Genomic DNA, 54,571 nt, shown 5'->3' with positions numbered 1-54,571 from the left:
TACTGTAATAAAATTACATGAAACTTTTTATTAAAATAAAATATAACATCTTCATGAAACAATAAAGCTGTACCTGAATCTGATTAATTAAGTAGTTGTATCTAATTAATTAAGTACGAACAATAAAAAAAAATTAATTAAGTAGGGATTAATAATGCACCGAAAAGGGTCCATGTTTCCCATTCCAGTCATATATTCATGTTTTTCAAATTACCTGCGCTGGTTAATTACTTACCATACAGATTTATACAAGTAGCTAAATGATAACCCCATATAATTAGATATTCTATAGATGCAAGTTTCGTATAAAAAAAAATAATAATATAATTAAACGAAAAAACAATCACTTTTTTGGTAAAACTTGGCCAAATAATATATCAATTATCTCTAATTTTTATTTTTTATTTTTGGGAAAAGCATAGGGGCTAATTTTTTGGTCACCAAGGAACAGATTCGGAATCCTCTTTGATTTGAGTTCACTAACGTAATCAGTCCAAAGATTACAAAATTTTCATCACGAATGACTTCAAACCCACCTAAACAAACAAAAATATTGTTTTGACTTGCAAATCTTTTCACACTCAATATATGATAATACTTTATAACCATATATATATATATATATATATAGTTTACAATAATATAGTATACAAACCGCGTTAAGTCAGAAGAAATATATATAAATATAGAACATGGTTTTAGGGTTTACATTTTTAACTAGACATTCCGAGCAAGAAGTGCACTGGTTAGCCCCCCCTATGGAATTCGATGTCCCAACTTCTACCAACATTTGGAATATCATTATTGTGGTGAAGATTCCCATATATTTCGTTTGTAGGACCATATAATATATTCAAGGTCACTTTTAAGCTAATACTTTGATTTTATTAACTAATACAAGATTATATACTTTGATTTGATTTATATATATATATGAATGCTTTTAAAAATAAAATTATAAAAAAGGTGATCATTTTTTTTTTTTTTTTGGGATTTGCACCGGTCAATCCTTTCTGATCATATGCATGAGAGGATAATACTATTAGGAGTAGTCATTCAAGAGCATCATTTCTGTGGCAGAAGATTTGCCAAGTACGTACCTAACAAAATAACAACCCTAACCCTTAAAAAGACCAAAAGAATAGACTATATATGGTATATGTATGGCTGTCAATATAGACTATATATGGTATATGTATGGCTGTCTATATATAGTACCAATGCAATCTTATAATCTTATATATGCTATATATGTAAATAATAATCATAAAGCACTGCATGTGGTAAAAATGTGGAAATTTAATAATGTCAAAACTTCCTATTAGTACTAAGTAAAAAAAAAAAAAAAAAAAGGTTTCAACTAACATTTTTATTTTGTTTAGTATTTTTTTTTCAGTTAATTGTACTGCAATATTTTTAATTTAAGATTTTATAATTTAAATATTTAATTTTCAAAAGTAAAAATTTAAACATATGATTTTTAATATGTTATTGATTGGTTTAATTTTTAATTTGACCATAAAAATTGATTACATTTTCTTCCACATGACTCTGCTACTTTCAAACGATTATAGAAACAAGTTATTAGATGAAATTACTATCAATTTGTTTGACCACAATTGAAAATTAAACCAATTTACAATAATTTGAAAAATTAAGGACTTAAGTCTATATATTTAATTAAATATTTAAATTTTCAAACTCTACAAAACAAAAATGCTAAAATGTAATTAGCCTTTCTTTTTTTAAACTAAAACTTATCGGTAAATATAAATAGGACTAATATATGTCCCAATTCGTAATAAAATGGTGTGCAAAAGTACTCTTATGGTTAATTTATTTTGTTGTGTATCATAAACGAATATCACCTAAATTTAAAAATGGCAATTGTATCGCTATTGTTTATTTGAAATGGAAAGTACTTGGAAAATTTTCCTAATATACATCGGATAATTAATGAAAGGTGGTGGTGGCCAAAAGAATAATGGTGCTCTGTTTAGTTAATATCAGGGAGTCTTAAAGAGTTTGAATTAGTTAAGGGACATATATTTAATAGAGGGTGTGGCTTTTCCATTAAGACTGTTTTGTGCCTAATGAATAAACAGGTAGCTAACCCATTTGATGAAATAAATAACTAAAGCTATATATATATATATATATAGATTGAAATAAAAATCATTGGGATTGACCAGATAATTTGACCCCACCTTATAGCCAATCAGGATCGAACATTATGCCCTCTCTCATTCATCGTTAGTTGATTGAATACTTCAAATATTTATAAAAATGATTTGGAAAAAAGTTTTATCTGAAGTAGTATAGCAGAAGAAGAAGTAGTAGTGGTAGTAGTCACTTTCTTTACTTTTTTTCTTTTTTTTTTTTCCTTTTTTTTTTTAATTTTAAGGACGTGTTTGGGATTTGAAAGGCCAAAAAATTGATTCTTGTATTCTTATATGATTTTGACTCCACCAAGTCCAAAAGAAGGAAAAAAGGCTATTGGTTTTGATTCAGGAGAGGGTTGAGTCCATTTAGGCAGTGTTTGGAAGAATAATATTTATGTGGTTGGGAAGGGCTTCTCTCACACACTATTGGGATAATTATCAAATATATGTATCCAGGTTTAGGATGCCAAAAAAAAAAAAAAAAAAAAAAAAAAAAAAAAAAAGCCAGAATGGGGTTGGGAAGGACGTGGACAGGGCAAGGGCACAGCTTGGGTTAGGGATGTTTCCTTCTCTTGTGGATGTGACCTGTCTCTAAGTCATCACCATGCCCTCAAAAAGGATTTATTTATTTATTTATTTATTTCTCTGAATGAAAATGATGTTGAAATCAAACTTCTATTCACTTGATGTTCATGTATCATTCTGAAGCATAGAGCTTATAGCTACTTCAGCATACACTTTCTTACCCATTAATCATATACATATTATATGATTTCAGTAACACAATATCTATATCTATATATCCATATCTTTATCTTTATGATATCAATTAATATCTTAAATGGCATGGCTATATATATCAAGGAACTCAATATATACCACATACTAAAAATCAAACCACTCCCCTTCATGTCATGTTCGAGAGTGTATATATAGATGGGTTTTTATTTTTAGCATTCTATATAAGACATTTTAAAAACCTATTTGGATAACTTTTGATTTTCCTTCTCTATAACTTACTTTCAAAAGACCCTTTCAAATTATATTTTACTAATTTTAATTTTAAGCTCATTTGATTTTCAAAAAGCTATTTTAAAATCTCAAAAGACATAAATAATATTTTAAAAACAATATCAAATAGTTATTTAGAAACCATAACAAAGAGGACCTTAATTTTAATGAACTGATCCATTCGTGATTAAATATGTCAAATTTTCAATTAGTGAAATTATTAACAAAGTTCGGACTAACCAATCATGTGCTAATATGCCTTCTTTAGTTATGTAGACATATATATATATATATATATATATATATGTGTAATTATTTATGTTGAATTACTATCCTTGCATGGTATGTATTATTATTCGTCCATGTGCTATATATTCTATAGATATGGATGCTAAGCAGAGAAGGTTCGTAGAAGAATGATGGTATAAACTAATAGAAACAATTGCAAATGGCTAAGTCGTGCTAGCTCTTGGTAATCATATGCATATTCTCTTCCCGACACTCAATTAATGGACTAAATTAAACTGGTTGAAAATAATGAAAGCTGGGAGAGAGTGAAAGGAACCTGGTAGCATGCTTCACGAAATGCCTCTCTAAATTTACAAATATTATTTTTTTTAAATATTTTAAAAATATTTTTATGTGGCTTCAAATATTGTGAGAATTTATTCCCAAAAGGCCATGCAATTGATTTTGAGAGTGATGCCAAAGAAACTACTGCCATATCTACACAAATTTATTTCGCTGAACTGACTATATGTTCATCAATGTGATACACACACACACACACACACACACACACACATATATGTGTGTGTGTGTGTAAAAATAAAACTATATGATCATGTAGATGACATATATAATATTTCATAATACATGGATATATGTAATTTTCAATCAAAGAAAAAATAGAAAGAAAACAAAAAATAATAGAACAATTTTTAATTTTTGTTTTTTGGTCGGCTCGCTAGCATTTTGTTTGCAACATAATATGGAGGATGCACAATCTATAACCCACGGTTTTGAGGCGCTATATGTTATTGAAATGAACCCAGATATGAGACAGAATATCAAGGTATGCTGTTTTTGGGCCTAATTTTCCTAACTTTGACAAAACCAATCAAGGAGATCGGGACCAAACGCAGTGTGATAGCATGTGCTACTTACATAAATTTAGGATTTATTGTGTACCCAAAACATCATATGCACAAACCTATATTCCCTCTTTAATTTCTCCTTTAATATTTCATTTATTTGTTTTTTTTTTTTTTCAACAAATTCATTAGATATGTACTTATAGTTTTCTTTATATATGCAAAATTCATTTCCAAATTACTTTTTAACTAAATTAAAATTTCTCTACCTATCACACTTCCCCCCCTTCTTTGTTTCAACATTCTTTTATTTTATTTCTAATATTCTATGTGAATATATAGATGTACTTGATTTTATTTTTTTATTTTTATTTTTTTTAAAGGGGGATTCGAGCTCTGAATCTTTGCTGGAGGAAATATTAATTTTACCAGAGGATTTGAATTTGATACACTTTTAGAAGTAGTAGAAGAAAACTTAAAACATCAACCACAAGAATCAAATGAAATAACTAAATTAATAGTGGAAAGAATTTATGATCAATGGTAAAACAACTTTATAGTAAAATACACACACACACACACATATATATAAATATATATATAGAGAGAGAGAGAGGCAAGTGAGTTTTAATCACATGAATAGAGGAGTAGGTAGAATGGGGAAGATAGATGGATGGTTGACCAATTAAAAAGCAACCTATTAGAGTTATGAGTGGGGTGTGACCGTGTGAGAGCCATGTTAGCGACAGCCTCCAAATCTAATCGCAGTCGGCAAATGATTATGATCTAAATCAGAAACAACCCCACATGTGTACATATATAATGATCAAACGCAAGAAATTCCTCCACGTGTCACGACGTGGAAAACTCGATATGACATACACATGCATCTACACCATACAAGCTACCATAGAGTGTTATATTATTGGGTTTTTGGGGGGTCGCTTCTTTTGCCAAAGCCTACCTTAATAATACAATACCAGGAAGCAAGAGGAAGAAAGAAGGATATTGAGAACTACAGCATTTTGCTAAGAAAACCATATGAGTTGGTATTCAGAGGGTAGAGAAGTTTAAAAGAGGTTATAGCTTTTTCTTTTTCAATGGAAGTTAGCAGGAAGATGACTAATATGGTGGGAGTTGAGAGAGATTTGAACTTGAAAGAGACTGAGCTTTGTCTTGGATTGCCTGGTGGTGGTGGTGGTTGTGGAAATGAACAACAACCAGGGACTCCAAAAGCTACTGGGAAAAGAGGGTTCTCTGACACTGTTGATCTTCTTGAGCTTAATTTTCACTCCAAAAAGGAAGATCTGAAAGAGAAGATTATAAACAATAATGCTCCTAAGGAGAAGAATCTCCTTCCTAATTGCAACAAAGATCCGGCTAAACCACCTGCTAAGTATGTGGGCTGTCCTTTTCTTTGTATTTAATTCATGCACTCCATATATATGTCAAGTGGTCGCTGTTAAATTTGTATTGTTATTTTCTAACTTTTTTTTGGCTCACAAACTCTTTTCTGTGCTTGTTAGTTTGTTTTAAAAAACTTTTTGCTATCTGGGTTTTGTTAATTAATTTCGCTAAAAGGGTTTTGTTAAACATAAATATATTATTAGGGTTTTTGATAATTTATGTGTTATATTGATAGGAATGATTAATTATTGATTTTTCAGGGCGCAAGTTGTGGGTTGGCCACCAGTGAGATCATACAGGAAGAACATAATGGCACAGAAGAGCAACAGTGTGGAGACTGAGAAGGCAAGCTGTACTGGTAGCGCAGCATTTGTGAAGGTTTGCATGGATGGTGCTCCATATCTTCGTAAGGTGGATTTGAAGATGTACAAGAGCTACCAAGAACTTTCTGATTCTTTGGCCAAGATGTTCAGTTCCTTCACCATGGGTTAGTTTTGCAGTTTTTTGCATGCTATACCATCTTGATAGAACTTTAATTTATTGCCTAGAACAAAGTTTTGCTTGAAAATCTCTACAGGAAAAACTTGCAACCTCTGCTGCTTTTCTGATTGTCATTAGGTAGTATATAATAAGCCATAATTGTTTGAATATATTTTGGTTGATTGAAGGTAATTATGGGTCCCAAGGAATGATAGACTTCATGAATGAGAGCAAGTTGATGGATCTTCTGAACAGTTCTGAGTATGTGCCAACCTATGAAGATAAGGATGGTGATTGGATGCTCGTGGGTGATGTTCCATGGGAGTAAGTTCTTTCATTCTTTAATTTTATTCAAACCCTAAACTATATATATATAGTCAAACATATTAAAAAAAAAAAAAACTATATATATATATATATGCATATAAAACAAAGTATAATTAATTCCAACCATGGACATATTTTAAGTATTAAATCAATCATCTCTGCATGAGGTGAAAAATTATATATATGCCCACTAAATTGATAAAACTATACTTGGTTTATATGCAGGATGTTTGTTGAGTCATGCAAGCGCTTGCGAATAATGAAAGGATCAGAAGCAATTGGACTTGGTAAATTACTTTAATTACCTTTTAACCAGCTTAATTAGCAAAGTTAATTTAATATTTTTCTTATTAAGAATTATGTTGATATTATATATGTACCAAAACTAATTATACAAAAATTTGGTTAAACTTAATTTCAGCTCCAAGGGCTATGGAGAAATGCAAGAGCAGAAGCTAAACCCAGAATAATACATATACTTTTGAAGATCCTGATGATAAAAAAGAAAAAAAGAAAAAAGAAAAAAAGAATTAAGCACGGGACAAATCGATCAGGATGTGTTTCTTTGGATGTGTCTGTACTATTTGATGGTGTATAGATATTAAAGATATCTCTCTCTCTCTCTTTCTCTGGACATCTGTAATGGACAAGAAGTAATAAACTTCACAATTGTCTGGCTTGTTTATTACTAATTGGCTTGTTTGAATAATTACCCATTTTGCTTGTTTTTTAATCCTTTTTTTTTGGGTTTTTTAATTTGTTGTTGTTGTTGTCCTTGCTGTCATAGTTGTTGTGTGTTTTATTCCTTCAAAATTTAATGCTACTTTTTTTCCTTCCTTTAAAAGATTCTTCATGTTCATTTAATATCTTTTTTTTCTTTTTCTTTTTTCTGTAATAATCATTAATTTAATTTATTGTACATTTGTAATTATTATTATTTTTTTTGGGATGAAGAAGATATTAAAAATTGATGAGGCAAGGGAGGGAACAAGGCCATGTGAATGTTGATGGGGTTCCCTCATTTATGGCCATTAATTTATGCCATTTGCTTATTGAAGTGGGATAATAATAATCATAAATATACAAAAATATATATACACAACTGACTGGTGAATGTAGGCTGTTGAGTGAATGTGGCTGGAATTCTTTAATGTGATATGGTAGTTAGTAGCAGCACTAGTTGTAGATGTTGGGTTTGTGTTTATTCATGTACAAATTAAATTAATAATCTAATTTGTATGGGATCGATCGCTAACAATTTTCTTTTGGGGTCAACAGTAATTGTACTGCATTTTTTTTTCTCCTATTCATCAATCTTAACAAAATCAAGTTCATTGGCTCTCTCTCTTCTCTGTCTTTGTCTTTGTGAGTCTGTCATTCATATTCATATTTTATGTCATTATCGATTTCTTGGATCTGACAGTGTGGCAGCCTCATGTTCTATGTTTGATGGGGAAATAATTTACTTTGACAAGTTGTGCACGTTACTATTAATTAGCTCCCTATAGAATGGTCCCGGAAAGCCACCCCCAAAAAAAATGTCTCCTTTGTACTCTCTCTCTATACTAGATTTTTTTTAACTTTTAGAAAAAATTATTAACTTTTGGTATGGGGAAAATAAAACTCATTGTATTTCTTACACAGAATCTTGATCCACTAAACAAAGCCATCAGAATTTTCATCTTCAAACTTGCAAATTTTATAGATGTTTTAACCCCTTCTCCACTTCCAATATTATTATTATTATTATTATTATGTGACAAGGAGAGAAAAGAGTTTGGAAGATTCATTATGTGAGTTAAAAGGAAAAATTCTATAGGTAATAGTTAAATAACATGCTATAAGAAACTAGTCATAATTAAACATTAAAATAAAAAATAAAAAGTAACCATGTTATTTTGATATCAAACAAGATTTTAAATTGTTGGGTGTATAATGCATGTGATTATTTGAAGTTGCACAAATAATATAGTATGATGGTTACATGTAGTACTTCTTCGAGTTAAAGGGGTTGGTTCTTGATTAAACATTTTTTAAAGCTTTCAATCCATGCAATTGAAATTTCCACAGTATCCAATCTTCAAGATACAGAACAATAACAAATTAATTGTTAGTAATTATAGGTAGGAATTCATTTTTTGGTGGATCTAACCCAAAACTACAAGACCCGGATCCATTAATAGGTTGTGAGCATTTGAGCATGCGAGTGAATCCATAATTCGAAGCACTAAACTGGCAAGGTCATTTCACCGCTCAGACAGAGACAATGAACTTGAAAGTCACTACAATCCAAGTATCACAACCTTCTATATATGAAATGACTGGAGCTCATGGCCATCTTTGTCTCAATTTAGGTGTGCAACTCCAATATCAGTAATATCAGTGCCCATCATAAAGGCAGACACTTTTGCTCTAGATAATTTCTTCTTATCCTTGCTTTTTTTCCTATCTTGAGGTGTTTGTGAAGGTAATCACACAAATGGCATCTGCCAGGTTCAGGAATTGTCAAGGCTATGCTTCACTGTACAATTCGTGAACCCACAGGATAATTTATAATCAAACACTTAACAGTTATTAGTAAAATCTCTATACCTGACAGTGCATAAATATAAGCGTTAGTTTTACATTCCACATGATTATTAGTACCGGTGACATGGTATAATCATTTTATAAATTTTTTTTTTTTTTTTCGGTACACCCAAGGAAAGATTGTAAAAACAGTCTGATGTTATGGTTTGTCGAAGGAAGATGATAAATAATGGTAAGATCAGCTCAACCATAGGCTTAATTGTAACATACGGGTAATGTATATATATGTATATATGTATATATATATATATATATATATATATATATATTTAAAAAAAAAGGTTTTATAACTTTTATTTTTAAAAGAAAAAAAAAATAGAGTTTTTATCCTAATAGGTTTGGTTATAAGTACATTTCAATTTTATTAGGAAATTGAAAAAAAATAAATATTTAAGGGTATTTATTCTATTTTGGTTTTTTAAAAGTAAGGAAAAAATATTCGAGAAAGAAATATTGATTTAATTTATTATGTTTCAAAAATATTTATGTCATTGGAAAATTTGGATATTTAAATTGATGGAATTGAGAGTTGATGGATTTGAAATTTATGGAATTTATGCGATGAATTTATGATGATGATTTATAAAGGAATTGTGGAAAATTTACGGATTCAATTGGATGGAATAAACTCGGTAGTATTTATGAGATTTTGAGATTACATTGATTTTTAGATGCACCATACACGTACTGGTGTTCTTTATACATGGATATTATTAGCGCGCATGTGGATGTGATGAGTGCGCAGGTAGGTGTGAGTAGCGTACAGGTGATTATGGGGTTGTCCTGTAGTTGCCATCGGATGAGGGTAGGCCGCCCCTCCATGGCCGGGACACCTGTTTGCAACGGCGCGGTGGGACGCCAGGGGACCATATACCAGTTTCTCTCTTTAACCTCCTGTCTGGCGGTACCTTGGGACGCTAGGTATCGTTGGCGTCACTCGTATATAGTGGGTGCATCAAGTGGTTTTTCGAAACATGGATTTCAAAATAAATATGTTGAAATTATATTTAAATTAGAATGTGTTAAATGTTGTTTTTATTATTTATTTCAATTGGAGATATTAATACAAATTTTATGGAATTTTATTATGTTTTTAATTACCTATTTATATTAATCTTTTAACAATGCATTTTATCTTGATTTTACTATTTACATTGATTTGATGATTTTAAAGAGATCTTACTATGTTCTTACCATTTATTTTAAATGGAGGTTTTAATTTGGTTTAATTATTCCTTTATTTAATTGTTTAATTAATTCATTCATTTTAATTATTTGCTGAATTGTCTAAATGTAAGTTTCATTAATATTTTTGTATTATTTGTTTATGACATTTATCAATCATTTAGTAATTATTACAGATGGTATTAGAGCCGGACCCGGATCGGTGTGCCAGCGAGGACATTGGGCCCCAAGAAGGAAGGATTGTAAGATCCTACATCAGTTGGAAAGGGGAACGAAGCATGCCTTAAAAGAGGGTGTGGATACCTTTCCTTTGCGATGCGTTTTGACAAAACCGTGCGGGATGGGCACAAAGCGGACAATATCGCATGCGGGTGAACTGGGCTGTTACACTTAGGCTATGATGATCTTATGGTATCAACTCTTATTCATTTAGTTTGAATTTAAGAGCTTGATTATGAGATTTATACGGATGATATTTGTGGTATATGATAGTCTTGTTTTATACTTATGAGAGAATGTTGGTTCATTCATAGGTTGTTTATCTTTTGTGGACTTTGCTGACCAAGGTAAGTTACTAGACTTTTTAAAAACTGAAGCCATAGCAAATATGTACTTATGTTAATGATTTATTTATGTTTTTCTATTAGTTTATGTTTTATAAAATATATATGTATTGTACAAATAAATTGTTGGATAATTGATATATGTATTTTTGCTCTAGTTGTTGGTATTTAGTAGGCATTTATGGATATATTATTATATGTTTTGGGGTGCAATTATGAATCATGTAAGGATATTTCCTAGTGATTTATGGTTTTTTACCTTCGGATTTGGATGTATTGTTTCATGTGGAAGGACCTACTGATGATCACAGTAGGGTTATAGCTTATACCTTCGGGCGTGAATGTTTATTTTTAAAATTTATGTTTCCCTATACATGCCTCACACACGAGTTTATTCGGATTTCGGATTACAAACAGGTAATATTATGTTATGGAAAATCCTACTAAGTATTTAACAATTAGAGTTTATATGAAAATCATGTTTATATTGTCAAAGATTGTTTTCTGATATTTATTTGTTATGATTTTAAGTATTTTCTTATTTTATATTTATGAAAAACCAGTAGCTTACTGAGTTTTATACTCATTATTTATTGTTATAGTTTCAGGTACACCATAGTTTCAAGGGAGCTGAATTTGGCATAGGATAATGGTGTTTAGTTATTTTATTTTTATATCAGTTGGCTTAAAAGACCTTTTAGGTGTTGGAGTTTATTTTTGTTCATTTTATTTGGAGATATTTTTTTTAGATATTATGTATTAATGATGTTTGGAGATTTTTTATGTTCCGCATTATAAGTTTTATTGAGTGTTTTAAGTATGAAATTTATCACATTTCGAGTATATAGACTTGAGGTGTAACATTAATTGTGTGAGACACAAAACAATCCAGGATAAACAAAGATCAATTTTTTTTTTTTTTTTGTCCATAGAGGTAAAAAAGAAATACTTCTTATCTGTGAACATATTAACAAGAGCCTTTGGGAAAAAGATTGTTTTAAAAACTACTGGGAAGGAAGAAAATGATTGAAACTTCGAAGAAAATCAGCTATTAACAGCAGCAAAATCAAACAAGGAAAGCAATTACACAACTGCTGGTTTAGAACTGACATTTATATTGATAATATATGTGCACAAAAAAATGTTGGCCTCAAAACCGAGTGTGGAACCATCTAGGTGCCTAATATACTTTAGCTGACAGTTGAGAAGGCAAGGCTTGAAGAGAGACTTTCTAGCAGCTTCATTGCAGACGATGACACATGACTGTATGTATCATGTGGAACAAAATTAATATCAGCAAAACCCTTTTTGGTTAGGCCTCTTGAGGCCGTAAAAGGAATGACGTTTCTGCATAAAAGTATTCAGCCATACCAGTTTAACAAACAGTACAACAAGAGTCTTAAAATATTGTGTTGCAATAAAACATCAAAATAAATGCAACAATATTTCCATTGGTGGTGTTCTTGTTTTCATTTTAGACATTTATTCCACAGCCATGCTGATTTCATAAATCTAAAGATGCCCATTATAGCGTTTGCCTAATTTTAGTGCACGTGTTTGTTCTTGTGAAAAGTTTTACATGCAGTCCAACATGAAGGAAAAAAGATCTGCAACTTTTAGAGACCATTTTGACGTTCCTGATGCTTGACATTTTTACTGATATTTTGACAAGGTTACAACATGTTTTGCATAAACTATCAGTTTCAATTTTACAGTCCCATCCCATTGTATGTACTGGAAATAAATTATAGTTTTGCTTTAGAGAGAGTTCTACATTGTTCATTTTATAGCAGTGTTGATATTGAATGTACCCATATGCTAATAGCCAAATACAAAAATAATAATAATAATAATTAAAAAAAAAAAAAAACAGCTTTTCATATTTCAACTTGGTGAGAGTATACATCCTACAATCCCATGTATTTCTCCTTTCCACACCATGTCACACCTTCCATACGACGCAAACACATCAAAAAAATATACATTATCGAGTTGGTGCTGATTGAAAGATGTCGACAACAACAACAACCGAAAAAAAAAAAAAAAAAAAAAACACTCAAAGCTTACCTTTTAAGATCACTGTATTTGATTTTGGGGCTGTGAAAAGAAATCTTTGGCATTATGAGCTATCTCTGATTCAAGTACTGCTTCCAATACAATGTCTGATCCTTTTGCATTTTCTGTCGTCATATCCACTTATGTGTTTACATAAAAAACTATTGCATATTCAATAATTCTGTTCAACAAGTACTTGTATCCCAGAGCATATAGGAAGAAAGATTCGTACAAGCAATTAACATGCATGAATTAGCAAGTGAAGCAGTCAAAGCTGATACTTCTGGAAAGATTACTAAGGGTTCTTCAATAAGACAAGTTTCTAACGCAAAATAGAAGGCATCTTTGGCCTTTCGAGAGAAAGCCCGCTAGAAGGACAATAACAATATATATGAATTCAAGTGTATTTCTTTTTCTTATGTGTTTCTAAAGGTGTTCAAGCCAGCTACACTAAGAAAAAGCAAGGCCCTATATGTTGTAACCCATGATACTTCTGCCATCAGAAGAGCACAATCAGATCTGGGGGAATGGACCATATTGATTGAATTTTAAGTCCAACAACCATGAAAACAAGTTTTATCTTGAATGAAGTAGTTAGGAGGTAGAAGTATAAATTTAGTAGCAGAACTATGGACTGGTCCAGCTAGAGATGGTTTAACACACAGAAAACAAAAGTTTGAACAATTTTAGTAAACAAAAATATTAACTCAAATACTCATATTAGATAGAAGTCACATAAAAATACAATATCCAGCAGAATAAATGTGAAAACTGACAATGGCATCAAATGGAGATTGAGACGTCAATAATATAGTATAAAGAAAACTTCCCTTGCATGACATTGTTTAGTAAACAAATGGTGAAAAGATAAGAACAATCAAACAACTTAATTGGAGTTTGAATGGGAGAGAAAAAGGAAAAAAGATGAATATAGAAGTCATATATGAAGGTTGGGTGGCCCATGACCAGCTATTCCCGATCTGAAGGAACTTCCTCAGAAACCTAAATCGTCTATTCAATTTCAGTTTTATGTAATATTTATCTGTTCCAACAAAAGAGTTTGGCATCACCATGTCTGTGCATTTTAGATGCTCCAATGCATGTATTTAACATGCCAGACAGCCCAAAGACAACAAATGACTTTAACACAGTAAAGTTTCTCAAAAGGGTTAAAAGTTTTATACTTCCAGATATTAAAAAATTTTCTTCAAGGATTGGGAAATATCGTTTCCAGATAGATGCACAGAAGCAACGTAAGAAGGTTAATAACCAATAAAAATCATCATCCATTTAAGTAAGATCATTGAAGGGAATCTATGACAAGGGAAAACACAATACAGCAATACACTTTTCAGAAAGATTCTCCACTATTTTAATATGAAGAAAAACGTGAGGCAATCTTCCCTATATGCAATCATTCCTATATGACCAACCAATATTCCTTACAACTTTTCTACAGGGTGCATAATAAAGAATATGGTATATAATTTTTTTCTTATATCTATTCTTTTGTCTGAACATTGATTTTCCATAACTGCAAAAACATGTGCCATAATTCAAAATCATCCCATATTTTAAAAAAGACTTTGAAAACAACAAAATTTCCAAATGTATGTGTAAAATTGGGAAGGGAATTTCTAGCCCCAACAGTTTGCTATAATGTGTTCAAATTGGGACAACAAAATAAAAAATAGCTTCATTATATGCATCAATTGTGAAACAAAAAGTAGAAGAGAAATAATAATCTGAGAACATCAGCTTCTACAGCAGAAGATCATTTTACCCTTGCGATTTGGTAGCATCCCAGTGCTTTCAGCTGAAACAGGCAGAATGGTGAATAGGCCGGCCTCCTCATCGTGTTTCTCTTTCTCCATATTGTTCTTCACAGCTTCAGATTGAGCCAATTTTGCATAAGCAACTGCTTGGCTATGCAAATTAAACGTGTCTGAGGTTTTGAAACTATTATCCTGATAAACATATGATTGAAGGAATAAGTCAACTCATCCAGGAATCACAATATACAAATGACAAGATAAAAAATGAATTTGAGTTTTTCAGAACCTTCATGATAGTATCTATTGACTTCGGCATTCCCTCCCGCGTATCAACCGAACTGTTACCTACTAATTACAGAGTACGTAAATATTCATATATCACAAAAGAAGAGAAAAATATACTCTCTCATAAATTCCTGGAGGACAAAATTACCAGCACTACTTTGAAGACTAGGTTCTGAAGGATTGTCCATCAACCTTTGAGTCAAAGGACCGGGATTTATAAGCGATATACTTCGGATTTCATAACGAATTGCCTCTAGTTGTGCCATTGTATCTTGAAGTTCTTTGTGAACCTTAAAAATGGTAATATTTGCAAAGGACATAAACAAATAATGAACAACTTTATTGCTAATAACATCCTTATCTACTATTTCAATTTCGTTTTATTTATTTACAATGATAGACATTGTGAGTAAGAACCTGTCTAGCTTGAGACTGTTGCATAACATTATCGAACTGCCCTCGAGCTAATTGAACATACCCAATTGCTCGACCGGCTAACCTCCCTACAGTTCTGGCAATAATTGGAAGATCTTTTGGCCCTATTATATGAAAACCCATTTCAGTTTACTCATCAAAAAAATCTAATCTTTGACAAAAATTTTCCAATTCATTTATCAAAACCCAGGTTATCAGCAAAAAGTTTCGAGCTCACCAAAAACGTAAAAAAGGGAAATAAATAATAAAAAAAAATCAGAAATCAAAAACCAGAGAGTGATAGATAGATACAGCATACCAACGAGAGCAGCAGTGGCTCCAATCAAGAGGAAGAGCTCTCCATAAGAAATTCCTAGCATTTTCCTCTTTGTTACTGAAACTTCCTAGAGAGGGAAAGAAAGAGCTTATAATCAAACGGGTGTATGTGATATACTGTACTGTGAGTAACACTTGATCAGAAGGGGTTCCCATCCAACGGTCAGAATGAAGCTGATGACGATGCCTTTTGACGTGGCAGTTTTCTAGTCGATGTTTTGATTTAAGAATCTGTTCCGTACCTCATGGGATATGTAATATTATTGTTTAACGTTTCGATCAGATCGATGCAATACAACAACAACATCCCAAACCTTAACCCCTAATTGGGGTTTTTCCAAATTTTTGGTTTTTTTTCTTTTCTCTTTCTCATTAAACTTTCCCGGGAATCGAACACACACTCTCACCATTTATCCCTTCTTCTAGCTTTGCTTTCTCCTTTCACTTCCTTCCTTTGCAACTCTTTACCTTTTCCTTTTGCAAAATAAAAGACAAAACAGAAAGGAGGAAAAAAAAAAAAAAAAAAAGAAAAGAAAGGAAAAAGAAAGGTTTTTGATTCTCTTCCTTAACAGACACTTCAACCAACTGATAAATCATACACAGACCCCCCAAAAATAAATCGCTGTGTTAGGGGGATTAAGTTTTCTCTCTAACCCACTTGAAAATCCAATGAAATTATCCTAAAAGAAAAAAAAAAAAAAAAAAAAAGAAGAGAAAAATTTTCTCTTCGGGGGTTCTCTGAGAATGGATTTCGTGGAATTGGAGGCGATCGAAGGCCTCAGATGGTCTTGGAACTCATGGCCTGCATCGAAAACCGAGTCATCGGCTCTCATAATACCACTGGGGGTCATGTGCACGCCGTTGATGCAGCAAGCCGAGCTCCCGGTACTTCCGTACGAACCAGTCGTTTGCTCTCAATGCGGCGCCGTTTTGAACCCTTATGCGCGCGTCGAGTACACGTCCCGCATATGGTTCTGCCCGTTCTGCCACCGCAAGAACTCGTTCCCTCGCTCTTTCGCCGGAATCGGAGAGACCAACCTTCCCGCGGAGCTCTTCCCGACTTACAGCGTCGTCGAGTACGCACCGGGTCGGAAAAATCCGAGCCCGATTGCGAATTCGGGTTTGAATAAAGGTATGAACCGGAGCTGGGCAAATGGGTTGTCTTCGTCTTCGTTGTCTTTGTCGTCTATGATGTCGTCGTCGTCTTCGTTATCCGTTGGGGAATCGCGTGGGGTTGGACCAGCTTTTGTGTTTGTTGTGGATACTTGCTCAGCTGAGGAAGAGCTTCGAGCGCTAAAGATGGAGCTTTTGCGTGTGCTAGAGAAGTTGCCGGAGAATGCTCTGGTGGGTCTGGTGACATTTGATTCCATGGTTCATGTTCATGATCTTGAATACTCAGAGTGCTCGAGGGTGGTACTATTTCACGGAGAACGTGAGCTTTCATCGGATAAGGTAATCAATTTTGTAGAAACGTTTGTTTGATTGGCTTTTGACTGAGCTTCTAGTAAATTGTGAGCTTCAAATTAGATATTTGTATTTGATTATTTCCAATTTGGCAATGCTTGAACTTGAAATTTTTATGGAAAGTGTTTCTTTCTTTTATGGAAACTTTGTTTACTTATGGATGATGGATTTCTTTTATTAGTGAAATGCATTCGGACAATTTCTGAAAACGCTGGACAACAATATGTCATCTGGCATCTATACAAAGGCAATAACAACTTCTTAGGAACTTCTTTTAGAGGGAAAATTTAAGCTGAACCATTGTAAAACCTGTGTTCTCTTTGCTTTTTGTTATTTTTATTTTTCGGTTATTTGATCTGTTCTTGAAGACTTTATTTATAGTTACGGTCTTGAATTGGACGATATAAGAAATATTCCCCACAGAAGCATTTTTCTGGTTTTGTAAGTTTCAATGTCTTGCAATGCTTTCTAAAACTTGAAATTGGCTCAATTCTCTTCTCTTCCGCAACCTTCAATCTCATCCTTTCTGTAGTACTTGAATTAAGTCAGTAAAGTGATTCATCTCTGCAATTGCCTTTTTGCTGTCACTTCAATGTTTTTCGTAGCTCCAATCCAATAGAATTATTGTAGTTCTGCCGTTTGTCTTGATTGAAATTGGTAATTTGGCTTGTTGAGTGCATTTTGAATTTCCTTTTGTTATCTTTAACATGTAGTTTCTTGGTTTTTAAAGCCTTGCATTTAAAATCTTTAGGTTCGAGAACTTCTGGGGATTAAACAAATGAAGCCAATGCAACTTGGAAAGACACCTGTTATCCAGAAACAGGGTTTTCTGTTATCGGTGTCTGAGTGTGAGTTCAGCATCACAAGTGCAATTGAAGAGATCCATTCTTCACTTCAACGCATGCCAGGCCATCGCCCTGAAAGGTGTACTGGAACAGCAATATCAGTTGCACTTGGACTTCTGGAAGGATGCTTGGTAAACACAGGTTCTCGGATCATGGTCTTCACATCTGGACCTGCAACTCTGGGCCCAGGAATTGTTGTGGACTCGGATCTTAGCAATGCCATCAGAACTCATCGAGACCTCATCAATGGTTATGCACTTCATTATAGAAGATCTTGCAGCTTCTACAGGCATGTGTCACAAAGGTTATCTGATGCATCTGTTGTCCTTGATTTGTTTGCTTGCTCTCTTGATCAAATTGGAGCAGCAGAGCTGAAGGAATCTGTTGAGAGATCAGGTGGATTCATGATGCTGGGAGAGTCATTTGAGTCGAATGAATTCAGAAATTGTTTGAGGCACATTTTTACTTGTGATGAAGAGGGAAATTTGAAAATGTATTTTGATGCAACTATTGAGGTAGTGACCACAAAAGATGTAAAAATCTGCGGAGCCCTAGGGCCTTGTGTATCTCTTCAGAAAAGAAATGATTTAGTGAGCAGCAATGAGATGGGGGATGGTGGTACCTATATGTGGAAGTCTGGTGCACTCACTAATAAAACATGCTTTGCTTTTTTCTTCCAAGTGAATGATGAGCGAAAGATTGAACCTGGATCAGCATTCTTCGTGCAGTTCATAACGCAGTATCGCTATGGTAACCTGGGAATCCGGAAAAGGGTGACTACTGTTGCAAGACGATGGGTAGGGAGCCGCTCATCAGAAATTGCTGCGGGGTTTGACCAAGAAGCTGCAGCTTCAATTATGGCCAGACTTGCTATTCACCGAGCGGAAAGGCATTTTGCTCGAGATGTGGTTAGATGGCTGGATGACACACTAATCCGTTTTGCTTCCAAGTTTGGAGACTATGTACAGGAAACTCCATCTTCTTTTCGCTTGTCATCCAACTTCTCCCTTTATCCCCAATTCATGTATTACTTAAGGAGGTCTCAATTCATTGATGTCTTCAATAGTACTCCTGATGAGACAGCTTTCTTCCGGCTAATGCTGAATCGTGAGGGAGTGGTGGGTTCACTTATCATGATCCAACCTACACTCTTTGAATACTCCTTTGATGGTCCACCTATTCCAGTCCTCCTAGATGTTCGCTCCATCTCTCCGGATGTCATCTTGCTCTTTGATTCATACTTCTGCGTAGTTATTCATTATGGATCCAAGATTGCTCAATGGAGAAAGCTTGGTTATGACAAGGATCCAAACCATGAGAATTTAAGAAAGCTGTTGGAAGCCCCAGAAGCTGATGCAGAGCAGTTGGTGGCTGAAAGAATTCCAGCACCCAAGCTTATAAAGTGTGACCAACATAGTAGCCAAGCAAGGTTTCTTCTTGCCAAGTTGAATCCTTCCATTACACAAAACTCAACGTACACGAATGGGTTGGACGTTATTTTCACTGACGATTTGAGTTTGCAAGTTTTTATAGATCACTTGCAGGCCCTGGCAGTGCAGGGCTGATGAAGAGCAACTGTATTCAGTTTCTCTTTTTATCTATAATCTTTGAAATGGAAAGTATTATTTCTTCCCTTTTTTTTCCAATTTTCTTATCATTTTCAGTATGTACAGTTTTACTAGATGTTCAGCGAGTACTATGAGGCTTCTTCTTCTTCTTTTTTTCTTTTTTTTTCCCCCTTTTTTGGTCTCTTTTATAGGTGCTATGAAAACGTGGTCTAAGAGTTATACAGATGTGAGTTTTATGATCTAATGAAAGAAAGCCCTGTTTTTGGGGTATACTCTTTTCTTATATTCAAATTTACCTTTTACTGATTGTGACTTATGGTCGTTTACATCTTTATTCTGTCCTTAAAAGTGGAAAGGCGGTTGTAAGCTATAAAAAATTAAACCCACATAATTCAACTTTATTTACTATTTCACAAACATATAAAGGTACCAAAAAGTCTTAATTCCAACGCTTTCCTTTTATGTATGTTTTTGGATAATTTAGAACTATCATACATGTTTCAAGATGACAGTTTTGAGGTGATTGAAATAGAAATCATAATGAAACTCTTCCAAATGCAAAGGAGGATTTTCATTCTCTGCCCATAATGCAAAAAATTCCCTGCAAAGAGCTCCAGCCGATTGGAGTAATTTGGCCAGGACCAGTTTCAAACGCAACTAATTTGTGAATATCATATTTGAAGTAGTTTTGTCCTTTTGGACAACATTATGAAAATCCTTTTCAAATATTACAATTCATTTGGACTATAAACTTTGCCATACATTTATATAGCATTTGAATTTATTGAAACGGAAAAGGATCTTATTGGAGAAAAAACAAAAACGCAGTAGCAGTCACCTAAAAAGCAAAGTTCAACATGCTAATGAAGATTCTCAGAAAGTTACAAAAGGTAAAGTTAACTTTAATAGAGTCAAAACCAATTCTATCTTGCTAGTCATAAAAAAATAAAAAATAAAAAATAAAATTATACAATTGAATTTTAACTTTTGATTGTACATTTTCTAACGCACTTTAGAGAGAGAGAGAGAGAGAGAGAGAGAGATTGGTGGCATTAAAATATATAGAAAATGATTCTTTTGCAAGCAATATGCTGAGGTGAAATGAGTGCTTGGCAATGGAAGGCTATATTAAGGAAGAAGGCTCTTAATGCTCTTGTACACCACGATCTTTGTGGTTTTAGTTTGTTATGAAGATCTGCATATTTCCTATCAAATAATAAGAAAAGTTTATTGTTCTAATAAATGTCCCAATTCATCTTCCATTTGGTTCTAGATAATGCTTATAGTCCAAAAGAAATTGAACAAGATTGTATTTTTTTTTCTTTCTTTTTTTGTTTTTTTATGTTTTGAATGATAAAAGTGAAACGCTTGAAATTATATCTGACTAGTATAAATCTTTTACAACATTTTATATCATTAAATTATATAAAAGTGAAAAAGGTCAAAAAAAATAAATAAATAAAAAGCGGCTCATAAACGTTGGTAAGGGAAATATAACTAAACTATTTCATTTTTAAATTACTATATATAAGAAAATCAATGGGACACACCAGAATAAGTGAACTAACCCATTATGTTTTGTAAAATATTTATTTTCTCTACCTCTTTTATTTTAGTTATTTTTTATTTTATATATATATTGCTTCCACTCTACCTTCTTTTGTTGTTTGAACAATATATAGTGTTAATTACCCAAAAAAAAAAAAACCATTTATAATGTGGGAGGCCGAAGAAGATCACCAAGAGAAGTCCATTTCCTTGGACAAAGCGGTCTGCATTTGATGGAACAAGAAGAAACACATGATTCTGACACGTGGCCAAAATGTTGCAAATACATTGAAAGGAAAAGAAAATGCCACTTTCTAATGGCCATAAACTCAAGGCAAGGTTATTTACCCCAAAAAAAAAATTAAAAAAAAAAAAAAATCTCAAGGCAAGGTTTTTATCCAAAAAACAAAAAAAAAAAAAAAAAAAGTGCAAACAGGCAAGATATCTAGCTATTTTGTTAGCTCATCCTTTTTTTTTTTTTCGTCGTCGTTGTTGAATCTAGCTGTTTTGGTAACTACATACTTCCAATGTAACTTTTCACATTTAGCATTTACTACTTACTATCCAAAATTATATATATATATATATATATATATATATATGTATGTATGTATGCTTCTGTATCAAGCAAACTTCATCTCATCACACATCACAGGTAATACAAATTTATTTTTATATAAATACATTTCAAAGTGAATAGTAATTAATTTATCAACAATTAAGAGTATTCTAATAGAAATGTAAATTATAAAAATTAACATGTATTATGTTCGAATTTGTTAGACTGAATATCAAATTAATATGACTTAAACATTATTAAGGCAAATGTTTATTTTTTAAAATTTTGTAAAACATTGTAAACATTTCTAAAAATTGAAATTTTTTTAAAAAAGTTAAAATTTTTTTTCAAAAAATAAAATAAATTAATAAAATATATAATTAATTAATCATTATAAATAATTTTTATATTTATTACAATTAAAAAATAATTTTAAAAATTAACTAAACATTTATAAACAATGTCACTTATGCTAATCCACACCATCGGAGATGCTTTAAAATACTTCTTCCTTGTTGTTAATTTGTTACCATTGTTATCCTCTCAAGTCACAACCAAAAATATAAAGCTATATATATATTTGTTATTAGAAATTTGGTTATACAATTAATTCAAAATAATCTAAAGATCGTTATTATAATAGTTTTTATTATAGCATATATTAATATGTCCATCTTATAGAGTATACAAGTTTTGCCCTTACAAGGAATCCTTTATATTTGCTGAAAAAACGTAATGATAATGTTTTAACATACAAATGCAAGTATAACACTTTAGCGTCAAGCTGCAACCACATATTTGATACCTAATCTGTATATAAATACAATAGAATGTCACATTCAATAAGTACATAATAAGAAAAACAATGAACTGGTTGAATATGTTGTCACTAAGTTATACCTAAAAAGCTTCTATTATATTCTCAAGTATAAGTCCCTCTCACTCATGTAATTTGCATTAATAATTAATGCTTAAAATTTGTTTTTTTAAAAAGGATAATTACGGAAGCAGATAAATGGTATGAGCAATTTACATATTGATACGTAATGAATCACTGTGAAGGGGATTAGGTGTGCTTAATTTATTTTGTTTTTGGTAAGTAAATACAACCTATATATGTTTGGACTCTTTAATATAATAAATTATTTAGTTTTTAAATCTTTGGTTTGTTAATTTATATCCAAATGATACAAAGTTCTTTTGCTAATGGACAAACCCAAACACAACTAATCATTTGGCATTTTTCGCTTAATTAATTGATTCGCTTTGTTTTTATTGTTATTAAAACAAAAATAACAAAAAAAATAAAATAATAAGGTATGTATATACAAAAAAAAAACTAGATTAGTTTTTAGTGTACATCATATTGTTTTCAGCAAAAGGAAAAAAAAATAAAAAAAAAATAGTGTACACACTGATTAGTAAGGATTTGCTCTTTTTATTTTATTTTATTTTTCTCTCTCCCAATAATTGAATTTTTTTTAAATACAAATAATTGAGTGTTGTATGTCAAAAATAAAATTGTGTAAATTATTCTCCTGGCTTGTATTTGCTATATTTATTTTAAATTCTTTAAAAAAAAAAAAAACTTATTTTAGTCAACGTTGGGCATTAATTTGTGATTTTTTTGAGAAACATGTTACGTTCAACAGGTGTCAAAATATCGTCGAAATACAGGTAGACCTCAATTATTATGAATATTATACTATTTTTGTTTTGTTTTATTTTATTTTGTTTCAGCGAGGAAATTATTGTGGTTAATCTACGCATTCGAATATATATATATATATATATATATATATTTTTATTATCACCATTATGATATCCCTATTTAAAAAAAAAAAAAAAACATTGATAAGTCCGAAGCTTTTTGTGGTAAACATGAATATATATTTATCTCTACAATAATAAAATCAAATTCTTGGATCTAACTGTTATCAAAACGCTAAAAATCAAACACTTGAAGCAATAATTTATTTTTCAAAACAAGTAGAATATTTATTTGATTTATTTTTGAATTATTTATTTATTTATTTCTATTTAAATTATATAAAATGCTAACTTATATATATATCTAAATTATATTAATATATCATCAATTAATAACATATCAACAAAATTTGATAAAACCTATGAAGCTTTTTGTTACCACCCCGTGTTGTATTTCATGGGATAAGATATTTTTATTTATTATTAATTATTATAAAGAAGCAAATCTGGAATTTTTATTTTTTTTTAATATTAGTTTTATATTTGACTTGAGCGAGTGAGAGAGAGAGAGAGAGAGACGTATAGTAGCTAAAAAAGTCAAAAGAGAAATCGCGCCCAACTTTATGGCAAGGCACACACACTACACGCTACTTTTCGCTTCCCGTCTTTTTCTCACAGTGGTCAAGCTCTCCTCACCATCCACCTGTCTATGTCTCCACTTTTTGCATCATCATCACCAGCTCAGATGTTTCTCTCTCTTACGTGTCAATTCCCCATTCGTTTCTCCTTAAAAGCGGAAACTCAGCAAAACCTAACCATCCACACTGAATTCCACACAGCACCCTCACCTTCAAATTTTCCAGCTTCTTTCAGAGCCCCAAAAAAAAAAAAAAAAAAAGACAGAAAATTCGCGGTTACCCATTCGGAATCCAATTCTTCTCCATTGCCTACCTCGAAGAATAATAAGAGAAAAAATTAATAAAATAAATTTATAGAAATCGTAGTTATCGAGGAAATATAGAAGTAGACTAGGTTTTGGATTAATATATTGTATTTGCATGTAAAGGTCGTGTATGGAATTTGAGATTAAGGGCTTTTGATTGGAATTGGAAGTTGGGGGTGGGGGAGGTGGGATGTGATTGATTTGGGGATTAGGGTTTTGGGGGATTGGAAGGGGTTTGGGGATGGTTAGAGATGGCTCGGGATGGTCACGTGGTGCCGGCGGACCCGCAGGCCCTGATGGCGGGGAAGAAGAAAACCGCGAAATCGTCTCGGAGTTGGGCTTTGTTGGACTGCGCCGGCGAGTCTACCGTGCTCGACGTCGACAAGTACGCCATCATGCACCGAGTCCAAATTCATGCTCGCGATCTTCGAATTCTGGACCCTTTGCTTTCGTACCCCTCCACCATTTTGGGCAGAGAGAAGGCTATCGTTCTCAATTTGGAGGTCTCTGTTTTTTTTTTTCCCCCTTTTCCTCTGTTTCAGAATTTGCATTTTACAATTTTTTTATTTTTAAATTAGTTTTTTTCAAGAAAGTTTTCTGCTTGTATCTGATTTTGTTTTACTCTGTTTGATTCTGGGTGTTCAGCATATCAAAGCGATAATCACTGCTGAAGAGGTTATATTCTTTTTCTTATTGTTGATTCAGCTGTTTATTATTTTTGAAATTCCAATATGTTTCTGTTATAATTAAGTGGATAAATAATAGCTTTGAATGATCCATGCAATTTGTTTGTTTGATTGTACCATTGGAGGATTTGTTAACTAAGACACACAAAGATCTGCTTTGAACTTCACCTGCTGCTTAAATTCAATATCTATCCATTAGGAAAGAGAAGAAGTAAGAGAAGGAAGTACTTAGATGGTGCCACTAAATGGCTTTTATGTATGTGTGTTACTCTAAAATATGTATAGTATAATATATATGTTATTTCCTCTATCTGGTAGAAAAGAACTAGGAAGTAACAATTAAGTGGGAATTTGGAACTTCTTTTGTGGATCATGATTGTTAATTTTATTTTGGAGAAGGTATTGCTTCGGGACCCATCGGATGAAAATGTTATCCCTGTTCTTGAAGAGCTTCAAAGGCGATTACCTCCTGTAAACCAACCTCAAAAAGATGGAAGAGAGTTAACTGGTGAGCAAAATGACGTTGAAGCAGGCGAAGAAGATGGTATGCCAAATTGATTCAATTACAAAATCAAACTAAAATATATTTATATATGATGTATTGTTTACATTTCTAATCATTCTTACACTAGGATTGATCCTATAAGTCCTGCTTTTATTTCTTTGATATCTGAATGCCTAGACTTTCCAATGTAGAGTCTCCATTTGAGTTCCGGGCATTGGAAATAGCTTTGGAAGCCATTTGTAGTTTTCTTGGTGCACGTACAACGGAATTGGAGACTGCTGCTTATCCTGCTTTAGATGAACTTACCAATAAGGTAAATACTTAATTTGAGCTTATTTTATTTTATTTTGCTCTGTTTCTTTATGTAGCTTATATTTTTATGCTTCTTCAATACCCTGCCCCTCTAAATAGAAAAGAAAAGGTGCAAAAGAATCTTATTCCATTCTATGGTTTGGTTCAAGTAGGTAAAGTGCAGATATATGGCACATAGCTTTATTTGTCTGTTGTCGTCTGTTGTAAGGATAAGCTGGGATTTATTCTTTGGGGGTCTTTATACTCTTTGGAGGAGGAACGTTGGTAGTGTTTTCTGGTCTTCTTACAATAATGGGCGAATGTGTTGGAATAAATATCTTGGTGTGGATGTTTAGGGAGATGATGATTAATTTAGGTAATCTCCGGGGAGGAATGTGGAAATTGGTTCTGGAGTTGGATAATTACTTTGTGCGGTTTGATATCTTAGGGGGATGCAGGTGACTCTGATTTTTGCAAGGATTATTGGTCTTGAGATAAAGCAACTGTGGAATCATGTTATATCCTCTTCCTGTATATCCTGTGATAGTTTACAGTATAATGTGAAGATTAGGAATCACTGTCTTATTATTCTAGTGTCATTCAGATTTTTATGAACTTATCTTCTTGTTTATAATGCACTTTCATTTTGCACATTTAATTTGGAGTTTTATTTTGGTTTTTTTTTTTTTTCATTATTTTTCAGCTGTCAGTTGTTTGCTTTGTCAGCTTCAGACTACCATTGGTATTTTTTATGACTTCCTTTTGAATCGTTTACTCCAGATTTCTAGCCGCAACTTGGATAGGGTTCGTAAATTGAAGAGTGCTATGACTAGATTGACTGCCCGGGTTCAAAAGGTATATCTGCCTTTTAATGGCTTTTAGTGGTGCCTTACCACGTCTCGTTATGTTATTAGTCAGTTAGATAACATTATGCTAACTATCTTCCATAGAGGTGCTCTTAATGATTTTTATGGTGCCCTGCGTCATCATGATATTTTCTGAACTTATGTTATTAATCTTTACTTACTGTTTATTCTATCAATCATTGCTAAGGGTCATATTGTCAACATTAAATCTACATGCACTGAATGTATCGTAGCATCTTTTCTTACAGAAGTGCGAACAAAAAGGTTTCAGAAGATTACGTAATTACATCTTTGTAAGGGTTTGAATGTTAAACTTAATTGTTGTACAAATTGCATATACATTGGATAGGGCTACTTCCTACATTGTTGAATTGTTTCTGTCAGGTTAAGGCTTGGGAAATTCCACAAAGTGCAAGACATCCCTAGCTGAAGAATAGGGCACTAATTTTGACATCCATGGAAAGCTTTGTTGAACATTCTCTTTAAGTTTATGAATATCTAAGTGTTGTTTTTGGTTATATTCCTCAAATGTTATTGTGGTGATGGAAAAGAAAAAAATAATATGTTGATGTAATTACTCCTGAAATCTTGACTGATTGAATTTTAAAGTCTTTCAGACCTTCGCAATGAAATTGCTAGTGACAAAGGTCATTTGTGCTGATAATCTATTTGCATTTCTTGCCATGTAAATTATTTTAAAATAAATATATTTCCTTTTATGTTTGTATAAAATTGTACTATCACTATTGTTTAAAAACATTTTATTACGGAGATAACCAGATAAGAATTCTTGGTCCTTGTGTAAGATGACTTGGTGTAAGATATGCAGACTTATTGGTCATGTTTGCAATGAAAATTTTAAAGAAAATTCACTTTTCCTCTGCTATTGTAAATTGAAGCAAGATGTATCCTTTGTTTATCACAATTAAGGTGAGGGATGAGCTTGAACAACTACTGGATGATGATGATGATATGGCCGATCTTTACTTATCAAGAAAGTTGACTGGTGCATCTTCACCACCTAGTGGCTCCGGTCCTGCCAATTGGTATCCTGCCTCTCCTACCATAGGTTCAAAGATATCACGAGCAAGTAGAGCGAGTATTGCTACAGTTCGTGGAGATGAGAATGATGTTGAGGAACTTGAAATGTTACTTGAGGTAGTAAGATTTTACTTCTCATTTCTCTTTTTGCTAAAAGCATTATTCTAAAATTGGTTTGTAATTTTGCAGGCTTACTTTATGCAGATTGATGGCACATTGAACAAATTAACCACGGTATGTGATTTTATTGATGTAAATATGTTGTGCTTGTAGTTGCATGTGTGACATGGGGCACACTGATTACGTTTAAAGAAAGCAAATACTTGTTTGTTTATGAAATCATATACTTAGTAATCTGTTCTTACTGACTAGGAAGATGTCTTAAGTCCATTCATCCTGAATGAAGTTTGGAATTTTGGATTGATTTAATATAAATATGATGGTTTTTGCAATTAGCTAAAATTTAAATTCTACCACAGTAAAATTGCAATAGCTCTACTTATGACCTGAAGCCAGACTCTTTTATATTCAACTTGTCATTTGCTGGTATGATGTCATTTCTAGTTTAAAAGAATTGTAATTTTTCACCATTACTTCTAATGAATATTTCTGGATTCTACCAAATTCGATATGGGAGTTTGTCCATTAGACTTGGCATCCAGTAACAAATTTTATCTGTAGCATCTTTAAATTCTTAAGCTCTATATCTGCTCTTGCTTGAGGTTAGGCATGATTATCATCATTTTGATCAGTTGAAGTTGTTATTATTATTATTATTATTATTGTATCAAAGATTAAGGTGTATATTTCACATCCCTAAGAATCCATCTCAGAATTTTTAAACTCTTTAAAGCCGAAATTCTTGCAGTTGCGAGAATACATAGATGATACGGAGGACTACATTAACATACAGGTAAGCAACAAGATAAGCCAAACCTTAAGAAATGATCACGTTGCATGTACATGTTTTCTCATCGATGTTTTACTTTCACTCTCATCGATGTTTTACTTTCACTTTGCAGCTTGACAATCATAGAAATCAACTTATTCAGGTGCTTTATTCGTCCCTTTTAAATTTGTCCTCTTACATTAATGTGTCAGTTTCTTTTGTTTTGGATTCTGAATTTTGAAACATTGTGTATATAATTTAGAATCAAATGTTTTTAATCTTTCAATTTTCTTGATGCAGTTAGAGCTTTTTCTTAGTTCTGGAACTGTGTGTTTATCCATATATTCTTTGGTAGCTGGGATATTTGGCATGAATATCCCATATACTTGGAATGAAAACCATGGGTACATGTTCAAATGGGTATGCAAATATGTTTTGGCTCTTTGGTTCTACTAATTTCTGGCTTTAATTCAGTGATTTTGAGTATTAAATAATCTCTTTGATACTCGCAGGTTTGCATTGTTACAGGAGCAGGTTGTGCGCTTCTTTTTGCTTTAATTACTACATATGCTCGGTATAAGGGTTTGGTCGGATCCTGAAAGACTAATGTTCTTACAGGTGGCCAGACCGACTTTATATGTGGCCATGGGCCATAAAAAAGAATACGTCTTTTCATTTATTTTTTCTTTAGTATACTTTTTTTTTTAATTAAATAGTCTTTTTCATATATAATATTAATTAATTTATGTTTTCAATAATATTTTATTTTATTTATTTTTTCTTGAGCTTGAATAAGGCCATTTGGGATGTCGATAATTGATTTTTTTTTTATTAATGATAATTTATATTCTCGTACAAACATGTGAGCATTGCAATGTATGAAGTATTTGTGTATTTGAATTTGAACAAAATTAAATAATTTGCTATTCAAATGGTATAAGAAAGTTAAACTTAACAAAATCATTAGAACAAAATAAATTGAGAAATATTTATCATTGAAGTTATATAAATTGACTTTTTTTTTTTTTTTTTTTGGTCGTTTGAGACTTTAAAGTTCTCTAAATCTACTCTAGCATTTCGCATATAAATATAATGATGTATTTATTCATTGGTTTTAAATGATTTTCATAAAGAGGAGGAAAAGTTTATTCCATTTATACAGATAATAGTCATATATTCTATTCTTGCAGACCGATAAATATGAGACACTTTAGCTTCGCCAAACAAACAATAGATATTAAAAATATCTCAAAATCAGTCATAAAAGCTATAATATCTTTCCTATTAATCACTTAAGTTTGTGGCTATATCCTTTTAATGACAAAAAGGAGAATTTTACTGGCAGAAGTCAATTGTGGCCCAAATGAAAATGACATTTTTTTTTTTTTTGAAGTATTATAACAAAGAAATATGATAACTGAAAACTTTATATAGATTGTCAAAATTTATATGGGGAGACATCCACTTAACATGATTTAGAAATTTATATGGAGAGACCTCCACTTAACATGATTTACTCGTCTAATCAAATGTAAAAAGGATCCATGGAATAGTGTTTTATTCTTTTTACTGCTGTATATTCAATTCTTTTTGTTATGATAAAAAACAATATTTGATTGAAAAAAAAAAAAAGAAAAGGAAAAGCACAGTAATTATACCCGTAATTATAATTTGATAGGAATATTGTACTTTTTCTTTCAACAAATTACAGTAATTATACCCGTAATTAGATTTGATAGGAATATTATATTTTTACTTTCAACAAATTCGCTAGTTGTTGCATGTGGTTATACTTTTCACATTTACTTTCGTATTTTCAAAATTTATATGCACGTTTATCTCAAAAGTTTTCATATTTACTTAAAACAGCTTTGTTATACGTATATACCAGGTAATACAGATATGTACCAAAAAAAAAAAAAAATTATTACTTTAGGATTTTACACTGTTATGTGTATCAAACAAAATTAACCTTGCACTTGAAAGGTTATATCATACTAAACAATTTTTTTTTTTAATATAGAATAATATTTAAACATAACAACAAATTTGTACGGTTACATTTCAGTCAAAAAAAAAAAAAATTTGTTCGGTTACGCATAGAGACAAAAAAATTTATATCAAAATTTTATCTTTTTTTTTTTTTTTTTTTCTCCCAACCAAATATCTATTTTGAGTAGCAGTAAAAGTGTTTGATTAATGGATGGATGATGGTATAAACACATAATACTTTCTAAAACTACAATGGTAGAGTTGAATATATATATATATATATATATATATAATAAAGGGATTTTATATTATTAATTTTTCCTGTCTAGTAAATCAATTTTGTTTAGCTCCTACTAGATATTGATTTTAACTTCGTATAATTAATTAAACGGGTATAAAATATCAATTAGTAACTTTTGAAATTATTAGTATTAATTCAAATTATTAATTTCTTAGGCACCTTTTGTAGATATTGTTCTTATATATATATATATATATATATATGGACCACTAAAAGCAAAATTTATGAAGGCTACATTAAAAATTTAAGTTGCATTTCCTTAAAATCTACTTTTTTTTTTTATCCCCAAAAAAAAAAAAAAATCTACTTGCTTTTAAGAATCGTATTTGGAATATCAATGAAAAGCAAAAAATAATAATATAATAATAATAATAATAATACGAATGTTGTAAATAGAAAACACAAAAATTAAGGGAAAAAAAAAAAAGATTTATGAAACATGTTCCTGAAACCCTTTACAATCTAGATCTTCACTAATCACTAATTAAAGTTTCGAAGTTCATAAGTATTTTGGCTTTAAGTAATTAAACATACTATATAGCTAATCCACTTTGTTAATCAAAGCATTTGGATAAGACTTTGGCCATGCAAAATTAAAAGTGGAACTAGTTGAGAGTACATTAATGTGAGGTTGTGAATATATGAAACCCCAAAAAAAAAAAAAAAAAAAAAATCCAAAACTTAAAGAGAGAGTAAATTACTTTCCATGTTAGTGACCAACACATCACACGTGGCGAATAGATCACACGTAGCACTTTGTTAGGCTCGAAAAAACCTTTTGCTTACATATGCGATATGCTACTAGCTAAACAACTACTACATGAAAAACAGAGAAGCGTGAAATAAACCACCAAGGGAAAGACCAGAGAGAAAAGCAAAGGAAAAAATAAACAAATAAATAAATCCCAAAGGAAATAAAAGCTTCATCAAGGATCTTGATGAACAAGTAAGATGAGAACACTTTCTTTTCCCATTTGAAGTTTGATTCAATTTCAGGTATATATTCGATCCCTTTTCTTTTTCGATTTTTTTTTTCTTCAAAGAGAAAACAACAGGAAAAGTTAATATATAAATGTGTATATATACTTCTGCATGTTGTTTATAGATCTTCTCTCTTTCTTCATGGGGATTCTTTTTGTGTTTTTTGTTGAAAAGAAGCGCAAAGAAACAAGAAGAACTGGTATATGTATATATTTTTAAAGTTTTCTTTTCTTTTTGGTTGAATTCCAAGCATTTTCCTGCTTTTGGAATTAAATTAATCTGAAGAGATATTGTTTATTTTTGTTTCGGGAATATTGTTTTATATATGCATATATATATGAATGAAACCGAAAATAGTTTTTCAAAGAGAAATTTGAAACCAATCTTGGTGACAAGTTTGTGTTATAAAACGACGCCATTTGGAAGCAAAAACCAACATTATTGAATTTTGCATGACCAAAAACGCTTCCTTAACTTTTTTTTCTTTTTCTAAAGTATTCATAACGCTCCCATTTTTTTTTTTTAAACAAATTTAATCAAATATTTGGCTACACTTTTTTCATGATTAATTAATATTCGGTTGCATAAATTAGTATCCGCAGAGTAAGTGAGTACAGCCCCGGTTTTCATGGTCCATCACAAATATAAATAATATATATATATATATATATATATTTTTTTTTTGTTGCATGTGCTTTGCATATTTTTTTGGGTAGAACATCGAATTAATCGAACATGTGATTATGAATTACTACTTGTGGTTATATTCATTTTGATTTTTATTTATTTATTATTTTTTTGCTTGCCATAATTGGGATCCTAAAACTTGTTCCTCTTTTTGTTTTAAATCTTTTTCTGTGGTTGTTCTTTATATATATATACATGTATATATATATATATATATATGTGGAAATTTTATGGTGAGAATGGTCCGTATGAGGATCGTAATATTAGTGACGGTTTTTCATAATATGAACGACGATTTTTTAGAAAATCGTCACCAATATTATGAAAAACCGCCATCAATACTGTGGTCCGCACCATAGACGAACTGTATTGTATATATATATATATATATATGTATGTGTATGTATATGTATATGTATATGATAAACGAAGCTTGTTCATCTATATGTGCAAGTTGGCAAGTGAAAAACGTTTGAAGTTAGCACGTGATCATGATTTTACTACTTGTAGCAATTCAATTAGGTTCGTGAGAAAACGAAGTAATTTTTTTTTGGCATTTGGCATAAAATTCCAAATATTAGATACCTATTTTTAATTTGAGTTCTTACACTAAAAAAGTCATTTCGAATCACTAACAATAAATATTTTGGTTTGCAAATTATTTATTTATTTTTCTTAAAGAAATTATTGAAGATGATCCAATTCCAAAAACTCACATGATGAAATTTCAAATAAATACACCATACACAAAGGAAAACTTTTTTTTTTTTTTGGATAAAACAAAGTAGGAAAAAAAAAAGAAAGAAGATATTTACAACACACGTAAAATATAAAAGATATCTTCATTAACAACCCAACACTTCCTCTCACAAATACTACTTTCAAACAAAAATGATTATTTAATTAATCTATAGACTAATCTCAATAAAGTTCTTTTACTTCTAATATAAAACGTATAGAATGTTAGTTTTATTCCTATATAGCAAACTGATTAAATCATAATATAATATATAAAAAAAAAACATTTTAGATTATAGATTGGATCTGAACTGCATTCTTTTAAATCTATAATGATTTATGTGGTCCATTTTATTTTCATTGGTTTAAAAAAAAACAAAAAAAAAAAAAGGAAAAGAAAAAAAGAAAAAGAAAATACCAAATAAGAACAAAGAGAGAGACAGCATCAGAGCCGTGAAATCAGGTGTGGGCTCCACAGAAAGTAACTCCTACGGATACGATCGGCAACTGATAAAACCCAACCCATAACCCACTTGGCATGATCTAGCCGATTTGACTTTGCCAACAAATACTACCCCACGTATTACCTAGCCACGGTTTTCACGTGACTTCCACGTGGCACTTGCTATCGTGCGCCGTAACCCTCCATTAGAATGACCAATTTATTTTTGTTTTTATTTTTTTATTTTTTAAGAAAAGAAATAGCCCGTTACACACGAGGAAAAACAGAGCGCTGAAAAATTAAATTGAGAAAAATAAGAAAAAAAAAATTATTAATAAAACTTGGGGCTAAGGCGCTAAGCTAAGAAAAGGCTGTGTGAGAGGGTGCAGGTTAAGCACATAAGCACCAGCGGTTCATGTTATCACTCATCGTTTGGAATTTTTCATGTATTATGTGTCTCTCTGTTCCTATCGAAGTCTCCCTCAGTGCGTGTGTGTGTGTTCGTAACACTTTGTTATAGTATTTCATGGTGTGCGTGTTTTTGAGAGAGAAAAAATAGAGAGAGAAAAGAGAGAGAAAGAGAAAAAGAGAGAGAAAAAGAGAGTTGTATTTTTCTTTCTTGTTGGTTTGGAGAATTTTTTAAGATTGTTGGTATTGAAAAAAATAAAAATAAAAATAAAAACCATCAATACCATATTCTCATTGTCCGAAATCGAACAAGACCCACGTATCGAATTCTCTAAAAAAAATCCCATCTTTTTTTCTCGCCCACCAAACAAGACAACCCCAATAGAAGGAAAATCAGCGTATACATATTGGGTTTTTATTATGTTGGTGAATTTTCTTTTTGGGATGGATTAGAATGGAGGAAAATTGTATTGGGATTGTGGTGTATTTTGAACATGCATAGTTTTGGGTTTTTACGTAAGGACGGTGTTTGTTTGCTGTGTCTCTTAGACAGTGTTTGAGATTCTCTGAAGCTCGAAGAAGAAGAAGAAGATGATGACGATGATGACGACTGGACCGGTGGTGAAAGTAGGAAGAGATAAGCTCGCGGCATGCATGACATGCCCTGTTTGCAATGAGCTCTTCACCGATGCTACTACAATATCAGAATGCCTTCATACCTGTGAGTTGTGCTTTTCTCTTTCTGTTTTTTTCTCTGTTTTTCCTCTTCGTGTTTCTCAGATTTCTGGCTTTGTAGATCTGATATGCGTTTTTTATTCGTTTCTTTCATTTGGGTTCTTTTCACTTTACGTATTTTCAAATCGTTTTTCGTTTTGCTCATTTAAAATTGATACTGTAGCACTTTTTCTTTTCTTTTTTTTTGAATTTGCATTTTGGTTTTGTTTGTATGTTAAGTTGTTCTACATGCTTTATTCTAAAGCAGTTAAGTTTTGGATTTTTATTTTACCATTGTAATAATGCTAATAATGCCTTATGGATATAATGTATATACTGTATAATTCATCCAAAGGACGAAGGAAAAAATGAAAGAAAGAAAGAAAATGTAGAGTAAAAGTTGTGGTGCATTTTACGTGGCAAGAAATTAATTGTACCACAAGATTCATGAGAAATCTGATAATATTATTTGCTCGATAAGCATGAGTACATGGCTCTCACTCAATTTCTGAAAAAAAGAAAAAAGAAAAAAAGAAGAAAGATGATAGTTTGTTTGATTTCTGTTTGTAGAAATCCAGAGCAGTATACTTTCCGCCACTAAATTGCAGTGAAACTTGGAAAATTTTGTTAATACTGTTTTATCGAATGATTTTTGCCTCATTACTGAGTAGGCCTAGGATGTTTTTAATATAGATATCTGGGAAAACTTCAAGAACACTTTTATTTTCTTGGTCAACTTTCTGTTTGCATTGAGAGAAATGAATATCTTATAGGAAGAATGTAGTAAAATTTTATTTTTCCCCAAACAAGAATTAAGATATCCTTTGTGTTTTTTGCCAATGGGCTTCTAAGTCTTGTAAAGAGAGATTTTGGTCCTCTGCAGGATATGAGCTACAAAATCCCTTTTAATGCTATTCTTTTATCAGTATTTTTATGTATGCCATGTTTAATGATTTTTGTATTTCTGTATCAAAAAAAAAAAAGTTTGCAGGAAATGCATATACGAGAAGATAAATGAGGAGGAGTTGGAAAACTGTCCTGTTTGCAATATCGAATTAGGTTGCGCTCCACTTGAGAAACTCAGGTAATCAGTCAGGGTCATAGTTTTCAAGTGGTTTAATTGGGTCCTTCATTGCTTAGTGCCATTTGTATTGGGATTCATGGTACCATTGCCTATTATGCTTTAGATTTGGTCAGTCTGAACCAGCATTGTCCATTTCTATCTGGCTTTTCTGTTGATGCTTGAATCTTTGTTTGTGCTCTAAATGGATGTCAAATGTGTGGTTTCTATTATAATATCTCCTATGTCTGCTATTATGATTTCTTTGCTAAAATATACTGACCCATATTGTAGTCATGTGTACCCTTGACAAAATGTAAGCTTGTATATGTATGCATGTATAATTTGTTGAATTTGATTAGCATAGAGGTTTAGGTTGTTTTACGCATTTTTGAAAGTTTGCTGTCTGCAGGGCTGACCACAGTTTGCAAGATCTAAGGGCCAAACTTTTCCCTTCCAAGAGGAAAAGGGATAACCCAACTGATGATTTGCCCTCAGCTTCATATCCAGCAAAGAGAAAGGAGAGATCTCTTTCTTCATTGGTCATAAGTGAACCTAGAGCATCGACTCAGCCTTCCCGTATGACTGGAAGAAGAAAGAATCCTACCAGAAAGAATCTCACTGTACGAACATCCAGTCTTTCTGTTGAGAGTCCTGTTAGGAAAGAGGATGATAGCCTCAAGAATTTTAGCTCACCTGAGGCTGTAAATAAAATTCTTCAGAATAGAAGGCAGGTAAAGAAGGTGAAACTATGACTAAATTTCTGTTTACATTCAATTCAAAATATTAAAATGATAATGGGTTTCAAAAGAAACTAATATTGCGCACTTTCTGCAGTATTAGTTTGTTTCTCCTGTTGAATATGTTTGAATTACCATGTTGCAGAATGAGTCATCTAAGCAACAAATGCATGATAATGGTGTGAACAAGGCTGAACCATATGAAGGGAAAGCTGATTTGTGGACACCTTTAAATTGCCTTGTGGAAGCTGCAAGCAAAACAAAGACCAGTAAATTCAATTCCCAAGAGAATTTTGTCAGTTCAAATTTTCCTGATACCCCCAGTAATGAAGCACATCATCTTAAATCGAAAGTCAAGGACAATGGTTACAAATCTAAAGCCAATGGTGATGAAAAGGACTCGAGCCCTGCACCATCCGTTCCAGTGAGACGTAGAAGGATGCAAGGTGTTCGGCAAAGAAGACCAACTGCGTCCGATGGACTTAATATTTCAGCTCAAGCTGTGGTTGATTCAAACAGTAAAAGTGCTGGAAGATTTAATCCAATTTGGTTCTCGTTAATTGCTTCCAGTAACCAGTGAGAATTTCTTCTTCGGCATATTAAGAGATCTAAGCTTGGTATGAAATTTATACTTTGTATTTTTGCACATATTGATTCTTCTTATTTTCAATGGTTGCAGGGCAGGAGATGCACCACTGCCACAGATATCCTCATGCTACTTGCGAGTCAAGTAAGTACCATCAATTATTCGTCCTCCTATGTTGCTATAATGCTTCTTCGCTTATTCCTGTCCATTCAATTATAATTTATATGGGAAAAAAAGGCCACAAGAATCTCTAAATCATATGTGTATTCCTTGCGAATTTTCTTCTGTAAAAGTTTCTTTTTGATTTAGAATTAGTAATTCTGATCTGTATCTGTTTGCATTTTGCTGCTATCTACTAAAAAATGAGAATAATATCAAATAATCTCTTTGCAATAACTTTCAAGCAATGCTTGGCAGAATTGCTTTTTGAAATTTCTTATGGTCGCAGACTTAAAACATTTTTTTGTTTGTTTGTTTGTTTGTTTGTCTGACTTGCTCTTCAAATTGTTATAGGGATGGTAGTTTACCTGCTTCTTTCATCAAGAAGTACCTTGCAAAAAAACTGGATCTTGCAAGCGAAGCAGAGGTAACTTTCATCTTTTTCCCTTTTGTCAAAATGATACATATTTGTATGCTGTATTTAAAATCTGGCCATCGTTAAAATGTCAAGAATCAGATATTTTGTGTAACATTTTCATTCAAGCTTAATGTAAACTCCATTTATAAATTCTTACAGGTGGAGATCTGGTTACGGGGGCAGCCGGTGATTTCTACAATACAATTGCATCACTTGGTAGAATTGTGGTTACAAACGGCACCCTCATCAGAAAGAATACAAACCTCCGTTGGCAGCTCCGGCAAGGATTTCATGATGATTCTTTCATATGGTCGAAAAGCTTACCCCCAGTAAATATGTTCCGGTGATCGGTGATTTTTACAATCACAAACTCCCTAAACAGCAATCTCATTTTAAGCAGACTGTGGTGGCATCAACGTTTGATGTGGCTTGCATATTTAACGACTGCAGGTTTTCTTGTTTTGTAGGAACAAAACATAGCTTATAGTAAAAACGCCTCGTAGACAAATACTATAGCTTAAGTCATACATACAAGTTTACAAGCAGAAATACTTGGATAGTCCAGTAAAGAGTTTTCTCATACAAATTTTAGTGGTTTTTCTTGGCTTTTTATGGATGTGATAGTCTAACCTTTCCTTTTCCACCTTTCTTCTGACTATTTCTACAGTCACGCACTTCGCGAAACGTCACCAAAAATAGGATGAAAATGTTTTCCATATGCCAAAAAATAGAACATGCAACAATCTTCTTCCAGCCTTCTTCATTCTTTTTATTTTCATCACAAATTCAATTCTAAATTGGATCTTTCAGTTTTATTTCTATAGGTCATATTTATACTTAGAATTAAAAATTAACCGAAGAAAATTAATCAGTAAATAGTTTTGCTTCATCACTTTAAGTAATACTAACTATAAAATCAGAAACCACATTCAAAAGCAGAGAAATCATTGTTACAAAAAATTAGCAGTCAATCTTTACACTTTACAAGGGAATTTTTTGTCACCTGTACAAATAGAATAAGCCCATTTGAACAGAAAGTAAAGGGAAGCCCCTCCAAGCGTAGTACGAAATGTAATCTTTTCTAATTTTACGCCCCTGGATAGCTCCATATTTTGCCATGAGAAAAACAATGGTGGATTTTGTTGCAGGGCATAGAAACATAATTTGAAAAGCCATTAAATTGAAACTACAGTTGCAATGGAGCGGACCACTATTTGACTTCAGAAGACAAGGACATCAAGATGCTAATACAGAACCAATCCCAAGACCTCCGGAAATCAGGCACCTGATGAAGAAAAAAATTAATGTCACCGATTAGGCAATTATCTAGAGAGGAAGAAAAAGCAGTACTTGACCACAGAATTAACAAGAATAGAACTCTAATACAAGACGCTCAAACATGAATTTTAGCGGACCCATCATCACTTTTATCAAAAAGTGGGCAGATAGTTCATTAGACTCAAAAGTTTCTTTTCATATTGATGACCATCTACATTAAAAAAGGAAAGAAAATAAAACCACATATTAAACCTGGTCAGAAATGACATGAATTTAACTTATTATCCTTATCGACTAAATTAACACAGGTCCAGCCATAAAGGTAAAATAACAATCATTTCATAAAAAGCTAACTAAACCTACGGACCAAGAATAGAGATGGAAAATCAATCAACATACAGTGGCTTCTTGCCATATGACTTATTAAGTGGTCAACATTTGAACTCCATAAGCTCTTCAACATGTACATGATCAAGAGATGCCAGAACTTGCCTTATATTTAATCACTTCAATTAGCTCAAAAAGATACTAAGTTGGTGATACCATTGTCTATAATATCGTTTTAAGATGCAAGCATGATCAAAATTGGATTTATCAGATAGCTATGTTCCTTCTCGATAAATGTCATAAAGTGGGATCCTGGGATGGCTCCAGTTAAGTAATAGAGTTCTGCTTCTTTAACAGAACGCACTTCAAGACAAAAGAACAAGCTTGAAAAATGCATGCAATTATCTAACATTTGACTTAAATATATTGTCTAAAGACAAGGAATTTTTTAACTTTAAACACATATTTACATAATAATGCCTTGTATATGAAATCTAAATGATAATGAGCACCATGCAGGACTATCTTACTAAGAATATAACGGATGGAAATTTAAAAAATTATAGTACAAGCAAGGACTCAATAGTTCAGAGCCCTCAACATGAGTTGATATTGAAATAAAGAAAAAAAGAGCCAAATGGTAGGCAAATCAATATCCAAAAAGAAGGTGTAAGCGAAGAAGAAACAGAACAATTTGAAATTTCAAGTAGTAAAATAAAAAATCAGCTAGTTTCTGTAAGTGACTTAACAAATATCATCTAAAGAATTTAAACCACTGAATACAGGAAAAACACACACACACACAAATGTCAAGTGAAGATAGATAACTGGGTTAATGTCATTAACTTTTTTCTACACCATAACAATTTACATGTCACTGGCACAAATAAAGGAACTGCGAATCTATACAAAAAACCATCATGCCAAACAGGCAGTGCAATATAAAACAATCATATTTTCCTCTACCTAAGCACGGTAGCAATACTCCAAATCCTAGAAACCTGAATAAAGTAATTTCTATTTGCTTTCTACAGCTTCAGAAATGTAAACCAAAAATCCTTACATCAAGCTACTCTAGAAATTATATACTATGAGAATAATGATAAAAATCAGTCTAACATCTTAAATGCCCATCATCTAGACTTCATATAATTCATATCGACTTGAACAAATGTATACCCAAATGGCTTGCAGTTTCACTTTCACCAACACATAACACTTAGCTTAAAATCTTGCTAAACCAAACCAAAAACTACCAGCATTACAAACAAAGACCAATTTTCAAAAAACAAACAAAATTACGATTTTTCCAAAATTCCAATAGAGCTAAGAAAAAGTTAAGACCAACCCACCTCCTTAAACCTTGGACATATCACAGAACCGCCGCCGTGTTATATAATGGTATAATTACCCTGAGGATCATCCGATAGAAGAGCCCCGTAAGGCGATTCTCGGTCCTCCATTACAAGATCCTCAGTGCCCCTCAACACCGCATGCAAGCAAACCAACGCGACCCCAATCGCAATCGAGACGACGACGTTGACCCACACTCCCGTCAGCAAAAGAGCCGCGACAGTGACCACCCCGAGCCCTACCACGACGACACGGTCGTCGATGGCGAAACCGAGCAGAATGAGAGGGTAGTCGCGGGAAAAGTAGAGGAAAAGCCAGGCAACGAAGACGAGCAAGAAGACGATCATGGAGATTGGGTGGAAGATGAGGCTGAGGAAGAGAGCGAGCAGGAGGACCAGAGTGTAGTTGAAGCGGAAATGGGTCAGGTTCTGGGCGAGTCGGGTCGTGGCGTCGGAGAGACTGGAAGGGATGCTCAGTGCGGTTGGGTCCAAGAGATCACCCCACGGCCGACGCGTGGCGAGCACTGATTGACTCGCTTCCGTGAAGCGGGACATCAATCCGGTGGTGGGGCTGGACATTGGTTCTCACAGATGCTCAGATTGGAAGATTACAAAAACCAGAGGATTTTAAAACCCTTTGGAATGATGTAAAGCAATTTCTTGACGAAGACGACGAACATAGGCTTTTGTATTCTACTTCTCTCCGGTTCAAATGGGTCTCCTTGGAGTCAAAATGTCCCACATGTGGTCTGAACTAGACCCACCATAAATTGGGTTGAACTTGTTGAAAGGTCCAAATTTTAGCCTCATATTGAACAGCTATAATTGGGCTAGGCTAGCCCTTTCTTGGAATAAGGGCTCCAACATAGGCCCATATATAACCCATTTTAATTAGGCTCTGCTGGATAGCCCTATTTTTGTTGGGCTAAGCACAAATGCGTCTAGCGGACTGGATTTTTTTTTTTTTTTAATTGAGAAAATGAACAAATTTTATTCCATGCATACTAGACCATATGATCTTGTCTTTGGAAATTTATATATACGTTACTCGACTTATTTATTTATTTATTTTTAATTATTATTATTTTTTGGGTATTGGTGACTGATCAGACTTGTCGCCGGCGCCGAGACTCACACTCAATCCAAGGTGCGATGCGGCTGTGGCAGCTCCGCTGAACAGATTCATGATGATGCCCGATTGATTCTAGTAGTTTGTGGTGATTTGCATGGTCGATCCTGTAATTTTATTTTTTGCTAATTAGTAATATTTGAAAGAAAGGGGTGTAATAGTAGGACTTCTAAAAGAGATCATCCATTTTAATACTAATCATGCCATATCCATTTAAATCTAGAGTTTTGTTGGAATGTACAGTATTAATGCTTCGCATCCACATTGTAATTTGAGACAGTATTGATAATTTGATTGTTATCAACTTTGCGACACAATGTTAAAATTTTTTTTAGAATATAAGTAAAAAGCAAAAAATAAAAGTCATTAAAAAATAATATAAGCTCATTTATTGTTGGTTTTAGGAATTTAAATATTTTGTCACTTGGGTTTTTCGTTCTTGCACTCAAAAGTTGGATTTAGTTTTGTATATATATATATATATATATATTATCTGCAATTTAGCCATTACAATTTAGTTATCGCATTCGATATAAAATTTTTTTTAAAAGCTTTTAAGTTGGTCATCAATTTTAGAATTGTTTTTCTTTTAGTATATTTAATTTTGAAATTTTTTGAATCTTGAAACCAACCGCTTTAAAAAGATTTTGATTTTATAAGAGTAACTATTATTATATTTGAATCATCCTCTGATCTATACCTGAAAAATGTAAAATTGGATATCAAATAGCCTGTTAATGCTCCATACCGATTCTCATTGGTCGTCACAACTCAAAAAGCAATGACTTTTATTATTGGATTGTCCCTGTAAGCTGAACTTGATATATGTACATTATGTGCTAAAAAGGGGTAAATTGCAAAACAAATAATAATAAATAACTAAATAAATAATTTCCTAAGACTTTAAAAAGAACATATATAAACAAATGTTTATCCGGAAAAAAAAAAAAAAAGTAAACATATAATTGTGATTCTCAAGTTGCAAAATTACATATCATAAATCAAATTGGAAATGATATCTAAGATATTTAACAGTCAACCATATAATTTATGCATTAATTTGTATATTAAAGTTCTAATATGAGAAAGTGAGCCATTTTAAAATAGTTAATTAAATTGTCACAAAGTATATGGATCCCACTAGTGCTCCATCATCAATAGTAATGAATAACATTTTTCATAAGAATATCCTTTTGTTTTCATCTTTCATATCCAAGTTTACAATTTAGACTTATCCCTTTTCCTTTAATGTGCTTTAATAGTGTTTAAGATCTAATTCTTATATAAAGATGAATTACATATGCATTTAGGGTTTGAATTAATGAGTCCATATAAAATTCATTTTGCTCTTCAAAGATTTTAATATATCAATAGATACATATAGTTCAAGATTACTCGTAAAATCTTAATTGTTGAATAATTTCCATGGTTAATATTAAATATCTTAATGGTAAACCCATAAGGATGTTCTTATAGAAGAATGTATATCATATTATATCATAATAGAAAGCTTAAATGTATTTTTTTTTTTTTAAAAATTTGAGACTCATAGTGGCAAATTTATGAAATCAGAAAAGTCTTTTCTAGACTTTGAAGCTTCAATGAGAATAAAAGTCTTGTATCTATTACCATTGACGATAACCACTGATGAGACCCATGGGGAAATAAAAATACTAATTGGATCCATCTAATTAAGAATTACGACATGACATGTGGCTCTCACTAATGTTTCATCTCCATTGATGATGAATATCGTTTTTCATGAGGATAGGTACCCTTTGATTTTCCATGTTATACTTTTCCCTTTTGCTTTAATATGTTTTCTTATTATTACTTATGATCCAAGTTTTTATATAAAGGTGAATTATAGGTAAAAATAAATTTTTTAAAAAAGAAATAGAAAAAATAGGGAGAAATTAGAATAGAAAAATAGAAAGAGAAATTAAAGAGAAAAATATAATAGAGAGTCTTAAAGTATATATAGATTTATCCCTTTCGCTTTAATATGCTTTAGTGTTGCTTAAGATCTACATTTTTATATAAAGGTGAATTGCAGATGCATTTAGGGTTTAAATTAATGAATTTATAGAACTCACTTTGCACTTCTAAGATTTTAATATATAAATATACTTAAATAATTCAAGATTACTTTTTAAATCTTAATTGTTGGTCAATCATAATGGTTTTGGTGATAGACACATAAGGACGTCTTGATAAAAGAATAAATGTATACCATATTACATCATAATAGACAGCTTAAATATAATTTTTTAACTTTGAAATTTATATTTGAAAATTTATAAAATTAGAAGACTCTTTTCTAGACTTGAAAGCTTTAATAAAAATAAGAATTTTATTATTTGTTATCATTAGTGAGATTCATGGTAAAATAACAAATAAAATAAATTAAGTTGCCATATGATATATGGTTCTATTGATGCTATATCTCTAATAATGATAAATAGCATCTTTCATAATGATTGATCCGTTTTTGCTTTCCAAGTTTACATGATAGGCATTTTCCTTTCGCTGTATATGTTTTGCTATTATTGCTTGTTATCTAAGTTTTCTTATAAAGGTAAATTATAGATAAAAATAAAAATTCTGAAAAAAAAACAACAAAAAAAGAATAGGATAAATTAGATGGGAAAACTAAAAAGGGAAATTAAAGATATATATATATATATATATATAAGAAAGGAATAAAGGCCAGTTTTGGTGTTTATTCTTTTATTTAGATGTAATAACCATTTAAAGAAAAAATATATATATATATATATATATTACTAAAATAAAGAATGAGATGAGCAAATACTAGTTTTATGATCGATGAGGAACATGTGGAAAAATCCCCCAATCCTCTAATTTAATAAATTTGAAAAAAGTATTAAATAAGCAGAACATTACAAATTAAAGTCATTACAAGAATCGAATGATTATGTATTAAAAGTGTTTTTGTATGATGTAGATGATCTAAATACGAAGCAGTCGATATTTAAAAAGAAAAAAATTATCAATTTTATTATGTGTATATAATACAAAAACTGATATTTTTATGAAAAAACATCGATTTTAAAACTGATCCCATCCGAAACATAGCTTTACCCATATACCGCAAGGTAGCTTTACTCATATATCGAGAAATTTTTGTTTGGATTGGATGTAAAATAGCACATATATAGAGAAATTTTTGTGGGGATCCGATAAAAAAGCACTATATATCCTCTTGATCTCGACTCTTTATTAGTTGGATAAGACAAAGACTCCTTCCAACGAGAGCAACAAAAGGAAGCTTATCTGTGGGAAAAAATAGCAAATATGTTGACACATATGGACTTTCTTTTATTGCTTTCTTTAAAACGAATCTTTGTTTATCCAACTAAAATAGAGTTTAGACCAAAAGGATAAATACCGCTGTCTCATCCAATCCAAAGAAAAAATTACTCGATATATGTGCTATTATGCATGTGATAGCTACAGAACATGGTTTTATCCAGATGAGCTAACTAATTGACTAAAATTTGTGTTCATTTGCTCGTATTTGATTACAAGGTAGGACAAAAACACTTTTAATATGTATAATCTTTTGATTCTTTTAATGAATTAAATTTGTAATGTTCTGCTTATTTAATAGTTTTTTCTCATTTATTAAATTAGAGGATTGGGAGATTTTTCCACATGTTCCTCACCGGCCATAAAGCTAGTATTTGCTCATCTCATTCTTCGATTTAGTAATAAAAGATAAATTTTTGTAAATGGTTATTGCATCAAAATAAAATAATAAACACCAGAACTTAAATAAAAGTTGTCGAATGCTCTTTATTCCTTTCTTTCTCTTTTATATATATATATATACACACACACACACACTACGTGTTGGCTACGTGCTCCTCGTGTACAATAAATATGTAATATTATTTTTTACACACACGCACAGAGGGTATATTCCATATATCAAAATATTCGATAAATATTATATTGTACATTTTAATTACTTATCTATTCTTAAATGTATTCAATCAAAGTCCAAGTTAAATTTTCAAATGATATTTGTGAAGTATCTTGGTACATTGAATCCTCCTGTATGTATGTATGTATGTATGTATGTATGTATGTATATATATATATATATATATGGAAATTCTATGGTGAAGACGGTCTGTATGAAGACCGCAGTATTAGTGACGGTTTTTCATAATATTAACGACGGTTTTTTAGAAAATCGTCACTAATACTATAAAAAACTGTCACCAATACTGTGGTTCACATGAGGACCTTCCACACCATAGACGGACTGTATATATATATATATATACATAGTTAATTAGATTATAATGATATGATGGTTTTAATAATATTTATTTTTTTATTAGCCATTAACTCATATCAAGAATAAAGTGTAAAAAGAAAGAAAGTAAATATAGATTTAGTAATGTATTAAAATTTTATTTCGGAAAGTAAATTCTATTTGAATAAATGATTAATAAATATAATTTTAAATTTTAATTCTTGAGACTCTAAATCTTAACTTGTGATAGTAATTCAAAAGCGGAAAAAGAAAAACTTGATATTAAGGAGTAAATATATATACAATAATTCTCTTATCCATGTAAATTTTAAGTACACATATATCCTCTTCAGAATATATGTTATCCATGACAGCAATGTCGTTCAGGATTTTCAGACCAGAGAAAAATTATATATATATATCTATATATATATATATATATTTGAACAAGATTACATAGTTTAAGTTAAGAAGGAGGGGGATTTTCTCTTGCTAAACTTTTGCTTAATATTAATTATTTTTATATTAGTATTCAGTATTTAAAAATACATTTTGAAACCATAAAATATACATTTGAGATTTTGAAAAGAATTCAACAATTTTTTTCTTTTTTCTTAAAAAAAGTACATCAATCTTATATATATTTATATATATCAAACAACAAATGAATCAAATTTCCCATTTTACATGGCAAAAAAAAATAATACCAAATTAATCATTTTCAAATTATATTTATCCAAACTATGAAATTTTATTACTAAGAAATGAAAGTAAATTAAAAGTATTGAAAAATTGAGGTCTCGCATTTGAATTTGTATAAAGTAGAAGAATTGTTTGCTTCCAAAGTTAATAAAGAGATGCAGAATGATTTCGAATAAAAATTACAAAATTAAATTAAGTGCTTTAAATTACAGTAGTTATTGTAATAGTTCAAATTTTGCTTGTCTAAAAAGTGGTTGATAGTATAATTTCTAATTTCAATTTGGAACATGATCGAATAACGTAGGAAAACATGTTGTGGTCATAAACCTTTTGACTTTAATTTTATCTGCTCCAAGAAAAAAAGAAATAATTAATTAAATATGAGAGTGAAGGACTACATAAATTTGAACATTGTGTGCCAAGTAAACTTATTTATATTACAATTACATGAAATCAACATTCTTAAAAAAAGACGAGGATAATATCCATTTAGAGAATTTATAAAGTGACCAAGTATAGGTTTCTCATCAATTAAGTTTTTTTTGGTATTTGGGTTAAACTCTGAAAATAAAGGAATTCAAATCTTAACCAATCTGCTAACTCCAACTCCATAATTTAAACTCTATTTATAATCATTATATTAGTTAGTTGTTTGTACAAAGTCCATCATATAGGATCTTCATCTAACACCATCTTTTATTAATATTTTTTCATTTTTATTTTTTATTTTTATCGTCTAGAACTTTCTAAAATGTTCAAATTTACTATTTCATTCAACTTTTCTTTTATTTATATATTTATTTCCCTGCTAGGCGCACATGTTAGCCATACCCAAACACACGTATATATATATATATATACTTATTTTTTTAATCAATAAACTAATGGACTTTCAGTAAACATTTCTTCTTTGTTTAATGTGCATTTAATAAAGTAAAAGTTTTGTTATTGTTTGAAAGAGAATTAGTTATGAATTTTCACAAGATTAAATGAAGTTGATAGTTTAAAATACATAGAAAAGCGTTGGTTGTTTTTTAGAGAGAAAAAATGGAGAAAGTAACAGAGATAGATTTTTACATAGGTCCATCGAGGCCTGGACAATAAATAGCAAGATTTTCTTCTTTTTTATTTTATTTTATAATAATTCCTCTTATAAAAAAGCCTAAATGGAATAAATGCAACGTTAGGAGAAAAAAAAAAAAGTTGGTTTAATAAATGACCACAATATTTGAAAAAAATTACAAAATACTATTTACCTTTATCAATTATTTGTAGCCCAAGCAATTAATGGTTTTATAATAACCTTAATATTTGAAAAAATTTCAAAGGGCACCATTCCAATCTCTCTCTTGTTTTTGTTTCCCTTTAAAGTTTTTAAATTTATCTATAATTCAACTTTATATAAAAACTTGGGTCATAAGCAATAATATGAAAACAAATTAAAGCGAAAGGGAAAAGGCTACGTGTATACTCAGAAAGTGAAAATGTATTTATTATCATAAAAAAAATGCAATTTGTTACTACAGTAGATGAAGCATTAATGGGATCCATATGTTATGGCAATTTAATTGGCCGCTTTAAACTTTTCATAGTAGAAATTTAATATAAAATATCAATGTATATATAATTAGATACATCTGATTAGTGTTTGTCATTTCACGATGAATTCTTTTAATGTTCATAATGACTGAAAACAAATAACAAAACATTTATTTTCACTTAAACTTCCAAGTCTAGAAAAGAGTTCTGATTTCATAAATTCTCTACTAGAAGTCTCAAAATTGAAAAAAATTACATTTAAGTTATCTATTTATGATATAATATAATATATATTTATCCTTCTATAAGGACTTTCTGATAAGTTTACCATTAGAATCTTTATTATTAACCGTTGATTGATTTAATAGTTAAGATTTTAAAAAAGTAATCTTGAACTATATATGAGTTTATAGACATATTAAAACTAAGAGGATAATATAAATCCTATATGAACTCGTTTATTTGAATCATAAGTGCCTGTTTGGCAGAATTTTTTTTTTTTGGTTAAAAGCTTTACTTAAAAACCAAACGCTATTTTGTTAGAAAATAAGAATGTTTGATAAAAGTCAATACACATTTGTTAAAAAGAAAAAAAAAAAACAGTTTTTTTAAACTGTTTTAGAGAAGTCCAAATTTTATACGTTTTTAGAAATTTTTTTTCTTTTTAGCTTATATGGAAACTTAATGAGCATTTAATACAGCTTTTTTAATTTATATGGAAACTCATTGAGCATTTAATATAATATTTTTATTTACAGTTAAACACTTATTAACTTTTTAATAATAACTCTTTTTCAAAAATATTTATTATACAAAATTCTAGAGACTAAAGTCCTATTTTCATCTGTTACACTAAACGGACCTTAAATATATCTATAGTTTGCCTTTATATAAAAACTTAAATCTAACATGCTAACTTGGATATGAAAGAGGAAAGTGAAAGGATCTTCATGAAAAATATTAGTCGTTACCATTAGTCTTCATCAATGAAATCCATATACTATATATGATGATTTAATTGATTGCTTTAAAAGGATTTATTTTCTTGTATTAAGTTTTTAGTATAAAAACCAATGCATAAATTGTTTGGTTGGTTGTTCAATATCTTAAAGATCATGTCCAATTTATTTTATAATTTGTAATTTTGTAATTCAAGAATTACAATTATATTTTCATTTATGTATACTTATTTTTTTGGACATTCATTTGTGTACTTTTTAATTTTTTTTGGAAATTATTTATTTAGTTTTTTTGTATTATTATTTTTTTGCGACTTACCCATTTTTAGCACTTACTATACTTAGTTCAAATGTGCGGCGGGCCAGTTTAGACTAAAAGCTTTTTTTGGAACAGTGATCAAAGTTTGAATTTTTCTATTTCTAATATTATATATATATATACACAGAAGTGCTATAGCACGGATCAGTTCGCACCACATGGAGAGGACTTTGACGTCCGTTTGCCTTTTTCTATGTAATGAAACGGTGTGTTGGCACCTCTTTTGTAAAAAAAAAAAAAAAAAAAAAAAAAAAAAAAAAGAACAAAACAAGATCCACAAGACCCACATCCATCTGATTGCTTTTCTCTCCTTTCATTTTCTATGCAACATCAGACTGATTCTAAGCAAGCAAACAATAGCTCAAAATAAGCATATTAAAAAAAAAAAAAAAAAGAACAAATGCACTTTTATTTATAATTCACCAAGATCTGAGACAAACAACACCAAAAGCAACAGAAAAATTAAATCCCTAGCATTCGAAATGATAATTGACCAAGATCTGATAATTGAGCGAAATCAAAACCATAATCCCAAAAAAAAAAAAAAAAAAAATCTAAGCAGCAAAGCGAAAAATGAAAAGAAAATGCAGAGTGAGAGAGAAGGAAACTTACATAAGATTAGAGAGGAAGGAAGAGGATGGTGAGCTGCGGCGAGCTGTTGGGCGGCAGAGAAGGAAAACTGATGGGTGGTGAGCTGCTGGTTTCGGACTTTAGGAAAGAAGATGATGAATTGCGGGAGAGGAAAAAGGAAGACTTGCGTTTTTTTTGTTTTTTTTTGTTTTCCCAAAAGAGGTGCCAATGCACCGTTTCATTAAATGAAGAGAAAAGCAAATGGATGGGTGTGGGTCTTGTTTTGTTTTGTTTTTGATTTTTTTTTTTCAAAAGAGGTGCCAATGGAAGAAAGCAAACAGTCGTGAGAGTCCTCTCCATATGGTGTGAACTGGTTTGCGCTATAGCAATTTTGTATATATATATATACGCATATGGAGTTCAACTTTTTTTTTGATAAAAGGAACAAATGGAGTTCAACTTCTGAGTGCAAACTGGGGGTGGACAAAATCCAATCCAACCCGTTGAACCTGTCCAATCCAATCTATTTTTAACGGTTTGGATTTGATTTTTACATCAATTAGAGTGGATTGGATTCAAAATATTATAAATTATATGGATTGGATTGGTTATGGATTGGAAATATAAATCCAATCCAATCCAAATAATATATTATATAATTAAAAAATTATATATTTTTTTATTTTTCATTTTTATATATTAATTTTTAACTTCTCTTTTTCCATTTTTATATATTAATTTTTAATATATATATATATATATAGATATATATTTTTACACAGTTCGTCTATGGTACGGACAGTCCTCATGCGGACCATAGTATTAGTGACAGTTTTTCATAGTATTGGTGACGATTTTCTAAAAAACCATCGTTAATACTATGAAAAACCGTCATTAATACTGCGGTCCTCATGCGGACCGTCCTCACCATAGAATTTCCGTATTTTTACATCCCCAAATCCTAAATCAATTTTTAAGTGAATGAATTTTGATGAATGTATTATTTTACATTATTTGTTCTAACAATTTTAATTTGATTTTGTAGGAGTGAGATGATGACATTAATACTTGCTACTTGATAAGTGCAGGATGTGTATCATTTGCTATATTTTCTTTTCTATTTTCCATTGTAGACTATGTTGTATTATTTTAATTGTATTTTATATTTGGATAATTATAATTTATTAATTATATTTTATATTTGAAATTTTTTTTATTGTATTATATATATTTATAAATTAATAACTTTCAAACCGATCAACCAATCCAAATCAAATCGATCATTAATGGTTTGATTTGGTTTGAATTTAATGTTTTAATGATTTAATTTGGATTGCATATTAGAAAAACCGATGAATATGGATTGAGTTGTATTTCAGTTCCAAACCAAACCAACCCAATCCATACCGACCCCTAATACAAACACTGGAAAAACTGAAGTAAAAAAATATTTAAATTTCCTTTTAAGAAAACCCAATAAATGAGCTTATATTGACTTATAATGAGTTTATTATTATTATTATTATTATTATTATTATATATATATATATTTTTTTTTTGACCTTTTTGCTTTTTCATATATCCTAAAAATAACTCTAACATTGTGTCTAAAAGTTAATAAAAATTTTGATATTTTCAATCAAATTATCTATACTTTTCCTTCTCAAATTACAGGGTATGGTACTTTTCACTCTTTCTAAATTATAAAATCAATATTCCTACTTTACCCTCTAAATTTTATTTTTCTTTTAAATGTATTAGGTTGTGATATAACAATTAATTAAAAATGGCCCAGCGTCAAGAGCTTGTCTTACGTGTAGAGAAAATCTTTAGTGATAACTAATAGATAGGCAACCATACGCAAATCACTGCAGACTATAACACCTAGAAACCCACAAAACCATTAGGGTGCATTTGATACGTAGGACAGGTTCGGATCAGACAAAATCGGATAAGATAGAATAGTACAGTTGTCAGGACCCATCCAAAATTCCTCACCGGAACCCTAGACAAGCCCTTATCCCAGGGAAACCCTACCGGACCTTCCAATGGAAAATCCGGCAGAATCTCCCCTAAGGGTTGGACTTACCACAAATTTCCTATACTGAAAATACACATCTATAAACACCACCTTATTCCTTCCATCTTACTACAATTTGTTTCCACAAATTTATAGGACTCCAAAATAATAACAGAAAATCAATATATGATTCAATAAATATGCGTCCAATCAATATACAGAGCATTATACAAATAAGTATAAAATTTATTCAATGTCAGATAAGGAAGCAATACAAGATGGAGAGGAAAAAAGGAAAGAAATGCTTCTTGGACTTTCGGCAATGAATTGAGACGTCGAGTTCGCCCCAGACGATCAACGTCTCCCAACCTGGACCTAGGGGAACGGAATTTAAAAATATGAGATGCCAATTATCTTAGTGAGCGACCATGTCTTCTGTACAATTATGATAGTAATGAAAATTATAGTACACTTAATTAATTAAGAATAAATAAATAAATAATTAATAATTAATTGGAAATAATATTTTCTCTCAAAACTCTCACCATTCACTCCGTTGGAAAAGTTCTCATTTTAAAACATTTTCCAGAACCCGCTATTTGTATGCCCCGAAAACCAAGGAAAACCATTAATCAACTAAATATCAAATAAAGCATAATAGATCAAGGATCCAAAATTTATAACAAAAATAAAATAGGAATAGAATAAAAATAATCTCGTAACAATTACTAAATGATTAATAAATATCATAAACAAATAATACAAAAATATTAATGAAACTTACATTAAGGCAATTCAGGAAATAATAAAATAATTAGAATGAATCAATTAATTGGACAATTAAATAAATGAATAATTAAATCAAATTAAAACCTCCATTTAAAATGAATGGTAAGAACATAGTAAAATCGCTTTAAAATCAGCAAATCAATATAAATAGTAAAATAAATCATTTAATTAATAAAAGAAATGCTTAAATCAATTTAATCATCTATTTGAAGTAAATGATAAAACAATAAAAGAATTTATTTGAAAACACCAATCCATTTAAATAGTAAAATAATCAAGGTAAAATGCATTTTAGAAACATTGATTAAATAAATTATAAAAATTCTATTAGATACATTTTTATTTTAGATACTCTTTAAAAACATTATTATTTGGAAATAATATCAAAAGCTATTTGACGCACCACACTATATACCAGTGATGTCCTATGATACCCAGCGTCCCGAGCACCGTGTAACGGGAGGTTAAAGAGAGAAACTTGCATAGGTCACTTCGGCGTTCCAAACCGTCATCCCGGCCATGGAGGGGGACGGCTTATGGCCAATATCAAACTTGCCTACCCTTGGTCCAGTGGCAACTCACGGGAGACATTAAAATTTGTGCGCTTATCCATATACACAGTACAGAACACCAGTACTGTATGAGTACGTCTAAAACAAGTAACCATATTTATTATTAAAATACTCAATTTTTCCAAAATTCACCGTGGGAATTATATCTTTTTTTTTTTTTTTATTCACCATCCCACATTTTTCCTCTAATAACACCAGCATGAATACTTTGATAATATATATAATTTTTCTCATATCACAAAATCCATCGATACAATTATAAAATTTTCAAATCCATCAACTTTCATTTCCATAAACTCAAATATACAATTTTCCAATGGCATAAATATTTTTGAAACATAATTCTTTAAAACAATATTTTTCTCCAATCCTCAAAATCCATTTAAATCAACATATCCTTAAAACCACATAAATTTCATATAAATAATTAAATTCCACGATTCCTCAATATATAATAAATTTAAAATAAACAATTCCCTTCAAATCCATAAAATCAATCCATACCAAAATAATATTAAATCACATAATTTCATCACTATTAAAATCATATAAAAGGAATTAAAACCACAATTCCTTTAATTCACAAATATATTTTTGGCGCCAAAACACATATTGAAATTATCATAAATTAACAATATAAAATTAAAGAGTAATTTTATTAAATCACTAACACATAAAACATAATTTCCAAATAATCAATTAAAACAAAATATATAATTAATCACCCAAAATAATTTTGAAGGTGGGTCACTCACCTCGAACATGCAATTAACCCAAGATCCTCCATGGGATCAATTCCACAATGCACACGTGCTCCTAGAACAACAACATTACACAACTCAAATAAATTAATATTTTATTAGGATAAATAATACCCGTTACCTGGGGGGTTTAACACAAACG

General features: G+C 31.0%; 6 protein-coding genes across 17 annotated transcripts; 4 read left to right on the top strand and 2 right to left on the bottom strand.

Annotated features, from left to right (window-relative positions):
* The first annotated feature begins 5,209 nt into the window (after positions 1–5,209).
* LOC107413132 (auxin-responsive protein IAA14) lies at positions 5,210–7,214 on the top strand. The gene is made up of 5 exons (XM_016021001.4): positions 5,210–5,663; positions 5,935–6,161; positions 6,343–6,478; positions 6,707–6,768; positions 6,903–7,214. Exons 1-5 carry the CDS (start codon positions 5,368–5,370, stop codon positions 6,938–6,940), a joined length of 759 nt encoding a protein of 252 aa, XP_015876487.3. The 5' UTR covers positions 5,210–5,367; the 3' UTR covers positions 6,941–7,214.
* Positions 7,215–11,841: 4,627 nt separating this feature from the next.
* LOC107413162 (uncharacterized) lies at positions 11,842–15,877 on the bottom strand. 8 transcript variants are annotated; one of them, XM_025071597.3, is made up of 7 exons: positions 15,667–15,864; positions 15,351–15,472; positions 15,082–15,223; positions 14,935–14,996; positions 14,657–14,840; positions 12,886–13,013; positions 11,842–12,081 (listed from the first exon to the last, which is right to left on the bottom strand). In XM_025071597.3, exons 1-6 carry the CDS (start codon positions 15,725–15,727, stop codon positions 12,895–12,897), a joined length of 690 nt encoding a protein of 229 aa, XP_024927365.2. In that variant the 5' UTR covers positions 15,728–15,864; the 3' UTR covers positions 11,842–12,081; positions 12,886–12,894. The 8 variants fall into 8 exon arrangements, with proteins under 8 accessions (XP_024927365.2, XP_024927364.2, XP_024927367.2 ...); XM_025071596.3 differs by having other exon boundaries at positions 11,842–12,165; positions 15,667–15,859; XM_025071599.3 differs by having other exon boundaries at positions 11,842–12,165; positions 14,935–14,993; positions 15,667–15,838.
* Positions 15,878–16,001: 124 nt separating this feature from the next.
* Positions 16,002–19,843, top strand: LOC107413161 (protein transport protein SEC23 G). Its single transcript, XM_016021036.4, has 2 exons — positions 16,002–17,135; positions 17,899–19,843. The coding sequence occupies exons 1-2, from the start codon at positions 16,428–16,430 to the stop codon at positions 19,555–19,557; spliced, it is 2,367 nt and encodes a 788-aa protein (XP_015876522.3). The 5' UTR covers positions 16,002–16,427; the 3' UTR covers positions 19,558–19,843.
* A 4,358-nt stretch (positions 19,844–24,201) lies between these two features.
* Positions 24,202–29,372, top strand: LOC107413177 (magnesium transporter MRS2-2). 4 transcript variants are annotated; one of them, XM_016021056.4, is made up of 11 exons: positions 24,202–24,823; positions 24,966–24,995; positions 25,406–25,550; positions 25,703–25,824; positions 26,583–26,657; positions 27,599–27,826; positions 27,899–27,943; positions 28,563–28,622; positions 28,732–28,761; positions 28,899–29,018; positions 29,111–29,372. In XM_016021056.4, exons 1-11 carry the CDS (start codon positions 24,572–24,574, stop codon positions 29,195–29,197), a joined length of 1,194 nt encoding a protein of 397 aa, XP_015876542.1. In that variant the 5' UTR covers positions 24,202–24,571; the 3' UTR covers positions 29,198–29,372. The 4 variants fall into 4 exon arrangements, with proteins under 4 accessions (XP_015876542.1, XP_015876544.1, XP_015876543.1 ...); XM_016021057.4 differs by having other exon boundaries at positions 24,203–24,823; positions 28,578–28,622; XM_016021058.4 differs by lacking the exon at positions 24,966–24,995.
* Positions 29,373–31,734: 2,362 nt separating this feature from the next.
* On the top strand, positions 31,735–38,436 carry LOC107413136 (E3 ubiquitin protein ligase DRIP2). 2 transcript variants are annotated; one of them, XM_016021009.3, is made up of 8 exons: positions 31,735–31,887; positions 34,697–34,868; positions 35,846–35,945; positions 36,334–36,664; positions 36,807–37,237; positions 37,341–37,391; positions 37,761–37,833; positions 37,984–38,436. In XM_016021009.3, the coding sequence occupies exons 2-8, from the start codon at positions 34,739–34,741 to the stop codon at positions 38,155–38,157; spliced, it is 1,290 nt and encodes a 429-aa protein (XP_015876495.1). In that variant the 5' UTR covers positions 31,735–31,887; positions 34,697–34,738; the 3' UTR covers positions 38,158–38,436. The 2 variants fall into 2 exon arrangements, with proteins under 2 accessions (XP_015876495.1, XP_015876496.1); XM_016021010.4 differs by lacking the exon at positions 31,735–31,887 and having other exon boundaries at positions 34,053–34,868; positions 36,334–36,655.
* A 297-nt stretch (positions 38,437–38,733) lies between these two features.
* Positions 38,734–41,470, bottom strand: LOC112490874 (PRA1 family protein D). Its single transcript, XM_025071318.3, has 2 exons — positions 40,782–41,470; positions 38,734–39,109 (listed from the first exon to the last, which is right to left on the bottom strand). Exon 1 carries the CDS (start codon positions 41,358–41,360, stop codon positions 40,821–40,823), a length of 540 nt encoding a protein of 179 aa, XP_024927086.2. The 5' UTR covers positions 41,361–41,470; the 3' UTR covers positions 38,734–39,109; positions 40,782–40,820.
* Positions 41,471–54,571: the final 13,101 nt, after the last annotated feature.

Source organism: Ziziphus jujuba, chromosome 3, assembly GCF_031755915.1.
Source record: "Ziziphus jujuba cultivar Dongzao chromosome 3, ASM3175591v1".
Lineage (NCBI taxonomy): Eukaryota > Viridiplantae > Streptophyta > Magnoliopsida > Rosales > Rhamnaceae > Ziziphus > Ziziphus jujuba.
Note: the sequence above shows the minus strand (reverse complement) of the source record. Positions and strands in the feature narration are given on the sequence as shown.

Bases quoted from the DNA above. Each gene is read 5' to 3' on its own strand.
- LOC107413132 (XM_016021001.4), top strand. From the start codon at position 5,368: ATGGAAGTTAGCAGGAAGATGACTAATATGGTGGGAGTTGAGAGAGAT. The intron at 5,664-5,934 runs GTATGTGGGCTG...TTGATTTTTCAG, and splicing joins CCGGCTAAACCACCTGCTAA to GGCGCAAGTTGTGGGTTGGC. The intron at 6,479-6,706 runs GTAAGTTCTTTC...GTTTATATGCAG, and splicing joins GTGGGTGATGTTCCATGGGA to GATGTTTGTTGAGTCATGCA.
- LOC107413162 (XM_025071598.3), bottom strand. From the start codon at position 15,727: ATGCTAGGAATTTCTTATGGAGAGCTCTTCCTCTTGATTGGAGCCACT. The intron at 14,997-15,081 runs GTAATTTTGTCC...CTCTGTAATTAG, and splicing joins TAGTCTTCAAAGTAGTGCTG to TAGGTAACAGTTCGGTTGAT. The intron at 14,841-14,934 runs GTTCTGAAAAAC...TATGTTTATCAG, and splicing joins CAATAGATACTATCATGAAG to GATAATAGTTTCAAAACCTC.
- LOC107413161 (XM_016021036.4), top strand. From the start codon at position 16,428: ATGGATTTCGTGGAATTGGAGGCGATCGAAGGCCTCAGATGGTCTTGG. The intron at 17,136-17,898 runs GTAATCAATTTT...TAAAATCTTTAG, and splicing joins GTGAGCTTTCATCGGATAAG to GTTCGAGAACTTCTGGGGAT.
- LOC107413177 (XM_016021056.4), top strand. From the start codon at position 24,572: ATGGCTCGGGATGGTCACGTGGTGCCGGCGGACCCGCAGGCCCTGATG. The intron at 25,825-26,582 runs GTAAATACTTAA...CGTTTACTCCAG, and splicing joins TAGATGAACTTACCAATAAG to ATTTCTAGCCGCAACTTGGA. The intron at 27,827-27,898 runs GTAGTAAGATTT...GTAATTTTGCAG, and splicing joins AACTTGAAATGTTACTTGAG to GCTTACTTTATGCAGATTGA.
- LOC107413136 (XM_016021009.3), top strand. From the start codon at position 34,739: ATGATGACGATGATGACGACTGGACCGGTGGTGAAAGTAGGAAGAGAT. The intron at 34,869-35,845 runs GTGAGTTGTGCT...AAAAAAAAAAAG, and splicing joins ATCAGAATGCCTTCATACCT to TTTGCAGGAAATGCATATAC. The intron at 37,834-37,983 runs GTAACTTTCATC...AAATTCTTACAG, and splicing joins ATCTTGCAAGCGAAGCAGAG to GTGGAGATCTGGTTACGGGG.
- LOC112490874 (XM_025071318.3), bottom strand. From the start codon at position 41,360: ATGTCCAGCCCCACCACCGGATTGATGTCCCGCTTCACGGAAGCGAGT.